The 70,655-nt window shown below is 52.7% G+C and overlaps 1 protein-coding gene across 4 annotated transcripts; it reads right to left on the reverse strand.

The window, feature by feature from the left end:
- Nucleotides 1-3,972: 3,972 nt before the first annotated feature.
- Nucleotides 3,973-42,202, reverse strand: PPP2R2D (protein phosphatase 2 regulatory subunit Bdelta). Of its 4 annotated transcripts, XM_079137749.1 has the most exons (9): nucleotides 41,429-42,202; nucleotides 41,262-41,351; nucleotides 19,078-19,175; nucleotides 15,749-15,914; nucleotides 15,271-15,383; nucleotides 12,388-12,565; nucleotides 10,978-11,142; nucleotides 8,865-9,126; nucleotides 3,973-4,487 (listed from the first exon to the last, which is right to left on the reverse strand). In XM_079137749.1, the coding sequence occupies exons 1-9, from the start codon at nucleotides 42,060-42,062 to the stop codon at nucleotides 4,208-4,210; spliced, it is 1,986 nt and encodes a 661-aa protein (XP_078993875.1). In that variant the 5' UTR covers nucleotides 42,063-42,202; the 3' UTR covers nucleotides 3,973-4,207. The 4 variants fall into 4 exon arrangements, with proteins under 4 accessions (XP_078993875.1, XP_078993876.1, XP_078993877.1 ...); XM_079137750.1 differs by lacking the exon at nucleotides 15,271-15,383 and having other exon boundaries at nucleotides 12,388-12,438; XM_079137751.1 differs by lacking the exons at nucleotides 15,271-15,383; nucleotides 15,749-15,914.
- Between the last annotated feature and the right edge of the window lie 28,453 nt (nucleotides 42,203-70,655).

The raw sequence follows: 70,655 nt of genomic DNA on the forward strand, positions 1-70,655 counted from the left end.
AGCAGCACTTGGATATGAGATCTGATGTCACATAAGGGGCCATTCCAAGTAAATGGCTTCCTACTGAAACCTCTGATCTGCAGAAACACCACCACCTCTGGGTCGTAGCTGTACTCTTGCTGTGGCTGCGGCTGGCTGAGGCTGCTTGGGCAGCCAGCTTGCCGGGGGCCTGTCATCTGCAGGATCCTCCAGGAGGCACACTTTGTGCCATGGCATCAGCTCTGACTGACTGTGCCCCTTGGATGTGCAAGGGCCAGTCTCTTCTAGAGACATCAGTGACACATCTCAAGGATGCTACAAAACCTCAGGCCGTAGCAGCTGCAAAACCAGAACTTGATCACAGGAGTTTTCTAACAGCCAGATGGGAAATGAAAATTCAAGGTGCCCCTCACTCACCTGCTGTAGATTGTCATTAGCAAAGAATTGCAGGTCTCCATGACTCGGTGCTGTGGAACAGTGTGGAGTTGAAAGGGTAGAAGCTTTTCCACAACTGTGCTCTTGTGTCCCAAGACTCCTCTTGAGAGGCTTCATGGAACTCCCATCAGGGGTCCTCGCCTCCTGCTTGCTGTGAACCACTGCATAAGATGCAGGGTGGACCATCTGACAGCCACACTCTTGGTCGTATTTCCAGGGACTGGATTCCATTGTATTTTTTAAAAAACAGCATTAAGATGTTCTAACTGAAGGGAGTTGCACAAAACCACTGTGCAGGACCCCTCCTGGGGCCGTCTCAGACCCTGGGCTCTCCCTGGATTTAGGCGCCAGGCTGCTCTGAGATACTCCTCCTGGTGCTCTGGTGACACGGGCGTTGGCTGAGGAAGTGTGGGGGGGCGTCTGAGGCAGAGCAGCTGGGGCGGGAGTTGTCAGGATGATGACAACTTATGAAGCCCAAGACAACGTCCAAGTGCAGGTGGGACAGATAGGGTCCCAGCGGCCCACTCGGCTCCACACCAAGGCAGGCAGTACTGGGGCCCAGGCCCAGGATGAGACCAACCTCCACCCACCTTCAGCGGGGTTTTCCCTCCCCAATCCTAGGGCTGTCATGGTTCCTAAAAGGTCAAGGTCAAGCTCCATGGCCCAAGAGCCTGCAGCCCTGCACCACCAGCAGCACTCTACAGAGCAGAATGCATGGAGTTGAACCTGACCCTGCACAGCGATACCTGTGCGGGTGTGTCCCTCTAGTCCATGGCCAGAATCAAAGCCCCTGTCCTGCACCTGTGCCCAAGGGGCTGCCGTCCACACCAGGACTGCCCTTCCCCAGGTCTGGTCAACACTGGCCACACCCCTGCACACTGAAGCCACTGGCCTGCTGCTTAGCTCAGCTGCACTGGGCAGCTCCGGGGAGCACACATGTGCCCCAGGGCAGGCCCACCACAAGGACAGGCAGGGGACAAGGCTGGTGCACGTGGGTCCCTGTGCAGCGCTCACCATCATCTGAGATGCCCAGGGACTGGTCAGTTGTATGCCAGCTCACACAAGAACTTTCTGGGCATGGCACCTCTGGGACAGATCACATTGGAAATGTGACCCATTCCTGCTCAACACCCGCAGTCCAGTCCTGGCAAACCCTGTCTTGGACCTGGGCTGAGAACCGAGAATCACCTGCAGACACCAGGCACTTAGTACTCCTCCACCCACAGACACTGCAGGACACCATAACCAGGGTCTTGCAGCGTGGACTCCCACTGGTGGGCATTCTCCATCACTCCTCTGTGATGCCAGGGGCACTGGTGCCAGACAGCTCATGTTTAAAAGGACAGAGTGTAAGGGTCCACCCCGATGCCCATCTCAGCCCCTTTAAGACAGCTGCTCCTGAGAGGAGTGGTGGAGACAGCCCTCTGGGCCTGCAGGCACTGGACCCACAGGCTCTGCTTCTGGTGCTGGCAGGCTGCAATTTAAAGCACTTCACAAGAAGGGCACGAAGTTTCTAAATAGCACCTGCACTACCCTTCAGCTCATGAATGCCAACAATTAGATTTCTAATGGCATTACTGGTTTTCAGAAGCTCAGTCTTTCTCTTTAAAAATGCACATTTAGGCTTGTAGTGTAGCTCCAGGGTAGAACACTTACCGCAGCACGCACAAGGACCTGGGTTCCATCCCGGGCACTGAAGCAAGGGTGGTAAGGGCCCCGGAAAAATGCAATCCCCCTCCTCTTTTGGACACAAAGGTACTTTATCACTAAGCTACATCCCCGGTCCTTTCTAAATTTTAACCTTTTGAGAGAATTTCCCTAAGTTGCTCAGGCTGGCTTCCAACTTGTGATTCTCCTGCCTCAGCCTCCAGAGACCTCAGGATGACAGGTGTGTGCTACAGTGCCTAGCTGAAAAAGGCATGCTTAGATTCACATCAGTAAAGTTCGTTCACCTGTCCAGATCCGAAGGCTAGAGCGCTAAATCTCACGTACAAAAGGTGCACAGAATTCACTTTCAGGGGCTTAGAACAAGAAAAATGACAGACTTTATAAGCCTGAGTATAAAGAAAACACCACTTTAAGCCTTAGGATCCTCATGTGGCTGGACTGGAGAAAAGCTTCAGTGCGATCTGATGTGGCAGAGGGACGAGGCGGCGGCAGTTCTCCACCCCTCTGCAAGGCACTCGCTGGCAGACGTGAACAGGTGCTGCACCTCTGACTGCCGCCGAGAGGACCTGTGAGGCCCACAACACTGAGGGAGCTGGGGAAACGGACAGGGCGCCTGGGCAGGCCCTGGGGAAAACTCCACCGCAGAGGAACCTACAGTGACCTCTGCCTGTCCCCAGGTGTCAGTGGCTGATTTCCTATTTAGTGGGACATACGTCCTAGAGATGAAAAAAGTTGTCCAAATACACAGCACAAATCCAGTTAAATCATTTAAAATTTATTAAACTTTTTGGTCAAAATAGTTGGAACAAATATATACAATCCTGTTTTACGAGAACCGATTTTAAGGACCAGGGCTGACTATGCCGGCCAACTGTTACACACCTCAGACATCCTTGATGGCGTCACGACCAAGACAGAGAGTTACTTTTAAATAAAATAAAGGCATTTATGTTCTCAGTTTCTAACTTAATGTGAACTAATGTGGCATTGTTAACATCAACTCAGGGTGACGACATTTTGTCCTTGCATATCTGAATCATTAGTAATCAAAACACACCTTCATCTTCGGCAGTGGACCGTGAGAGCCGGCCCTCCACCTGGGGCGGGGGCACTGTGACGGGGCCCGCGGGCCTCGTCCCATGGAGGCAGTCCTGGGTCACGTAGTGTTGGTACACCTCTGTACTCTGGATGGGAAACCTCGATTTTTGACATCAAAGACCTTTTGAAATGAACCACCAAGGTACTGGTGGCATCAGGCAGCAGGTAAAACGGTTTGATTCTGCTGGCTTGAAATGCAGTATGAAAGCATGCATGTGACTTCAGCAATGTTTAAAAAGTATGATCCCCCAAAGTACTTTTAAAAAAGGCTTTTAAAAGAAAGCACGTGTTTTCAATTGTAGTGACTCTGAGGCCTACTTGAGGCCAGGTGTTGGTTTTCAGCAGCAGTGAGTTACTCTTCCTTGTGATCTTCCTTCCCAGCCCTGCCTGGTGGGTGGACGGACTATTTCTACAGAAATGGGACAGCCACTGCAGTTTGGGAAAAGTTGTGTTTAGAATCTGAAGAACTTCACACCTTCCACCACTCTGCCAAAGGAGGACCAAAGTTGCTCCCAAGAATAATCCTGCATGATTTCATTACACATAATTGAAGTAAATAAAAAGCCAACAACTTCTGTTTGGATTCAAAAGCACTTTCCACTATGCTGCTTTTCTGAGTGGGCACACCACAAGGTGAGAACACCTGCCTGGGCTCAGGGGCCACCCCACGTCCCGGTGAAGGACCAAGGACAGCAGGGAGAGGAAAGAGCCGGAGGGGTGGGGAGAGGCCTGATGACACCTCTTCCCTTGGATGTTAGTTATTTGGTCTATAAACTGGAAAGGAAGGCTCAGACTTAAATAAATATATTTATTTTGAGTAAGGGCCTTTACTGAGCAATGTCCAGCAATTCTGCTCCCAGTGGGCTTCACTCTGGAGTAGCGGCACCCACCTCTCCCGGGTTGAGGCAGGGCCAGGCCAGGACATGGCGAGGCCAGCTCTTTCCTCTGTGGGAGGGCGTGCAGACTCTGAACGCAGAGGGCAACGACGTCGTCTTGCCTGCACAAGACGTGGCCTCCGCCGGCTCCCTCAGTTGGCTTTGTCCTGGAATATGTACAGGTTGTTGGTGGCAGCCACGGCAATGACGTTGTCCACGGGGTGCCAGGCTGTGTGGAGGATCTTCTTGTTGAAGTCCAGGCTGTCCACACTGATCTCGTCCTTCTTCCTCTTCCCGCCTGCACACACCTTCCGGGGCTTTAAGCTGGCTCGGGGTTTGCTGCTCTCTCTCGAGGCTTCCAGTGTGACGTCCCTCCGAGTGCTTCTATCGAACATCCTGAAGAAGTTGTTGTAGGAGCCCGTCATGACAGCACTGCTCGAGACAAGAGAGGAGCACTGAGCACCCAGCACCACGCCATACCCCACCAGCCCCTCTCTCCACAGCACCTGCGAGTTTTCAGGTACTGGGACTGAAGAACCAGTGGTCAGAGAAGAGACGGAGTGTTTCCTACCAAAGCTCATGTACGATCCTGTAAGAGGCAGACAAACCCCACCTGCCATCCGTCCTGAACAGGGCTCCTGTCCCAGCCCGACTTCTGCACTCCCGTCACGACAGAGCGCCTCTCCAGGCCCGCATGCTCAGCAGGCATCAGCCACCTGTCACTGCGTCTTCACTCACTTTTCATCAAAAAAATTGGGTTGTTTTGGTACTGAGGCCTCAACCCAGGAGTGCTTAACCACTGAGCCACACCCCAAACCTCCTTATTTTGAGACAGGGTCTCACTAAGGTGCTTAGGGTCTTCCGAAGTTGCCTAGGCTGGTCTCAAAACTTGCAATCCTCCTGCCTCGGCCTCCCCAGTCACCTGGATCACAGGTGTGCACAACCGGGTCCAGCCCGATCGAACTGTTTTTTATTAATTTATCATCAAAAAGTTTCTTTCACATGAAGCAATAAATAACACAGTAAAACTCATAAATACAAAGAACAGTATGGCAAAAACTGAGAACCCCATTTTACATAAATCCAGACTTAGCTACACCATCCCTGCTTCAGTTCAGTGTCAGTCCTAACTCTCAAGGTCTCTGCAGACCAGGAGCCACCGCGGCATTTACACAGCCCCGGGCATGGCTCCAGCACAGGGCAAAACTTTTGTCATCTTTTTCTACAAAAATGAGAAAAATGGCTGGCTAACATCAAATGCTGCTGGAGGTGACCCATGGCTCCCACTTGCCTTCCTGGCCAGGCCTGACCAGTCTCTGGTTCTCTCCCTGCTGCCCTCAGGCCCGGCTCTGCTCCCGCTCCCTGCTGCTCAGTGCATGTGCCTCGCCAGGTGCCCACCTTCAGGCTGGTCTCGGCTACCTGCAGATACTTCAGTGTCCCATCAACCTGTCTACAACCGCTCACCAGGAAAAAGGCAAACTCAGAAAAGAACCGCACACAGCTGTCCTTGCTCCTTTGGGACCTGCAGCTTGTCACAGGAGCACTGGTACCAGAGGGCTGGTGTTGCAGCCTGAGTCTTGACATGAACACGCATGACCCAGGACTGCACAGGAGAGCGACTCTGACTGGGAGTTCTTCAAATGACCTTCTGCACAGGACACAGTGCAGGAAAGCACAAGCAGCCCAGCACAAAGCTCTGAGGAGCAGAACACAACAGCAACTGCTTACCTACCAATTCCTGACAGCCGCTGCCCTCAGTGGAGATGGGCACTCCCTAGCCCACCTGGCAACCAACTGCTACAGAACCATCAAGGCCCCCACCCCATCAGCACAGCCCCCAGTCAGGGAATAGAGCCCACGCAGGCCTACATGGACTCACGAGCAAGAGGCCACAACCACGGGCCGGCAGCCTGGTGCACTGGCAGCCGGCAGCCCGCAGCCACAGCCCCTGCCTCACCTCATCCTGTCCCTCAGACACGGCCAGAGGGAACAACGGGGAGGGTCCTCAGCAGCAAAGGTGCATAGAGTCCCTGGGTGCTCGTGGGAGGTCTTAGTGTATTCTGTGATATTTCAGGTAAACTAAAAGGCCTCAGGAACGGCGCAGCACCAACCATGTGTCCGTCACCAAGAAGGCCACATCCCACCGTGCACGCCACCAGCAAGAGTCCTGGCTCTGCTGACACGTGGTCTCTCACTAGAGCAGGTGTGCACCTTCAGTCACAGACTCATTTTTGGGTGCTCGAGTTCAAACCCAGGGTCTCCTATGTGCTAAGTGAGTGTTTTATTAACTTAACTATACCCCTGGCCCTGGCATGGCTGGACAGCATGTCCTCAAGAGGTCCAGTCTCACTGCTGCCCAGGACTACACTGCAGAGTGGATGACTGGTGGGTCCCCCACTCAATACCTGGGTTGGGGGTCCTGGCTCCCAGCCCCACTGGTGGTCACCAGAGTCCCACGCAGGGCAGGGCACCTCCCTCCTGGCACTCCCAACAACCCTGTGTGGCTTCCCCTTTGGCTGTGGATGGGGACGACCTGTGCCTCCTTTGCCCTCTTCCCTCCTGTCGACTCCCACAGCTGTGCTCTGCCCGTCTTGCTGACCTTGTTCTGGATGTTTTCATCTGTGGCTACATTTGCTTCTCTGAGCCCCTAAACTCTCAGAGCTTGCTCACTCCTCACTATGGGGGGCTGGACTCTGTCCCTGGAGCACAGCCAGCCAGCTGGGACAGGTCGACAGCTCATGTGGCCATGGGGCCTTCACTTGGCTTGTGGCTTTGCCACTGCTCTGCTGGCCTGACTGGACCCCAGGCCCTCTCCAGGATCCCTCCTGCTGGGAACACCCTGCAGCAAAACTATGGCGTGTTTCCTCTACGGTCTCCTGTTATTGTTGAATCCACCTCCCACTGGAAATGCCTTTACCCCATATGCTCTCTCAAAGGTCCACTTGTCTCAGCAAGTGACCCTAGGCTGGTGACGGCCCTCTCTGGCACAAGGAAGGCAGCTGGGCGCTTATGACACACCGCTACACCTGATGCCTGGCACGGCTGTCCCAGCCAGACTCGGGCTGAGGCTCAACCCTGTGCACAGGAAATGAGGCAGTGGGGCCTCAAGCAGCCTGCCTCCTTGAAGGGTTGAGGTTTTCTTAAGACACTGGGCTAGTTCCACGAGGAGGCTATTCTGAAGAGAGGCTTGCTTCCGTGGCTGGCTCTCTGGTGTCTCTCCTGCCCTTTGACTCACGTGCACTCACCAGGTGCTGCTGTCTGGTTATCACCAGAGGCTGAACAGATGGAGTCACCTTTTGGCCTCCAACCTGTGAGCTGCACTAGAGAATAAGCAAGCTTCTTCTCTATAAAATGCCCCAGCCTTGGGTATCCTCTGATAGCAACACACACACTGGACCAAGAGATCTCCACGGAGGACGCTGGGGTCTGCTCTCAGCCTCAAGGGCCACTCCATGTGGGACCTGCATCCTTTCTAGGCTCCTCTTGAGATCTGCTCTGCATGGGGTGTCTTGCACCGCCATTGTGACGTGCACAAGGGTGTCTTTATATTGTCTGCTGCAGAATTCTATGCCTCTGAAATCTGTGTGTCCAGTCTTTCCTAAGCTGAACACACTCCTGGCTATGCTACTTTAAATGCTCCTCCGCACACGGACGCAGGCCGCACCCCGACATCTCCTCCACCCTTAACCTTCAGTCTCTCTGCTTCTGTGGCTCACCCTTCTGTCACGGATGCCAACTCTCTCTAGCTGAACTGGATCTGCTGCTAGACCCATAGGTGGACTGTCTCCTGCTGTATCTTGCGTTTTGTGAAGTTCTGTCTGATTTGCTTTCAAATTTCCTAGGTAATTTTTAATAGTGACTCCGTGTTCAGGGTTTGGTTCCTTCCTTTAATGTGCAACTATTTCAAGCATCCTTATTTTACATTCTGTAATAGGCTGTTTCAACCCCTCAATTCTCACAAGTTCTGCTGTTGTCTTGGCTGCTCATAGTGGAGTTTTTCTACAGGTGCTTGGTAATTTTTTCTGAGAGCTGCATAGGTGACTTTAGTCTGGGGAGTCCTAGGGCCCAGCAGAGGCTGAGGGAAGAGGGGAATGACCCGCCAAAGGTGCAAGAGCCCTGCCTGCCCTACCCCGGGAGCCAGGTCCAAGTGCAGGCTTGCCCACTGCTGTCCTCACAGCAGAGGCTCCTCCAAGTTGAGTGTGCCTTGGCTGCCCACAAGCCCATGGCCTGCATGGCCTTGGCCTGCGCCCCATGTCACTCTTGGAACTTATGCCAGCACAAAGGTCATGCTGCTTCCTGTGACCTGAGAAATAAATTCCTTGGCCTCTCCATAAATGCTCTAGGCTAGCATGTTAGTCTGTACACAGACTCAGAAAGGTTTGTCCCCAATGCCCAACAGGCTGACTGCGTGGAGGCACTGAGCTCCTCAGCGTGAGACTGAACAGAAGAAACGAAGAGGGAGCAAAGACCAGAAGGCAAGTGCCCCAAAGCCCTGGGTGACCTAGAGCACCAGCAGACCCCTGCAGACTGAGCAATCCCCATCTCCTTCTGGCTTGCTCAGTGGGCATAACGAGAACAGCAGAACAGACCACCACTGAGCCCTCCAAAAGCACTGGGCACTTTGCTTCTGTCCACGTGTGGATGGACGTGAGCGAGGGGAGAAACTTCTCAGTGTCCTCCACTCAAGACCGCCGTCAGCCAGGGCCTGAGCACACGAGCACCCACGTGCCCCTCTGCAGCTGTCCACGGCAACCCTCCTGAGGGCTCCGTTGAGACCCCAGGGACCGCAGCTCCCACAGCGCGGCTCACCTGTCAGAACCATTCCAGCAGCACTCAAACTTGTCGAAGATGCAGTCGTTTTCATAGAGGGAGCAGAGCTTGCTCCGCAGGTACTCATGCACCTGGTGGGTCTCCACTGGCCTGCTCTCCATGTTGAGGTCCCACACCTTCACTGACAGGTAGTCTCTGGTCATCATGTACCGACCACTATGACTGAATTTGACATCGGATATGGATGAAATTATTTCTGAGAAGAAGGACCTGCTACTGGGATCTTCAGGCTCTTCAAAAACTGAAAAACAAAATAAAATACTTTCAGTTTCTGTTTCAAATCAAAAGACAAATTGTTTTAAAGCTTAGTAGGTCTCAGCCCCTCAGTGAGACTCCACAGTTCAGCCTTGAAACTGCTGCATCTTCTGACTCCACTTGCACAGCTGCAGCGAAGACATTCTGCCAGTATTGCTGAGGAAGACAGATCAGAAGCAGACACCAAATCCCAAGTAGGTGCTGAGTCAGAACCTCAGGGACCTTGCTCCAGCCGAGTCTGGATGCCATACGGAAGCTGGTACCCTCATGGCACCAGCCAGTGCACGCCACGATCTGTCCTGTCCATCACTGGAAGATACGTGCTACCACGGAGTGGTGCTTGGACCTCTCAGGGAGTGGCTGTCTTCTGCAGGTCCACAGGTCCAGCTCTGCTGGACTGACCACCACCTCAACCCTGCAGCACAGTGGTCCAGGTGTGGTGGTGGTTTTGTACCAGGGACTGAATGCAAGGGTGCCCTGTCCTTTTCATTGAGATGGGGTCTTGCTAAGTTGCTGAGGCTGGCCTTGAACTTGCGATCCCTGCCTCGGCCTCCAAATAGTTGGGACTACAGGCGTGCCCTTCCACACCCTTCCCTTCTGGTGGTCCAGATTTTAACCATCATAACGGTCCCCCTGGCCAAAGCCAGTCAGCAAAAGGGGTTTGTCTTCCACGCTGAAGTCACGTTCTAACTGTGAAAGGCTCTTGTGCCGTCTCAAAATCTGCATTCTCTGCAGAAACTTGACAGAGCTCCCTGTACCTGGCCAGCCAGGAGGAGGCACCCCGACCTTCTGGGCCACCAGCCGCCCTAGCGCAACGCCGTGGCTCAGAGCCTCAGGCAGGTGTGTGGCTGTCGGCTGCTTCGGCTCTCCCCTGCCTTTTCCCACTAGCAACCTGTGATGTCTGTGACTCTGCACGAAGTTAACCTGAGGCCAGCTAGTGCCAGCAGGTCACTCTGCTGACCGACGAACCCACTCCGGGACTCTGAAACTGCTCAAGGCGAGGTCCGATGTGAGCGCACGTCTCCCTCCTCACGGGCACTCTAACGGGAGCACAGAGCTCCTAACACTCAGGGCAGGGAAAGAGGCGGACGGCTGCGAGGAGGAGCGGGGCAGCACCCTCCTCCAGGTGCTGCGGGGCTGTGCCAGCAGGGACACCAGCCAGAGGAACCCTGCAGAGCCCTCCTGGGCAGGGCGCCGGACCCGGGAGGAGCAGCAAGGCTTCCACATCCCAGAGTGCCAGCACACAGGCCCTGGCCCTCAGCCTCCTGCCTCACAGGACCCTGGCGCCTCAGCCTCCTGCCTCACAGGACCCTGGCGCCACAGCCTCCTGCCTCACAGAACCCTGGCCCTCAGCCTCCTGCCTCACAGGACTCTGGCCCTCAGCCTCCTGCCTCACAGGACCCTGCTGCCTCAGCCGACTGCCAATGGAAACACTGGGACCTCAGGTATACCCCACTGCGCCCAACAGGCCTGTTCTTTGTGGCTGATGATGGAAACAAACCAAGGCTTGCTCACCTAGAAGGGACTTGGAGGCTCAGTGCTTGAAGACGGGCCCCCTGGGGAGCTGGCTATAGAGGGAGCAGAGCTCAACGAGATCTGGTCAGTGTTTCCTGGCAACCTTAGTCCAGGCTCCACGCGTGAAGGTAAAGGCCACAATGGTGCCCAGAGGACCCCGTTGGGGAAGAGCTCAGATGAGGCACTGAGGCTCAGGGACAGGTAAACTGCTGGCCCTGAAAGCACTGGCTTCGCGAAGCCCGTCCAGGACCAAGCCCCAACTCCAGGAGCACCCGCCATGAAGGAGCCCCACCTGGGAAGAGAACTTAGATGAGGCCCTTACACTTAGAGTGCCGGTCGCACAGGGCGGAGGAGCGCATGTCACATAGCCGGACGGTCCCCTTGCTGCTGCTGTAGACGAGCACGTTGCACTGGTGTGGGTGGAACTCGGCGGCGGTGATGACTTCCGTCAGCTCCTCCATGTTGGCAGGTTTGATGTCCACGATGTCTGGAGAGAGGCGTTAAGGCACATCCTGCAGACGGGTGAGCTACAGCCAGCAAGACAGGCAAGGCAGGAACGGCCATGCAGGGCGGCTGACCACACACGTCACATTCCCCAGGAGCACACCAGGAAGCAGCTTCGCATGGCGTGGCCATCACACCACAGGTGCCTGACTCCGCTTTCACCCTGCTGCTGCACTGCCGTCCTGCAGACCCCACCAGCAAAAGCCTGCGGCTGGCCCGCTCCGCTGCAGAGCCCCACACTCGTCCCATGGGATCACAGAGCAAACACTGCCAGGTCTAAAGACTGCTTGCAGGATCACCTGAAGCCATGTAAGAGCTTACCGCATCATCAGAACAATGCCAACAGAGGCTGTGAAAGGCGGCAATCAGCCCATCAAAAAACAGGGGTGGGCAAAATACCCTGGGCCAGTCTGGAATGGGGAGGACCAGATTCACCTTCCAGCTGAGATAACAAGAACACACACAGACTATGAGTCCACAGCTTGAGTCACTGGATGCCAGAGAGGGAGAGAGTGTCCAGAGAGACTGGAGACACAATCAACCCCACAGCTGCTCAGCCTCAGGCTGGTACATGTGGTGGCAGTGGCAAAGGAGGGGACCAGGCAGAGCCCAATGACCCCTGCATTCATGAGACAGAGCCAGAGTCTGGGAAAGCTGTGGCTGCTATTCCCAGGGCAAACTGGTGAGCAAGGAACCTGGAGACCTCCCAGAGACTCAGATGAGGGTGGAGCAACATTGGGCAGCTCCTGCCACTGGGTCAGACTGCAAACAGTGCCTTGAGCTCCTGCCAGTCACAGGCTCTGGACAGTTCTTTGGAGGGCAGGAGGCAGGAGGTGCACGGCTATCTCAGGAGCAAAGGCAGGATGGTGGCCATGCCACCAAAGGCTCAGAATTCTCACACGGGGCTGAACGTCATTCTAATAAAAATTTTTTCTACTCTATTACCATTTGTAAATTTAGAAGAAAAAAACAAAACCCTGATTTTTCAAATACATCTGAATCAGGGGGGCTGTGGACTTCAGGTCAATCCCCTACAACAAACTTTCCCCAAGATAGAAAGAAGTTTGTACTTCCAGGGATGATAAATCAGAGAACTTACATCACAGGCTACTAGGCAGCAACTGTCTTCAAAAGGTTCGATGTGAGATGTGTGGGCACAGATGTGCATAAGGAACAACTGAACCACCACCCCAGGGAGACACATGGTTGGCTGTTTGGTGAAGGATACTAAAACTTCTATCTGTGATCTCTAAATGCCACAGGTTAATTCTCAGGTCATCTGCAGAAAGATACGTTTCATGATCACTATTTACTGAAATGGAATTTATATGATACGTATGAGCATTTGCAAAAATTCGTCGTGGGCTTGCTTCTACCATGAGGTCCATGGGCTTCAATATTGGAACCTAAAAATGGAAGGAAATAGGAATTCAAAAAAAGGGTCACAGCAGCATAAGATCAAAGCTTGTGGAGCAGGTAACAAAAGGGACAGATCTAAGTTTAGGGTCAGCAACACCCCCAAGTGACCAGCTAGCAGGACTGTTGCCAGAGGAAGCCAAGTCCCTCCTCTGCTCTCACTGCTGAGGCTGACTCCAGCTCACTGCAGAAGAGACCTGTGTCCCTGGCAGCCTCCACCAGGTACGCACAGCACCACCCTGGAAGGCGTGGAGACCCTCCCTGTGCCCACCTTGTGCTAGGAGCACAGCCTCCCTCACTACCGCACTCACTGCCCAGGTGTGGGCCTCAGACAGGTAGGCGTGTGTGTGTGTGTATGTGTGTGTGCGTGCACGTGCAGGGTGCTGGCAGAGCGCCCAGGGCACCCAGGAGCTGAGGACGCTCCGTTTCTTGATCTGGGGCTGGCTACGTGGCACGTTCAGTCTGAGCATCCTGGGCTAGACGCTTCCACAGCAGCTGCATTTCTGGGTACGTATATCACACTTCAGTCAAGTTCACAAAGAAAAGGCGAAGGCACCCTCCCCATACCTGTGCTGAGTGCTGTGATTGGGGGCTCCAGGAAACAGTCTGCTGTGCCGAAGGGACGAGGCGGAGGAGGGTGCCTGGCAGAGCAAGAGTGCAGGCCTGACCCTTGCCACCCAAAACCAGTTCTAGGAGAGTGTTCTCTGTTGTTTTGGTAATCAGACATCTAAAGGGAGCCTTGAAGGCGGGAGGAATCTCTCACCTGCATCTTCTCTGGCCAAATTCTGCAAAAACTGACTTGGGGAGCTGCATGCTGACGCACACTTAAAATTCCAGCTCCTCAGGAGGCTTAGTAGGAGGACCGCGCGTTCAAGGCCAGCCTCAGCAACTTAGGCCCAAAGCGACTTAGTGAGGCCCTGTCTCAAAATGAAAATGAAAAGGTCTGGGCACGCAGCTCAGTGGTAGAGCACCCCTGGGTCCACTTCCCAGGAACAGAAGTGTTGGCTCTACCACGTGCAGGAACAAGGCACGCCCGTCACGGTCCTCTGCCGGGTCTCTCGTCAGAGCAAGAGGAGATGCAAGGCTCAGAACCCTTCTTCAATCAAACCCCTTTCAAACACCAGCAATCGTGGTTCCTGCCCAGGTAGGCCGTCACGGAAACAGCCCTCTGTGACGCAAACACAGACCTCAGCCCACAGACACAGCCCCCGGCCCTGACCCCGCATCCTCACACCAAGGCCAACCGTGCCTGCCAGTTCCCCGTAAGCCGCTGGTACATAGTTCTAGTTAGGCTAATGCTATCAAAGGACTGATAAGACCTGCGGGTTCTTCAAAACAAGCAGATGAGCTTATGGGTCTGGTTGGGAGGAACACGGACCCCTGAGAGTGGGCTGTGCACACACGTGGTGGGAGAGGGACAGACTGCACAGGCTCGGGATGGCCCTCGTCACCGAGGCTCCTGCTTCACGAGACTGACAGCACTGACGATGGATCCACTAGTGAGACCGTCACCACGCGATTTACCCAGACTCATGGATGCACCTGCAGCAGCGTGGTGCATCAGAAACTGCCAGTGTTTCCAAAGAGAACATCTGGGCTCCCACAGGCTGATCTAAGCAAATGACATTGCCTTTCTCAGCTTCAACAAAGTCCCTGGGAAGGTAGTGGTAATATCACAGGTAGGGAGTCTGAGAATTGCTTGGGACGCTCACCCCAGCTGTACCTACTGTCTACTGCAGGTGGCGATGGCTTTGCTGCTCTATCACTGGCCTCCCTGGCCTCCCAATGCAGCTCAAGGAATAGCACCTGAGCAGGCCATGTCCACTCTGGGCTGCAAGCATGCCCAGTGGGGCCTGGGGTGTGTTACAGTGGGGATCAGTGTACAGCACCCTTTCTGGGACCCTTGGCCACTGATTTGAAATGTGCTTGCTAACTAGTCTTCCACTGATGAGCATGCATGTAACTAGGGCTTAAACCTCATCCTGAAATCAGCTGACCAACGATTTCCAAATAGCCATAGCCCCTGGGACCGGGCAGCCTTCTCCAGGACCCTGCTGGCCAGGTGCTGGTAACTGCTGAGCCCTGCCCCTGGAAGCTCTTTCCCTGTCTTGTCTGGGCATTAGTCCAGTTTTCTTAAGCCCTGTAAGTTCATTTAATTAAATTAGTTCATTTAATTTAAGACACCCTCAGACCAGAACAATCATAAAGACACGAAATTTTTAAGTTTACCCAACAACACAGATGTTAAAAAGTGAAAAAAATCTCGTACAGGAACCGATGAATTATGGTCACTTCACACTGCCCAGCGGGTACCAAAAGGTAAGGGAGCATCTGACACTTAGAAGCAAGGGTGCTCATGGACGGATACGCTGAGGCGAAGGTTCAGGAGCAGCAGAGTGTGTCCAGTCCTCAGGCAGCCACTCCATAAGCACCACCACAAAGGCACCCTCTGCCCACAGGCTACCCTCCCATCTCAGCCCAGCCACCACCCAGGGGGCGCTGTTCCCTGGGGCCGGCACCTTGGCTGTGCTTCTGAGCTCTGTGTGCGGCTTCTACAGAGCCCACGAGGGCACCTGCTTAATGAGGAGCACCTCTTGAGCCAAGAAGGCGGCCCAGGAGGCTCCCCGTCCTCCACAGACTGGCTGGCACGGGGCTGAGCAACGAGGCTGAAACTCAAGACGGAGCACACACCTACCCGCAGTGCTGTGATTCTAAATGGGTCTCGAAGTCGTCCGTCTTCATCTTTCAAGTTATAACCTTCTGCTCTTTTATCCCGTTCACTTATTTTCCATAATTTAATAGTTTTATCTGAAAATAAAAACCTTATTCTTCATGTTAAAAGAAAAACCATAACATGCACCACTATTACTTAGGTATCATGCTACAAAACAGTTCTGTTGGTGTCTGGCTGGGGCCTGTGAACATGAACATTTCCAATTTGGACATTTGGCTTTGTAAAATAAAGATGTAGAGTAGTGAATGCAATACTGGTTCTTGGGGGTACATTTTGAATCTTTAACCTATCAATTGCCACTATGGCTGATAACTTATTCTCTCAAAAGTTTAAGCCAGAAACAATTTCTAGAATGTCTTAAAAAAAGAAATCCACACATACAGAAAGTTAAAAACAAAATTTTAACTCACACAGTCACTTAAAGAAAAAAAATTCTTACCATTTGTAGATAGTAGAAAATGAGCAGCATTCTGTTGTGGCAGCCACCTAATTTTATTAATCTTTTCCTCAATTTCTAGACTTTTCAAATAGTCAAACTCTGGTTCATGACTTTGAAAGGTACTGTAAACATTATATTCTCCCCTGGAATGAGGGCGAATTTTATTCTGCAAGAAAACATGACAGCTACTTTACTGAGTAAAGCACAGTCGAAGGAAAACTTGAGTACTACAAATATGAATATCAAGTGACCATACGACATTTTTTTGGTTATTGCATATTAAACCCAAGGGCGCCTGACCACTGAGCCACATCCCCATCCCTTTTTATTCTCTGAGACAGGGTCTTGCTAAGCTGCTGAGGCTGGCTTTGAACCCGTGAGCCTCCTGCCTCAGCGTCCCGAGCTGCCAGAACTGTAAGCCTGGTCACTGTGTCCAGCAGCACTTTATAAAGTCAAAGAAGAAAAATCAAAACAAAACAAAAACCAAACCCTGGGTCACTGGTGCAACGGTGCCTGTCTGTAATCCCAGAAACTCAGGCGCTGCAGCAGGAGGACTACATGTTTGAAGCCAGCCATGGCAACTGTGTAAGACCTTGTCTAAGAATGCTACAAAAAGGCCTGGGGATGTAGCTTAGTGGTAGAGTGCCCTTGGGTTCTATCCTCAGTGTACAGGGGGAGCAGGGTGTGAATCCTGGATCAAAAAAATCTCACATAGTTGAAACTCAGAATTACTGTACTCAGAAAAAAGCAGCAGGTATTTCCCAGTTTGTCTATTCCATGTTCAGGCTGCATACATAGCAGGCTGCGTTTGGCAGACCCCACCTAAATGTGGGCTGGTGCCCACCTGCCTGCCCGCCTGCCCACCCTGCCCAGGTGGAGGTCTAGGCCTGCAGAGCCTGGTGGCCTGAGCGGAGGGAGACGGCCTGACAGAGCCATGGGCTAGGCCAGCTCTGCAGCAGCGACTCAGACGCTGCACACACACCAGTCAGATGGGACACACGGGTAGCGGCAGACCATCCATGCAAACCACACGGCAGGTAAGCACAGGACCACCACAGACAGGTGACGCACAAAGACACCCACGGTGTGGGACTTAAACACAGGACCACCCTCAGGTCACAGGACAGTAGAAAAGCACGCTTGAGAAGACACGCCAGCTTCACTGTCAGGGCAGCTCTGGGAGGGCAGGGGCGCGCAAGGAAGATGGGAGGCGTCGCAGCCAGAGGGTTTCCTTGTGTGTTTTTGTTTTTCCAGTACTGGGGACCCAGGACTTCACATGCCAGGCAAGCCTCAGAGCTACACCCTGTCTTTTGTTTAATTCTTGCTCTATATTCCGTATCTAAACATCGTACATTTTGGGCACTTAGTGTGTATGCCAAGGAAAGTAAAGTCAACAAATCTTTATGTCACGATGGGCACTTCTTTATATTTCTGAATTATGATCAAGTATTATGAGAAGGCACCCCCAAACCACCTGGAGCGCTCCACTGTGCTGACTGCCACGTCCTGTGTGCCCCTGAACCCAGCGTTCACTGGCAGGAGGGCAGCCCCTCACCAGGTAGTCTTCCTCACTGTGCTGTTAGGGCTCCTGCCACCCAACTCTCCTCCTCACCAGGACTTGCTCCCCTAGAAGGAAGCACAGTCCACCACCAGACAGCTCCAACTTACAAAGGAAAAGAGCAAAGCTCTATTACTTCCAAAGAAAGACCTGCACCCTCAGGCCAGTCCCATGCCTAAGGCGTCCCTCCACCAATAAAGACAGCAGAACGACAAATCAGCATTGTCTGCTGCCTAGTCACTCCCACCAGGACTCACAACAGCCCCCACCACAACCACTCTTGCCCCTGCCCCCTCCACCGAACTGCCAAAGCCCCAACTGCCTTCAGCCTTGCCAACAGCCCAGGATGGCCCAGCAGTCCCGAGGCCCTATGGAGAGACCAGGGTGAGGGTTCTGAGGGAAGTCTTTAGGGGGCTGGGGCAGTAGGCAGGGCTGCCAGCCAGAGCTGCTGGGACAGGGCAACATGTCAGGAAGGAGTGCTGGGAGGAAGGCAGTGTCTGTGACTGAGCTGCAGGAGGACTCAGACCTGCTTCTGCAGGGGCGGAGCTGCATGCTGGGTGACTGCAGACACACCCCAAACAGAGCCACCTTCCTCTCCCATGGGGTTCCCCACAAGACAATGTGGAGGGAGGGCTCCCCCACGTCACACTGCCAGCTGTGCTTCCTGGAGGTCAGAGTGTCGCAACAGGTCCCCAGCAGAGCAGCCTGACTTCTGCTCAAAACCAGAGGCACATCTGGATGCCTCTGAGCTGAGGGGGTGGCTTAGCTAGCGGCAGCTCTGCCAGGGACGGGCGTGCAATACACACCCGCCACCCCATAGCCAGGCAGGGAGCACACAGTGGACGGAACAACACAGCCCTTCCTCTGGAAACCACAGCATGAGGACAGGAAAACGAGTTGCCAGGGCTCACGCAGTGGTGCTGGACCAGGCCACCACAGGGCAACACCTGCGGGGATGCTCCTGGGCAACTTGACACACCTCAGCCGAAAGCTTAAAATCAAAAACAGAACAAGACGTCTGACTTTTATTTACAGGTCCTGAAAAAAACTCCCCTCCCTGGCGGCAGGGAGACTAGCATCTGGAAGGCGAGGGATCACCTCATGACCTGCTGGGAGGCACTAGACACGTTCAGAGGCCGAGGTCTGGCACAGCCTGCTGCCTCTTGGTCACAAGAACTCTGCTGAGGTCACAGGAAATGCTGGGGAGGGGCAGGGAGGGCGAGGCAGGGCCTGGTCCTGCTTCCCACGCGCTTGCGTGACGCACCCCTCGCAGAAATGACCCAGAAACCAGCTCTTGGGGGTGGCTTCACCTGCGGCCTCCTCCCCCAAGGCCAGGGAAGCCCCCAGAGGCTCCGAGGAGCGTCCTTCACCTCCATGGAGAGAATCTACGCCCCACCCAGTCCTCTGGGAGCTGGTCAGCGCCCAGAGGACGGCAGGACAGAAGCGGGGCAGCAGAGTGACCTTCACAGGCTACCACTCAGTTGATTTCAGTATGGAAACACCCAAGTTTCAGACACCATGGGCCTCTGCCTCCCTCCGCTGGTCCTTGCTTTGGACTGTCCCTACTCCAGCGGAAGGCTCCAGGGACTTGTGGGCTGGGCGGTGGGAGGCACACCTCCACACTGGTCCCTAAGGCAAGGTTCGCATGAGCCACTGTGAAGGGACTGAGTGTAAAGGATCTGGATTCTGAGAAAACGATTTTGCTTCCTTTCTTATAAGTAATATGAAGGATGAATTATTTCATTTGGTTTGAGGATTGTATATTACTGACCTCTTGTTCCCGCTGAAAAATAACAACTCTGCCGCCCTTGTCTCCTGTTGCAAGAAGATCTCCAGAGTAATTAAATTCAACGGTCGAAATGATGTCGGCTGTCAATAAAATACAGAAAAAAATTACAGATTGTGTTTTTTGGAGGAGTCACAAGGAAATAAAAAGAAAGATAAACACATGTGAAACTTTCTCCCCCATGAAACAAAAACATCATGGCAAATTTTTAATTACCAAGTGGCTGCTCCCTGGCTGTGGGACAGCCACCAACACACTGTGCACACGCACGTATCTGACTCCACTGACCTGATGACGCCTGATTCTTGGGCACACCAGGATTTGTCTAGACTAGGCTTTCTAGATTTAAGAATATAGTTGGAAATTTAGAAAATTAATTTCTAAAAGGAAAACAAAATAAGAGAAAAAATCTGATTGGTCCCAGAAGAATGCTGCCTAATTTTATAATGCATGCCCAATGTTTACTTTTAACCTGAACTGGATTCTCATACGGTAGCAGTAGCAGTGTTTCAACATTCTACATAGTAAATTTTGTTGGCTTCTGCACAAGATAGTATTGCAGACAAACAAGTTTCACTTCGCTAAAGTCTGAGTCTTGTTAATAATGACAACGCCATCACAAAGAGACAGGAAGATATTTGAGTTCCTGACACCACAACACATGATGTTATGGTTTAGATGTGAGGTGTCCCCCAGAAGCTCAGGTGTGAGACAGTGCAAGGAGGTTTGGAGGAGAAATGATCGGTCGACCTTGACCTAATCAGTGAGTTGAGCCCTGATGTGGTTAACTGAGTGTTAACTGGAGGCAGGGAGGGTGTGGCCAGAGAACTGGGTTCACTGGGCTGTGGCTACGGGGTACATATTTTGTGTCTGGAGTGTGGAGTGTCTCTGCTTCCTGATTATGAAGTGAGATGCTTCCCTCCACCACACTCTGCTACTGGGATGTTCAGCCTCGTCTTAAGCCCCAAGGAATGGAGCCAGCCTTCCATGGTCTAAGACCTCTGAAACTGTGAGCCCCAAATGAACCTTTCCTCCTGAAACCTTGTTCTGGTCGGGTCCTTTAGTCACGGCAGCTAAAACGCATGCGCTCCCCAAGGCGAGAGCAGAAGCAAGCCCTGGATGGGCCCTCAGTTTTGAGGGCTTGGATCTGCATCCGTCAGACTCTCAAATCAAGAAAACACCATCGTCCCTGCCGTGGCATGGTGGCCTCTGGGGAATCAGCCTCCCTGTGGCTCGGCTGCCACTGCTGCCTGAATGAGGAGGAGGCTGGGCTGGGCACGTCCTGTGGACACCACCAGACCTACCTCTGACCAAGCAGAGCTGCAGTCTCAGGGACTGCGAGGCACCAGCGCACAGGCGTGCAGAGCGGGTGCTGAGCAGCCGGGGTCACAGCAGTGCCGCAGCTGTACGTTTCTAAAGACAAAGACTTGCACGCGGCTACTGAGACCGTCTGTCTACTAACGACTGACACGGACCCACACGCTGAGGCCAGAGGAGGAGCCCAGCAGATGGCCTTCACAGAACACGATTCCTAAAGGGCCTCATCAGCACCAAAGCCGGTCATTTACAGGGCCTCCTGCCCACACTGCAGAGCTGGCCTGGCGGCTGCGGCACTGCTCCTATTCGAGGGCTAAATCCCGCTGCTGGCACTGCTTTCTTTAAAAGAGAAGCCTTCCGTTAGACTTGAGGATTAGCTACCTTTTTTTTTTTGTGGTCCTGGGGATCGAACCCAGGGCCTTGTGCTTGTGAGGCAAGCACTCTACCAACTGAGCGATCTCCCCAGCCCAAGCTACTTCTTATTAAAGGCATCTACCTCTTTTTGTTTTTTGGTGTCCTAGGAACTGAACCCAGGGCCTCACTCGTGCTAGGCAAGCATTTTACGCATAAGCTACATTCCTAGTCCATCACTCTTAAAATTACTCTAAATAACGTAGTTTGCTTAGATGAAACTAAAATTTTCTGTACTGGATTAAAAGGGACTAAATCTATGTCATTTATACCCAGAAGATACGCAATATTATATAATTAAAGGTGTTCTGTCAGTGATTTTCAAACTTAATTATAAAGGACTGAATCTTTTAAAAAAAAAAAAATCCCAAGACTGCCAATTGCTGAGAAATAATTTTCATTAAACCACGTAAATATGTACAGGTCTAAATTTAGAAATATTCTCTGGAGATAAGGTCTAAAACCAAAATAAAATACAAACCAAATGCCAACAAATCACAAACCAATAAAATATAAATTATCAGTCATTAATTTGATCTGATGGATGCTATTTTACAAAATGCAACAGGTTAAAAGTATAACTATGGTACTGAAAAGGGCACTGAGCTAGTATTCAAAACTCAAAACCACTACGTACTTGAAGGCAAGTCAATTCTGTCTTCTTTATTCTACCGCAGTCCACCCATAATACCACCTGGCTGTCCCATGGAGGCATCAGGTCCACTCAGAGAGCTGCTCCACTGTGCCAGCCCGAAGCACTGGGGCATGGCTGTAAGATGGTGGCCATCTGGCTGATGCCAAGGGTCCTGCTAAATGTTTGGCTCACATCAGAACTGCGGCCATCCCCAGCATCCCGTGAGCCCAGACCACACTTCCAGCAGAACGTGGACTATGCGTGCATTCATGTCCCTTCCCTGCCCCTAACCCAGAGGGCTCAAGAGAAAGCTAAAGGCATCACTGTGAGGCTGCTTCAAGGAAGGCTGCGGAGGACAATGGGGAGACGCGGGTGTGAGCTGCGGGAGGACTGCAGGTACCCTGCCAGTGGAAACAGTGCTGCTGCCACTTCCTGCTGCTCAGATGCTGGCTGCCAGGACTTTAGCCTCCCCACCACCCTGGGACTTCGCTCTGAAATGCAAAGCCCAGGCAACCTGTCTGGGGTCCTGGAAATAGTGGCTCCACTCTCAGACGTGGACCAGCAGCCCGGCGTCACGGACATTCAAGAGATGGAGCGTAACCAAGGATCGCACAGACGTCAACGCCTCGGGAGCTGGGGCACACTGCCCAGAGGAGCCTCCCAGCAGCCTGAGAGGCAGGGCTACCGAACCTCTGTCCAGAAGCGGAGCGGATGCTGCTACTGGGCTCGGCCACAGCCACCCACGGGGTTCCTTGAGACTGAGTGGCCTGCTGCGAGAAAGACATGAAGGAAGCATCATCTGAAACCCAAAAAGGAGCAACAAAATAAAAACCACAGGACTTTTCTCCAGGATGGAGTAAAGAGATGGCCAGCAGGAAGTGAGACAACCAGGATTGGTTTCAGTGGCCCATCGCCCAGGTGACAAGCTCTAGAAGACAAGAGAGAAAAGGAAGGAAAAGTAGGGGTTAAACCAGAGCCGCCTGGGCCAAGCACAGGTCCCCAGCTGACTCAGATGAGCATCAGCTCTGCTATGGAGCAGGCAGGCAGGGCACCTACGTACCAGCCTCAGAGGACACGGTGTCACGGATGAAAGGGACGCACCCCAGTGGCCCCGTGCAGGAGACCAAGCATCACCCTCTCCTAGGACTCCAGGAAAAGCAATTTCAGCTTAGGTTCCACACGAGCCCAATTTCCCATCAAGGTTGAAGGAGGAGTAAAAATATTCTCAAAAAGCAGAATCGAAACAAACAAACCTTTTCCAGGAAACTGCTGGAAGCCAATTTGTCAAAAGAAGAGAAAAACAAGAGAGTTCAGGGAATGGTTTTCCAAAAAAACAGTGAAGTCGTGCCAGGACACAGGCTCTGCGGCCAGCGGATTCTGCCAGGAAGCCGTGGTCAGGCTGCAGGAGACTGGCTGGACAGCCTTTGGGAAGGAAGAGCTGCAAGATCACCTGGCAGACAAGCTGTCCTTTGCAAAAGGCACTACATAGAGAGCTGACCCTGTGAAAACACAGCAATCAGCAGCTCTAGGAAAACAGAAGCTCATATGGAAAAAGAAACAGCAGGTCCGTAGTGGATGGTATTTACACAGCTACACACAGCATCCTTCTGGCTCCTGTTTTGGGGTACATGTGGGTTGAAAGTGATGCTAGTAAGAATCGAGCTCACCAGTCACCCTACAGGAAGCCTTTCCTTACTGACAAGACCAGGAGATGGACGTGGAAGCACATTACTTGAACCTGGAGCTGCTGAGAACACCTCAAGGCCCAGAGCGGGGCAGGCAAGGAGCAGCAGGTGGAAAGGAAAAAGAACAAAGGAATGTGGACAGTGAGCAGCAAGGACTCAGCAGGGACGTAAAATCTGTGGGATTTTTACAAGATGGGAGCCAGGTACAGTGCTGCATACCTATAATCCTCACAGCTCTACTCAGGAGAATCAAGTTCAAGGCCAGCCTGGGCACCTTAGCAGAACTTCATCTACTTAAAAAAAAAATACACACACGCACACATATGCATACATATATACTAAGTCACATCTACGGCAAACAAGGAGAGGGAAGATAGATGGAGATGCAGAGCTGGAGAGCAGGGCAAGGGCAGCAGGCACCTCCTGGGCAGAGGTAGGGTGTGCCACAGAAGCAGCAGGCCATGGACATGACACAACACTCCAGCTCAGACGGCACCTGCTCGAGGCACGGAGAGATGGTGTGCCAGGTGAGAGGCAGAGGCGCCGTGGGGGTGCACACGATGGTCTTGGAGGGAGAAGCGACCACCCAGGGAAAGGCCCACTGCCTCATGTGGCCACGAGCACCTGCCTCAGAGCCAAGGCACTCTGACCTCTTCTTGTGCAACAGACGTTTGAGTCACTCTCTAAGGCGGGCATTGCTCTGAGAACACACGGAACCAGGCAAGCCCCTGCAGGCCTGGGATTTATCCTTGAGACTGGACTAGCAAGTGCAAAACAAGACCACTGGGTGGTGCCAGGCCTGCAGAGGCTGGTGCAGTGAGATCAGACTGGGCATGGCCAGGGGTGCAAGGGCGGAGTCTGAGGAGCAGGGAGGCTGCTGTCCTGTCCCTTTGCAGTGCGACCAAAGAATACCTGACACCACTAAATCTAGGGGGAATGGAAACCTGTTTCTCACACTCTGGGAGGCCAGAAAGTCCAAGATCAAGCAGAAGGCAGAGGCACAAAAAGGAGCAAAGCCCCCCTCGAGCCCCAGGGTCAACAGCCATCAGTCCACTTGCAGGGAGGGCGCCTGTGATGCAGACACCTGCCGACATGGAGCGCTGTCATTCATGTTCCCACAGCTGAGTTTTAGGGGACACTTTAAGAGCACAGTGCTGAGTTAGACCCGGGGTCCAGGTTCTAGTAGAAAAACAGGGAGGCGTGACGGCAGGGAGACAGGGTGGCGGGTACAGCAGAATGCAAGCGAGGAGGTGTCAGTCTCAGGAATCGTGGTGGTTCACCAGACCCTGAGGCCCAGGGGTGAAGAACACAGTGCTCGTGACCAATTCTGGGTAAGCATGCAGGCATTTGGTGTGTTAGCCTATAGTTTTCCAAACCATTAGGTTCTCAAAATGAAATACAAGTGTGGATATTCCTTTTTCTCTACTTGGCTCAGACTTCACTGTCACCCCCCAGTCCGCAGCAGCTTCCCATCTGGCTGCTTCACTCTGGCAGTCTCTGGGTGTCCTTTCACTCTCCAAAGCAGATAGAAGACAGTTTAAAAGGTCAAAGGCAACATCATCCTTCCGCTATCAACACCAATCTATTTTCCAAAACCAGCGAGACAGTATTTAGGACTGATAACCTACGATTACTAAGTCACTGTCAGTACAGATGGACCCGTGACAGATGAGAAGTACCAGTCTCCATCAGTTTCACTTCTCCTTCACCTCTCTAGCTGGCTTGAGTGGTTATGTACACACAGCATGGCAAGTGCCCAAGTAAGTTCCTGACACAGAGGCAACTCTGAGGACCTAGAGAGCCATCGACAGGACTGTGGGGGCCGAGCCCTGCATGTCCCTGCACTGCCCCACTCCTACTGGGCCCCACTCACTTTCCCTCAGCGTATCCTCTGAAGCCATTCTTGGCCAACAAGCACATGAAATCGTGGGCAACCCCTTTAGCCGCTAGGGAAAAGCTCGTAAAAGCCACAGTGAGACACCATCATGCAGCCACCAGGAAGGGTGAAAATCAGACCACCGCCTGTGTCACAGCAGCTCCCCTGACTGCTCCTGGCAGTGGGAATTGGCACGGCCAACTGAAAGCTCTCTGGCAATATCCACGAGAGCCAAACAAGCTTATGCCAGAACCTGGAGATAGCACTCCAGATACACAGCCACCGGGTCAGCAAGATGTTCACAAGGAGCAACTCAGCTGTCCACCAACAGCGAAGAGACACACACGCTGGGTGCACTCTCACAATGGAGCACCACGCAGCTTCTCAGCAATGAGAAGGAACACATGCCAGCTACGTGCCATCAGGAAGTCAGTGCTCCGAGTGCAGGCAGCGAACTCCACTCACAGGGCAGAGCCGGAGAGGGAGGGCCCGAGCCTGGGTGCCTGCTCCTTCCCCCCCAGCAGGGCTACCACACAGCTTTTCCACTGGGTGAAGCTCACTGTTGCATGCTGGGGGCTCCGTGTCTACTTGTACACCATCATATTTCCTAAGCAGCCAGGTCTTCCCTCCGTCCTGGCCTTGTCAGTTACCCATCTCTACTTGGACTCTTGTGCCCACTGGGATCTGCTGTTCCTAATCTGACTCCAGCACCCAGCCTCCCCCTCCTCCAACACTTCATGCATTTTCCTGCTCTGAAACCCGGAGTCCAGGTGGCTCCCCAGAGCACTGTCCAATCCTGCTCAGCCCTGAGATTCCTCCTGGAGCTTTGGGTGCCCCTGAACCATGGCTCCGCCCCCAACTCCCTCTGATCATCTCTACCTTTTCTTCGTCCTCCTCCAACTCCTGCACCCAGTCACTCACTCGCTTCCTGCTCATTTCACTGAAAAATCAAAGTGTGCAGGAAAGAGCGACCATATTCTCCACCATCAGATAAGGTGGTCCCTTCACTTCCCGCCCTTCAAGGACTTGGTCCCATGGCAACGCCCCCCTCCCACGTGCACCTCCTCCCCTTACTCTTGTGGCTCACTCCCATTTCCAAAAGAAAACGCCACACTCCCCCAGCTTGAGTAATCAGAAAAGCCTGAGCCCCCACCCCTGCAGACCCTCCCTGACTCCCTGGGTGTCCTCTCCACCCGGTACACTGGCAGCTCCCTCCGCAGGCTCAGCCACTTCAGCCCACTCACTCTGGCAACTTTCTCTCCTCCCTGTGACCTGTAAGAGGTGGACAAAGGGTGAGGCCATCAACCTGTGCTCTGCAGCATGTATCAAAGGCATGTGCACACTGAAGGGCGTCAAATGGCGACTCACAGAATTCCAAGAAATTCACTGAAAGCTCCTTCGCACACGCGTTCTGTAAGAGGAACTCACTACACATCCAGAACAAGGAGTTGCTGCTTGTAGACATGGAACTTGCTGAGCTTCCATGTGTCCAACGGGTGCCCCCATAGAGTGCTCCGGATGCTAGACACTGACATGAAGAGAAAGTGGAGATGTCTACCTGCAGAGAGACCTACAGTTTCTAAGTATGTTTTATCCTCTAAATACTAGGGAATTGAATTTAGGGGTGCTCTATCACTGAGTTGCATTCCCAGCCTTTTTTATTTTTTAATTTTGAGACAGGGTCTTGCTAAGTTGCTGAGGCTGGCCTCAAACTTGGGATCCGCTTGTCTCAGCCTCCTGAGTTGCTGGGTTAGCTGGCACACAACTCTACATCCTAAGTATGTTCTAAAGCAGATCACCCTAAGATGAGCACTACCTTTGTTCAGAAACCATACACACTGACGTACCTGCTCTACAGCCTGCACCAAACACACACAGCAACCACCTGGGTAAGAGGAACTGCACAGCTTTACACAGCATCGCTGGAATCTCAAGGCACCCAAACTGAGACTGTTTTCGCCAGTTTTTTTGCTGCCGTGACCAAAGGACCTGACTAGAACAACTGTGGAGGAGGAAAGGTTTGTTTGAGGGCTCAGGGTTTTAGAGTCTTGGTCCATAGAAGGCTGGCTAAATCCTTGGGGGGTGGAGGTGAGGATGGACATCATGGCAGGAGAGTGTGGCAGAGGGAAGCGGCTCACATGGTGATCAGGAAGCAGAGAGACACCACTTGCCAGACACAAATATATACCCCTAGCCACAACCCACAATGTCCACCTCCTCCAGTCACACCCACCTGCCGCCAGTTGACACTCAGTTAATCCCATCAGGGATTAATTCACTGATTATCTTAAGGGTACAACCCAATCATTTCTCCTCTAAACCTCTGTGCATCATCTTACATGTGAGCTTTTGGGGGACACCTCACATCCAACTCATAACATCCTGTTGTGGTGTCAGAAACTCAAGGATCTCAAATCAAACTTTTTGATTTTAAAACCCACTATAAAGCTACAAGAATTAAGACAGTGTGGGACTGGTGTAAGGACAGACATATCTGATTTTCAACAAAACTGCCAAGACTATTCAATGGGAAAATGGTATTTTAATGAATGGGGAACCAAGACAGCCAAATACCCACATTGAAAGAAAGAAGCTCCATGCTTACTTACAGCACATAAAGTTATGTGTTATTTATTATATACAAATTACACATATAACTACACATAAAACTATCAAAGATGGATTTTAAAAGTGTATCAAAGTCTAAACATAAGCACCGAAGCTATAAAACTCTTAGATAAAAAACAGAAGAAAGGGGAGATCTTAAATTAGGCAATCATTTCTTAAATATGACACTAACAGCACAAGAAAGAAAAAATAGATAACATTATCAAAATTAAAACTCTTGTGCATCTAAGGACACCATTAAGAGAGTGGAAAGACAATCTGCAGAATGAAGAAATAGTGCAAACCATGTACACAACAAGGTACTTACACCCCAAATGCATGAAGAACACTTACCAACTCAACAACATAAAGTCAAAAGAAAAATGGGTAAAGGATTTGGATTTCTTTTTTTTTCAAAGAAGTTATACAAAAGTCCAATAAGTACAGGGAATATTGCTTGACGACATTAACTACTAGGGAAAAGCAAATTAAAACCACAAGATACCGCTTCACAACTGTTAGAATGGCTAAAACTAAAACACAGTAACGAGGGCCAGGCAGGATGTGGAGAAGTTGGAACCCTGTACACTGATGGTGGAAAGTGAAGCAACGTGGCCAACTGGGAAACAGCTGGTAGGTTCTCAAAAATGCTCCAAAGAGTCACCACATGACCTAGCACGTCGACGCCTGGGTCATAACAAAAGAACTGAAAACACGTGTCCACACAGAAGCCTGCAGAAAGTTCCCAGCAGCAGCAAACTGAATAAACAAAATGTGCACACATCTACATGATCTGTAACTACTGCTACACGCTACGACACGGGTGAACCTTGAAAATATCATGCTAACTGGAGCAGCCAAACATAAAAGGCCACATCTTACACAACTCCATTCATGCAGTGTCCAGAATAGGCAAAGCCACAGAAACAGGAGATAGGTGGTTGTGGGTGGGTGGGGAGTGACTACAGTGCTTTCTTCTGGGGGAGGATGAAATGTTCTAGAATTCGACATTAAAGCCCTCTAAAATTGAGGGTTGTGAACACACTAAGAGAACCACCCAGGATACACTTTAGGAGGAAGAACCCATGCTGTGTGAGAAATGGAAAGTCTGGTGGTTGATTTTCAAATCCAGTATTCAGCCGTCCTGGGACTCAGTCGGGGCCCCCTTCCCTTTTGCCCACTCTAGTCCTAACATGAGCCGAGTGTGTAGACTACACCCACTACCAGGAGCTCTTCCTCTCAGGAGTGAGGGGCAGCACCCTGTTAGGGGCAGACGTTGGCAGACTGCCCGCCCAGGCTGCTTGCCCATGGACTCCCTCTGGGAGAAGTAAAGTTTGCCTGGCCCACCACTGTGGAGCTCGTGTCTGCTTTCTTGGGCACCCTGTTATTTCTAGCAGCTGTGGAACTGGATCTCAATAAAGCTGTTATGAACAAAGTGTACCTTAAAATGAGTCAGATCAAGCAAAGGATGGCACAACTTGTGACCTGGCTCAATGTATATTCTAAAAGGTGACCAAACTGTTTTGTTTCTCCTTGACAAAACCCCCTGCTATAAATTTGTTTTCAACAAAACACTATTTCAAATATATTTTTCTCTTGAAACCTAAAGAGGTTTTGTCCTCTGACCATTCTGTGCAAGTGTGTTTGTAAGATGATGAAGGCAGCAGGGGAAGATGGCGCGTCTTTTATCACTGTTTTATCATGGAGATCGGTGTCCGCGTCATTCCCGTAACTGTGAGTCCTGTCTGATCCACGCAGCAGACTTCAAAATTTAGGAAACCACATTTGTACTTTGCCATTAAAGCCCACTGCAGATTTAACCACCATTTTCCAGGAAAATCTGATTTATACAAAATGCTTGACACTATTTCTCCCCATCCCATGCTGAAAAGCGAGAAAATCTATCCGAAAGGTTTTCCGGTCGCGTATTAACCTCTCTCGTAAACATTAACGATCTGACTTACAGCAGGATATTCTATGCTTGGGAATTCTACCAGTAAACAAGAACCACGAGGGCAATGGCAAATCAGCAAGAGGTCGGTGTCTCTGCAGCACAATCACTGTGCTCCCTGGGCTCTTCGGAAAATCAAAAGCACAACTTTCCAACTGAAGCACATCTTGCCTGCGCTGATTCCAGCCCCACAGGCACACGCAGGCAGAGTGACGTTCACTCTTCAGGCAGGTCTGGTCCGGGGCCTGTGCATGCTCAGGGTCCTCATCAAGACCGAGCCCTCGGCTCTCCGTGCAGCCGTGGTTTTCTCTGGCCCAGCGCCCAGGCCTCATTTGTTTCATCCTGTTCCATCCCCTCCCATATTCTCCGCCTCGCCTGCTCCTCGCGCCCTCCACTCTGCCAGGCCCCGCATGCCCACGTCTGAGCACAGGTTCCGCGCCGCCTGGACCCCTTCGAGCCCCCTGCCAGGACTGCTGAAACCCTGCAGCACACCTCCGTCTTGGCACCTCGCTGGAGGGCACCTCATCTGGGCACAGCTGGTTGCTTCCAGACAGCAGAGCCTTCTCCCTGTGGACACTGACCATTCCCCAGGCACGGCAGACTTGTCAGCACAAAGGCTGTGACCAGTGGTTCTCCAGTGCCGGGAAGGATCACCACTTTAAGAACTGGTACCAAAGGGGAAGAATGAATCTCACAATCTGGGAAATGACCTTTAAACCCAGCTACCAAATCAGCAAGTCAAAGCTGCTAATAACTAACTCTTTCCTTCCATTCCATCTTTGCTTAGTTCATCAGGAGCACACACAACCCTGAATCCTTCCTTACACTATCTAAACACTTAAGTATACGTACATACACATTTAGGCTCTCAACCACAGAAACTCGAAAACAGGCAGGTTGATCATGCGAGTGACAAAGTTATCAGGCAAAAAGTAAAACAAGTAGGTTTTATCAAACTTTAAGCAACAATTACCAATTCACAGTCTATTATTACTTAGTTTAGGAAAAAAAACTGTAACAAGCTAGGTACCTCAATGTATAAATACAATTTCCAAATAGCTTTTCAGTAATACATTTACTGCTTGAGAATATAGATTTAACAAGTATAAAAGAGTAAAAGCGACATAAACAACAAAAGTAGGCTGAAAACATTATCTCCTACTTTAAAAAACCCTCATCTGATTATGCCGTGAAACAGTGAAACTGGAATGAAACCGTGACCCCACACGGACAGGCCTGGAAAACACTGCAGCGAGGTCAGGAGACACGCACGCACAACCACTGCAGAATTCCACTTATGTAGGAGACACGGACACACAACCACTGCAGAATTCCACTTATGTAGGAGACACGCACGCACAACCACTGCAGAATTCCACTTATGTGAGTCCTTAAAAAGCAAATTCACCCAGACAGAAAGTAGACTGGGGCCAGGGATGAAGGGGAGACGAGAAAGGCTTATTACTCCCTGGGTGCAGGCTTTCTGGAGGGATGGAAAGCTCTGGATACTGGCAGTGGTGATGGTCACGCAACACTGGATGCACCACCGCTGGAACACACATTTAAGAACACCTAACTCAGTAAATCTGCTATGCATGTTTTGCCACGACCTAAAAAAATTCCTAGACCTAAAACACACACACACACACACACACACACACACACACACACACACACACACACACACGGCAATCGAGACTGCTCTCTGCAGGTCAGGGAAGAAGGCAGGCCAGGCAATCACAAGTTGGGGGACAGAGATGCAGACATGGGATCCCAGCGGCCAACTCTCCTGCAGGGGTGGGGCCTGTGCTTTCCCTCCCACTCCCCGCTTGACCTGCCCCCAGGGTCAGTGGTCAGGGCGAATGGCTGGAGGCATAGGCCCCATCTACTATATATATATAGATATATACTTTTTGTACCTTCAACAGTGATTTCAATGGCCTTCTAAAGTGACAGTTGATAACCTCAACGTGCCTGGAGACATGTTTCACCAGGAACAGTCCCTTACGGAGAACACGGAGAGGCCCTAGACAGAGAGCCAAGATGATGACGCACTGCTGCTCTCGCTGCTTAAGTCCACGTTCTTCCACGCACAGGACTCAATCAAGGACAGGCAGACCTTTTCTTGTTCTGTTTCAAATGAAGACACCATTTCACAGCTGAACTTAACCAGGGTTCCAGAGCAGAAGAAACCAATGACTTTGGCTGGTACTACTTCAAGGATTACCTCTGAAAACTGACTTGTACATTCCTTTGGGTGCCACACACACAGGCACAATCCGCGCACTGTGTCCTCTGAATAGACCCCCACGGTCTATCCGAAGGGAGGAGAGAGGAGGAAACACCAGTAGGCTCAGCAAAGGGATCCCATGCCACTTCTGATGGATGAGAGGTAATCTGTGCACCAATTCTGATCAAAGTTCAAAAGTGGGGATAGCTGTGAATGAACATCCCAGCGCAGAGTGCTGCCAGGGGAGAAGAAGTGCAGGCAGGGGTCCTGGGGAGCTGCAAAGGAGGACTTCCGCTGTACCTGTACCTTTGACTTCTTACAAGAACCCAGACCGTGTCAACAGTCACCAGATGTTGAGAACAGGGTGTCCATTTTTATTTATGTTATACTACAGCTACTACTGTGTGTGTGTGTGCACGCACACTTGTGTACAGTCTTACTTATTTTAAGGCATTCTATAGATCTATGAGGACATGAGGTGGGGAATGAACAAGACTTTAGCACACACTACGAACTGCAGAAGCAAAACCAAGTAGTGCCACCAGTGCTTGACGCAGCCAGGACATCCACAACTGCACTTACACCCGCGAGGCACCCGCCTCCCCATTCCAGTGATTCGGCCGGGGTTTTATTTTAAATCTAGGTGTGGCACAAGAGCACCTGTAATGAATACACTTATGGATATCTGTTTTGTCATTCTAGATACCTGGAGCAGAACAAGTAAAACTGAGAAAAATGTGCAGGGCATGTTTGAACACAAAGACTGGCAGCCTAAAGCAGTTTGAGGGAGCCACACAGAAGGTGGAATGATCAACGGAATGCACCACACCTGCAGTCACAGCAAGGCAAGCAGACCTTCCTCCTCTAGCCGAGGTCAAGCCAGGCACCTCCTCTTCACTGACCTCCTCATTACTACAAAAATGCTGCACCCTTGGTATGAAACAGAGGGCACAGAGGTGAAGGTGTGCAGGTAAAAGCAAAAGGCCCTCTTCACTGCAGACCTGGCTCCTCACACCCACAGGCACCCAGCTGCTGACCTCTGGCCACTGCCCTGGCCAGGGCATTCCCAGCCACTTGAGCTCTACAGGGATCCCTGTTATGCAAACACTGTCACCCAAGTGCCCAGCCTGCTTCCTAACAGGCCAGAACCTTCAGCCCACACATGTTCACGGTAACACACTCCACCGCTTCACTGCTTTTAGGCATTTAGGTTTTCCCTCATTTTATGCTGCAATGCCAATACCCTAAGCACTTCTTTGTGAAAGGCTGGCACATTCCTGTGGGACTCCTGTAGAATCCTGTAGGATTGATTCCTAGAAGTGGACTCTTACCCAAAATTTGACAGAGAAATACCAAATTGCCCTCCAAAACATAAAACACTGTTTTGAGAAATGTCAAGCAAAAGTCGAATCTTTAAAATTGCTTTAATCAGGCTTGCTTTGCTTATTGATGCCATCTCTGAGATTTATATGGACTCTCTTACTTGCCCCTCCCCCTTTCGCAGTGCTAAAGACTAAACCCAAGCCCTGAGCAGGTTAGACAAGCACTCTGTCATTCAGCTATATGCCTGACCCCTTTAAAAGTTTTTGTTTTGAGATGGGGTCTTGCTGAGGAGTTGCCCAGGATGGCCCTGAACTTGTGATCCTCCTCCTCAGCCGCTAAGTTGTAGGATCACAGGTGTGCGCCACCACACCTGGTCCTCACCTCCCTTTTTAAATGAATAAATGTGGTTAGAATGCATCTGGTTTTTGTCACCCAAATGCTCCTAGTTACTAGGGAACTTGCTACATTTGGGGGAGGTATGCTGACTCAGTGAGATTCCTAAGTTATTAAGACACTTCCTTTGTGCCAGCACTGGGCTCGGTATGGCATGACATGGCAAAAGATAGCCATGGTCCATGCCTTCACACAACTGCATTTCTGTATTCGCCACAGTTTATCACGTCTGCAGATTTAGATAAAATCTGTCCAAGTAAAAGGGCCAAGGTTCTCAGCTAGAGTCAAAGCTGTAAGTTGGTGCTATCTTCTATGGCTGTTGGGAGCAACCAAATATCCACACATACGACCTCTCGTCAGATTCTGCATGTCCACTCCTGGCTGGACGCTGGCCTGCAGGCAGACGGACTACGAGACTGCTGTACTGCCAGTAGTAGTGAGACCACCTGCACTGAAGCACGAGAGTCACCAGCAGGAGGAACAGGACTACCCAGAGGGCAGCCTAGCTGGAGCCGGGGTGCAGAGCACCTGGAATGAAGCCCTGAAACTGTCGGTGAAAACAGCAGGTCAGAGTGACGTCCAGAGAGGATTCCACGAGTGTGACCCAGACCTGAAACCCCGGAACTGTCGGTGAGAACAGCAGGTCACAGAGTGACGTCCAGAGAGGATTCCACGAGTGTGACCGAGACCTGTTGTCTCATAGTCAAACCAAGTCATGAAGCAGGAACCGATGGACGGTCTGAACGTCTGCTGCCTAGAGGAGGCGCCTTTAGGAAGGTCCCAGACAGCAGAGACAGGAACGAGCAGCGAGTTTCCATCCTCATGCATCCACAGCATCTGACTGTATTTAACACTCTATTTTTGTACTTCGAGACAAAAGCAGTAAGATCTAGTAAAGACAAGAGGGGGCAGTTAATCTTGAAATCTGCCCCGTCCTGTCATCCCACTGCCAACAGCTTGCTTTAGAGTAGCGCCCGGGATGGTCTGTGGGACCCTGCGGTCCCCAGGAACCTCTCAGAGCGCCTGAGGCCAAGGACCCTCCTAACAACATCACCCTGCAATCTGCTGTTCAGCGCTATCCCGGGCAAGCACGAACTCTCCACTTTCCTTTTCCTCACAGAATAACTTTGGAATTAGGAATAAATTTCCTTGAAAATTAGAAGTGAGTCTCTCACTTCACAGAACTTGCTGCCAATGATAAAAATCCAGGTTTTCAGGAGCAAATCAGAATGTGGGGAAATCTGTATCTACTGCTAACATGACAGCTTCCTCTGAAGAGGGTGTTGGAGACAGTAATGAGCGTGATTTTCTTTGGTCTGATATAATGAACATGCAGCACTCAGCACAGAGTAGTTCAGTGCCAACACTTCCAAACAACCAGGGCCCTGCTGCCAAATCACGCACAGGAGCAAGAGCACTCCAGGTGCAGTACACCACCACGTGCTATTTTTTTTTTTTTTTTTTTTTTTGTGGTGGTACTGGGGATTGAACCCAGTGCTCTGCAGAGGCAAAGCGAGCACTCTGCCACTGGGCTACAACCCCAGTCCTCAGAACTAGGGATTCTAATACAATGGTAAAAAGTTCACTCCCAAGTTTCAGATCCCAAACTGTAACTACTTAAATCACCACCTACTGAGCTGTGCTGGGTGCTGGAGACGACCAGCCACCTGCCCCTGCTCTGACTGCAGTACACATGAGCGTGGCACCAAACTTTTCTTTACATAGTTCAATGAAGCAACTGCAAGAGGCTGAACGTGCAAGCAAACCTGAGAACCCAGCGGTCTTCTGTTCACCTATTAATTAATTAAAAAAACTTTCCAGATGTGGTCTGGTTATGTTGCCCAAGCTGGCACCAAACTTGCCACTCTCCTGATTCAGCCCCCTAAGTTGCTGGGATTATAGGTGCACACTGCTAAGTTTTTAAAAGTTATCAAAATCATAAAACAATGGCATCCTTCTCAATAAATCTGTTTTAGGAAAGTTGTTCATCATTAAAAATGTTAACATGCAGATTTATTATTATTTTAAAGAGAAACAATAAATATTTTAAGCTACTTTAATTTCAAATGTGGTACAATCAATAGATATAGCGCACACAAACAAAAGAAAAGCTCTCTGGGTACTCAATAATGAGCGTATGAAAGTATCCCGGATCAAGAGGCTCTGAGAACCAGAGCACATAGCACAGAACACAGCTCAGTAGGTGGTGATTTAAGTTTAGTTGTAGTTTGGGATCTGAATTCATAGCACAGAGGTCAGCAAGCACAACCTGAGTGCAACACCTGGTGGCTGCCTGCTTTCACAGTCTCCTGCCACTCATTTCTTCTTGGTCTGCAGCTGTCCTCCTGCCACAAAGGCAGAGTTCAGCAGTTGCTGCAGGGACAGCCTGGCCTTCAAAGTTTGAACTACATAATACTTGGCCCTTTTAAAAAAGTCTGCTGACCCTTTATTTAGATGAAGCCCCATTTCCAGCCTCTGTGATCACAGTGATTTCCTAAGAGGAACCTCTGTCTCCATTCTCCAAAGGCCAGAGTGGCCTTCCTAAAATCATCATGTTTACATCACTCCCCGCCAGGACCTTCTAGGTTCACTGTCACTCAAACTACAACGCAAAAGCCTAGCATGGTACTCAAGGCCTTTATGTGTCACCAACTGGTTGGGCCAGCCTCCTGCCTTGTGAGGAACTCCCTTGTCACCATGCCAGGCAAACACTCTCATTTCCCAGAATGCACCACACATCTCCAGTCTGCACTCGAAGACTCTACGCCTGGATTCTTCTCCCCTTCCCTCTTCTTATTTTGTGTCTTCCTGTCCTCTGTCCCTACCCAAGTTACGTTCCCTCAATATGCTCTGGTCCCAGCCGTGGTGGGACCACAGCTTGACCCACAGCTTGGTCTCTGTCTAACATGGGTTTCTCCACTTCTGCACCCAACACTGGCCATTTTTACTGCACCACTGTGTGGTCTTCAGCCCTACATCACCCTTCCTTTTTGTTGGCCTGGCTCCCTGGAGCAGTACAGCATCAGTTCTTCTACGCGAGAGGGTCTCCTTGCATAGCACCCAGGCAGTTACCAGATCCTGTATTCCTGTTTGCCAGAGCTTTCTAAAACTTCTGTGGAATCTCCTCCATAACTCCATAATGGTCACAGGATAATAGTACCCATCTTCCAGATGGAGAAACAGAAGGTAAGAACCTAGCCACACTAACACAAAGCTGCAGGAGGGTAGAAATGGAGTCTCTACTCAAATCCTTTTGCACTGAGCCTTTCCACCTGCATGACTTTCCACACTGACTGACATCAAGCTGAAGAGACATGCCTGATCCATGAAGCAGAATATAACCAACTGCCAAGCAACGCTGTGTTAAGTGAAGGAAGTCCAGAGTTCAAGACAGAATACCTAATGTGAAGAAAGGCTGCAGCAGAGAGCCACACACAAGGTGGACTCCGAAGGACCTGTGGGGTGTGGAAAACAGAGGCATACAAAGAACTTTAGGTCAGCAAGAAACAGGAGCAAAAGTGAAGGGATGGGCACTGTCATAATATAACAACTGAAAATCCAAGAGGCAAGGCTCAAGAAAGGGTGTGGGGTGGGTGGAGATGGGAAGGACCAGAAGAAACCTAGAAACTGCTGTTTTTGTGTTTAAATACAGCTAAACCCAAATCTAAATACTTGAAATGAGTCAACACTTGTAACAACACTTCACAGATTACAAAGGCACTACACACTGACCTCAAAGTTCTTTTGGTGGCTGGCTCAGTGGTGCACACTTGTAAGGATATGGTTAACATTAGTGTCAATCTTGCAAACTTACATCTGATTGTAGTCATGACCAGGCCAGCTTCCTGATCAACCTGACTTCAAAATGTGGCTGGGCTCAGTAAGTCTGTGAGATGCACTGATCTTACAAAAGGCCCACGTTTCATTTCCTTTTATGATGCTCTTAAGAGTAAAGTGCAAACACACTATAAGATTGCCTGCCTGCTTGCAGTCAATCCTGAGATACTGTCCTGAAGGCCCTTTTCAATGGCAGATACAGATAAAAAGTAAATGGAAATTCTCTAATGAAGCAAAGGAATCAGAGGGGGAGTAATTCAAATAACCAAATACCTTGTCCCACTGAGTCTTAAATTAAAAAAGAATACCTTTGATAAATAAATACTGAATGTCCATTTCCTATATGCAGAATAGATCCCAAACTCTTAAATAAGAACTGTGACCCCAAAGTATTGCATTCTTTCACATTACATTTCACTGACTCTGAAACACCCTTTAGTACATTTAATCCTTTGAAATTTTATGCATCTTATAGTCAATGAAACAATGTACCTTCCTGTCTGATGTTCAAGTCTCCTTAATTTTTGTTACCTTCCTCAATTTAAAATGTTTCTTTTTTTGAAACACCATGTACTCCGCCCCACCCCTTAGGAAGTTTTTCCTACCCAGTTACCCAGATGCCAGGTTATTTCAACTCAAGGAAACCTTGAGTTGAACCTTGAGTTTTCATATTTCTTTAGAAAAAGGTTATTGCCTAAATCAAACCAACCGATTAACTCATGGGTTAAGAAAATGATTAAAATGAAATCATCAAATTAAGAAGACACTTACAACCACAATTCTGAGATAAAAAGACCTACCTCTTGCCCAACTATGCCAAGCTCTAGAAAATCAGGTTCTAACAAGACCTGTGACAGCCCCTCCCTAGTTTCTTGGGAACAGCAAAGGGAACATAAAAGGATTAAGACCCACATCTTTCCCACAACTAAGCAGACTGCAGGACATCCAAAAGCAGCCTGTTTGACACACAGGGTGTTCTAGTTACTCCAGTCCTGAGACGCCTCCTCCTCAAGCAGCTTGAAAAGTCTCAGAAAATGACCCCACCCTGAAATCCTTATAAATCTCGTATTACTTTAACATATCCTTCAAAGGCATTTTAGTACAATTCCTGGAGGTGTGATCTCTACTGGGCTTCAGGACAGCTAGAACCCCCAATAGTCAATGGAGCAGTGCAGCCCATGCAGACTCTGGAGCCAGTCAGCGAGGCTTAACTCTTCCGCTGCCACACAACACCTGTGAGACCAAGTTAGCTGCTGTGCCTTGACTTCTGCATGTGAAACTAAAAACAATAATTCCCGCCTCTCGAGTTGCGTGAAGATCAGATGAACTGACACTGGCAAGGACCTTGGAGCAGTATTCAGCACACAATAAGCATTCGATATATATTAACTACCCCACCACCTGGCTAGGTCTTCTACCCGCACTGAGGTGGGAGCTCTTAACTGAAGGATCTCCAGGCTACATGATGTTCATGTGCAGGAAGCACGCTCGGGCTGGGTGAGGGCGACCAGACAGCACAGCAAAAACCTGCAGACACTCACGTCTCCCAGAGCTGCCACCATTCAGACGCAAGTTAGCAGTCTCTTTTTCCTTTTCCCTAGAAGTCGCCCTGCTTCACTATTTTGATCCTTGGTCACCTCACCCACTTTTCTGCACAGGCAGGAGAGGCCAGTCACCATGGTGGGAAGCCTGCTAATCTCCCCACTTGCAGGGGGATGAGAATCACTGATGGCACAGTGGAACTATGGCTCTTAACAGGACAGCTGTTAAGAGCTCATCCACAACAAAGTCCAATTCTATAAATAAATAAATAAGTGGCATCAAACTGTTCACAGTCCAATATTGGCATAGAGGTTATACTGAGGACCCCAGAATTACTCGTTTAAAAAAAGAAATCAACAAAAACCAAAGCCCTTCCCATGCTACTCATTCCATGGCCTCCCAAGTCAGGCCTGCCTACTCCTACCTGTGTACCGCCCAGGCTCAGTGGGCACCTTCCCTAATGAAGTCAGGGGAGGACCCAGCTTTAATCACTCTGGATACTTCTGACAACCCATCACAGTGATGGCAGAAAGTCAGGCCAAAGAGCAGGGTTCAAGAACAAAGGCCCACAAGTCACAGACTTACAAATATATTTTGCCACATGCCTTCAGTTCTGCAGTTCAAGCCCAGAGCACAAAAACATCTCCTTGAAGTCCCTGTCTCACCAACGTTTCTCCTTCAAAGTTGAGCTTGGGCAGAATGGGCTTCTTGATTCTCGTTCCTTTAATAATCCCCAGTTGCTAACGATTACATGCTCCTTCTTTACTCTAGTAATAACACAATTCAACATCACAGCTATTTGACAAACGAAACCGATATAAATGTGTTAATCCTGATGGATTAACTACGTTTAAAGCATATGTGGACTAAAATAGAAAGCTTTGAATACATACAATAAAAAGAAAAATGTGGGTGGTATCATAGAAAAAAAGATGATACCCAAAAAATGACAACCTGAACACCAGCTTTTCCAAGGACTAGGGATGTGTCTCAGCGGTGTACGCACTTGTCCAGTGTCAGGGCTCTGGGTTTGATCCCCAGCATGACTGGGGTGGGGAAAGCACTCACACTGCAAAGTTCTAATCAGTTTACTTCAGACAATGAGTATTTCTGCCAAGACTTTTAAGGGAAAGAATGCTATTTTCGTAAGTGTAAAGTTACACTTTAAATACATCAGTTTAGATGTATTTAGACTGGCTTATCAATAAAAACTACTTAAATTGGCTTATCAATAAAAACTACAAAACGGGTAAACCAGAAATCAAGACTAGCTCTTAGTGTCCCACTACACAAACAAGCTTTGCCTTCTTCCAAGAGAACTCACGTGGGAGGCTGAACTGTGTCCCACTTGGCACGTGAAACAAAAAAACTAGAGTTAACATGTTTCAAAGCCATACAGAAGAAACAAAATCAATAGGGTATTAAGTTACATAAAAAGTCACCTAGTTCTCATCTCAAACCATATACCTCTTTGCAAGTGTCTGAGGGCAGTTTCCCTTGCTTCCTGACCTGGCACAGTGTGCCCAAGGGGCCACGGTCTCCAGATGTCCTCAAGGGTCACGCGTCCTTCCAGACACTGCCAGGGAGGGGAACAAGGTGGAGGAGGAGGAAGCAAAAAGTCATGAGGTGCCGAGGTGGAGGCACTCGGACCAGACGTCTGACCAAAGGCTTAGTAACCTGGGACAGGGAAGGGTACTTGGTGCAAAGACACATATTTTTTCAGTGAAAGTGAAAGATCCACAGCTTAAGGTGAGTGAGCAAGAACAACAAAAAGTCACCACGATTCTAAACGGGAAAGACTAAACCCCGAGCCTCCGAATCACCAGTACCCCCCTTCAGCGCGCTGCAGGCTACCAGTCCACAACCGCAAACTTCGGGCCCGGCCGGTTGGAACCGAGATAGGGGAAGACAGCAGGCAGGAGGGCGACGCTCGAGCAGAGGGGCCGCAGGCGTCCGCGGAGAAATGCCCCGCACAGACCAGGAGAGCCCGCAGTCCCACTCGGGCTGCAGACCACCGGGGGCGCGGAGGGGCCTCGCCGGTGACCCGCAGAGGTCGGTGCGCGCGCCCCAGCCCGCCCGGCACGGCCCCACACGAACTGCCACCAACACCCGGACCGTCCGCGGGCACCCGAGGGCCGGCGTCCACCGCGCCCCGACTCCCCTTCCTCGGACACCCCGAGTCCAGCCCACCGGCCCACGAGCCCACCGTCCACGCACACCAGGAGGCCGGCGTCCGGCGCTGCCCGCGTCCGGCCCCCGCCCCTCGCCGGGGTCCCGCAGGCCGGCGCGGGGCCGCGCGGGCGGAGGTGGCCGCGGCCCGGCGCCAGCCCCCGCGCGACCTTGCGCCGCTCCGGCGGCCTCACCTTCCGCCACGTCCTCGTCGACGGCGCCCTTCACCTGCGAGAAGCACCACTGGAAGTCGTTGCCCGCGGGGCAGCCGCCGCCTCCGGCTCCTGCAACACAACGGGCGGTCAGCCGGCCCCGCCCGCCCGCGCGCCCCGCCGCCCGCCCGCGCGCCCGCGGACCTCACCCGCCATGGCCGCGGCGCGGGACGGCGCCCGCCCAGCCCTGTGCGGCCGACCGCAGGCGCCGCCGCGGAGCCTCAGCCCCGGCCGCCGCCGCCGCCGCCGCCGGGGAGGGATTTTTTTTCCCTTTTCAAAATGGCGCCCAATGCCCGTCGCCCTGCCGGCTGACGTCATCCCCCTCCGCCTCTTCGACAGGCCCGGGCGGGGCGCGCCGCTGGGGCTGCCGGGGGCACGCCGCCCGCCGACTGCGTCTGCGCGAACCGCCTTGCCCCGGACCACACGCCACGGCCGAGCTGGGTCCGCCCGAAGTGCGACCAGGTCCAACGGGTGCCGGCGAGCTGTGAGCCCTTGACCTGTCCGGCAGGCGACGTACGCCGGCGGCTCCCCAGAGGGCCGGTCGCCCCTGCGTCGGCTGGCTCCAGTGGCCGGACTTTTGCCTGCGGAAAGGCCCCGCCCTTTCCCACGCCTCGGCCAATGGGAGCGCGGGCCCTCCGCGGAGCAGCCAATGGAGGGCGCTTGGCGGCAGTGGGCGGGGCGTCCGGGCGGGGGCTCTCCTGAACGCGAAGTGCGGCACCCGCCCTTGCCCGCCTGACGGAGCCGGCCCTTGGTGGGACACCCGGTCCAAGAGCGAGGTTCCATACCGAATTGTTACTTCAGGGGTCCTGAGGTCTCCAGGTGGCCGAGGGAAGCGGGACTGACCGTCTCTGCATTTGTGGCTGAGCTTCTCTGGCGTACGGAGGGATCGTTCACTGTGGGTTTGATGTATCAGAGATCAGTTTCTTTCAAGGATGCTGTGAGGTTGGTTATATCGCTGGAGGACAGTTGCTCCCATTCGGGTCCGTTTTGCACGCCTCGGATATTTATTAATTAGCTCCTGCCACGTGCCACACGCTGTTCACAGTCCTGGGGGTGCAGCTTGAATAGTCAACAAACCCCTGCCCTGGGAGTTACCGTTCAGTGGGAAAAATAAGGAAAAAATACGTAGTAAGTCAGATGGAGCTGAGAAATATAAAGCGCAGGAGGAGAAAGGTATGCGCGACCGGAGAGCTGGAGTTGTAAAGGGCGTGACTGGAGAAGACCCCAGGGAGATGAGTGAGCAAGCCTGCAGACCCCCCGGAAAGGCTGTGCCGGGAAGTGGGGGCTGCCAGTACCGAGGCAGCAGTGAGGACCACTCCTGAGGGGTGTAAGTGGCCCAGGAAGCTGCCGAAGCACAATGAATGAAGAGGAGACTACAAGTAGTAGTGGAGGCAGGGAGGCTCATTCCAGAACTAAGACTACAGGGGAGACAGCAGAGGACGCTCACCAAGGACTCCAGCTTTAACAGGGCCACAGGGCTGCTTTGCTGAAAACAGCCAGTGGGGTTCCAAGGGAGGAAGCAAGGACACCAATGAAGAGGCCAGCAGGTGGTCCAGGTGAAGGGTTGAGGTTGGAATCCCACAGGGTGTGGTGGAGGGTAGTGAGAACCAGTGCATTTCAGAGATGAGTACTTGGAAGGCATGACCTCCAGGGTTTGCAGAGAAGATAGATGGAAAGAGAGCGAGAGCGAGAGAGAACTCAGTAACTGCACTCGCATGATCAGAGCACCTGGAAAGAGAGTTTTCTAGGCCCCAGGACAGAGGAACTGTTCAGTAACTGACCATCAGAGCCAGTTGCTCTGTGATGCTGCTGAGTCCAGCTGAGCCCTTAGTAATTTCCTGCCTGTGGATCTGTGTGTTTCTGATGGGGTGCCAAGGTCCTCATCTGTAACAGTGAGTTCTTCTGCTTCTTGCAGGTCTGTCAGCTCTTGGCTTGTGTGATTTCATGCTCTAGGTAAGTATGTGCTCTAGGTGGTATGTCTTCCTGCAGAAGTGGCTCTGTTGTCATTATGTAATGCCCTGTTTGTTTCTCATTCTTTTCCTTCACTTGAAGTCTGCTCAGTGTAAAGTTAATATAGCTCTTCCCACATTCTTCCTTTTTCTTTTCTGTTTCTGGGGCCTTGTGCATGTTAGGGAAGTTACTTGTGCATGTTACTGAGCCACACCTGCATCCCAAGAAGCCTACTGTACATATAAGGATACAGATTACCAGTAAAGGGATGGAGAAAGGTACACCAGGTAACACCGACCCAAGGAAACTGGGAGGGCTGGGGTGCTGCTCAGTGCTAGCTCAGTGCTAGCTCAGTGCTAGCTCCACCCTCAGTACCCCACACACAGACAACTTGGACATACAGTTTTCTGTGTTAACACATAGGTCTTATTATTTTTTTAAATACCAAATCAGTCTCTGCCTTGTAATTGAGGTGAACCATTGATGTTCAAAATGGTTGTTGAGACAGATTAATATTTACCACGTTTATTACTGTTTTCTATTTGTTGCCCTATTCATTGTTTCTTCTACAGCTCTCATTTGTTCTGCTTTCTCTGGTTTTAATTGGGCAGTTTACGTGATTCCTTTTTTTCTCCCTTCTAATCTGTCTTCTTTTTTACTTTTTGGTGGTTTCCCTTGAGTTTGCAATGTGCACTTGGAATCTCCTCACTCTTGGCCCAGTGTTTCCAGTCCTTGTCTCCTGTCCCCAAGGACCTTCCTGCCCTTCATCTCACTTACCCATGAATTATAACTTCCCACTGTATTGTTGGTGTTAGTGCCTTGAACAAGTAGTTCTACTAGATCGTTTAGAAAAAAGAAATAAAACTTTTTACTTTACCTTTTTTGGTCCATCTCTAATACTATTCCTTTCTTTATGTAGGTCTGATTTTTCTGGTCTCTATCATTTTCTTTTTCTCTGAAGGATTCTTTTTATCATTTCTTGCAAATCAGGTCTGCTGTAACAAATTCTCTCAGTTTTTGTGTAACTGGAAAAGTCTGTATTTCTCCTTCTTAGGAGCATAATGTTGGTGGATATAGAATTCTCGGTTGATGGGTGGTTTTCTTTCTCTTGAGTGTGTGTGTGTGTGTGTGTGTGTGTGTGTGTGTGTTTGTGTGTGTTACTGGGGGTTGAGTCCAGGAGTGCTTAACCACTGAACTGCATCCCCAGCCTTTAAAAATATATATATTTTTAATTTTGAGACAGGGTCTCCCTAAGTTGTTAAAGTTGACCTTGAACTTGTGATCCTCCTACCTCAGCCTCCCGACTCCCTGGAATTGCAGGTGTGTGTTGCTGTGCCCAGCTTTGGTGAATGGCTTTGTTCTTTCAGTGCCGTGAATGTCTCACTGGGTTCTCAGCTTGCTCGTGTGGCTCACGAAGCAAAGTCGGAAGCGACCACTATCCTTGTCTGTCTGAGCTGCTTTTTCACCTGTCAAGATCTGGCTGAGTAGATAACTAGGCAGATGTCTGGGCTCAGCCCAGGTAGGGCCCCCACATAATTCTGTGGCTATTGGGAGCCAGACTGGGTTTAAGTTGACTGCCTTGTCCTTGTTTTCCAGGTGGAGAATGAAATCAAGTATCACCTGGGTCCCCGAGGTAGAGGGAGGACTTCAAACCCACACACCACTGGAGGCTGTCGCCTCACTTGCACACACAGCTCCCTCTGCCCCCCTGTGTTCCCGCTCTCTCTCACTCTTCTCACTCCAGGGTCATACCAGCTGTTTCTACCAGTGGTGAGTTGGGGGCAGGCTGGGGCCCTGTCCATCTTGATCAGGGCGTGTCAGTGCGGATCTCACTAGGAGTCGTGGTCTTCCTGGCTCTGCGTAGCCATGCTTGGCCCACCTGCACAGCCGAGCTGCACTGCCCACACAGGTCTTCCTTCTTTCCAGGGGCATCAGCTTCTGTGCCTACAGCCATCTTTCCTGAGGACCTCTGCCAGTCCTGGGGGGTGGTGGTCTGACCATTAGACCTACTTCTCGTGTTTAATCAATGAATGTCAAGAACAGAAGTCGAGGGCTGTGGTGGTGGCTCAGTGGTAGAGTGCTTGCCTAGCCTGTGTGAACCACTGGGTTCAATCTTCAGCATCACATCAACTAAGTAAGTAAGATAAAGGTATTGTGTCCATCTACAACTAAAATTTTTTTTTTTTAAAAGAACAGAAATTGAGGACCCAAATAGGAGAAAAACAGGAACTTCAAGTTTGTTATATTCACCCTGTGCTCTGATAATGTTCTCCAGCATTCTGTGCTCAGTAAACCATGTGCTGCTCCTCTAGGCTTAAAGCATATGAAGCATATGTGCCCCTCAGGCCCAGGCAGGGCACAGTGCTGGGCACAGGGCTTCTGGGTGAGCGCCTGGCCTTGGGGGCCAGCCCCGTTCCCAGAGCCTTGGCCAGTGTGTGTGGTAGTCTTCTTGGGGTGACCATGGAAAACAGCTCTAAGTTTTAGTCCTTCTAGGAATGTGGGCTATTTTGTAACTCATTACGCGGCCTCGGAAATTCCCACAGATTTAAAGTTATAATGTCATTTATAATGTCATTTATAATGTCATAATGTCATCTTAGAAGAAAAATGAGTACGCTTCAATATTAGAGACTAGGCTGCGACGAGAACACTGTGAGATGAGTGCTTCCCTTTCATCAGCTTTCCGGCATCAGCAGCAGCGGGAAGCGCGCTCTCTTCTCCCCTCTCGTGCTTGCAGTGTCTGCTGCGTGAGTTTCGGCGGTGACTTTGCGGTTTTCTTCTCTCTCCTCTGCCCCCCTGGAGTCCTGAGCCTCCCTCCTCCAGGGAGCCATGGCGTCAGCGCTTTCCTGCAACTAGTTCTCCTGCTTGTGCGTCAGGAGTCAGAGCATTTAATTTTAGCTCTTGGCTCAGCTTGGTGCAGGCAGCTGGGCATCTCCTATGTTAGGGCTGAGGCCGTGAGGCACCTCTGCTGAGGGTCCTGCAGGGCATCGTAGTCCTCAGGCCTTGGCTGAGATTGTTCTAGAACTGTCTATGGGTAGCTGTCCAATCTCCCAAACGTGACTTGGAAAATTCCAGAGCCTATTAGATTTTACGCATGCATCAGCTTTAGTTGCATCCATCCAGAAGGTCACGCGCCTTGTGAGCTGCTGCTTCGTGGACGTAAGTTGAGAAGGGCAGGGAGCACCGTGCTGTGCTCGGAGGCGAGGGCTGGCTCCAGGTGCCTCCAGGGGAGGAAACCCTGCTTCTGGGGGGATGACGAGCTTCGGGGTCCGTGAGTGTTGAGGCTCGTGACAAGGAGGTGATGGAGGCGTCAGTGATGGAGAATGTGCTGCTGACTCCTCAAAGCTCCAGGAGAGCTCATGAGCCCCATGGGACCCTGAGAGGAGCAGGAGGGCGCAGGGCTCAGAAGCCGTGAGGAGGGGGCTCCAAGACTGGTTGGCGAACTGGTCTAGGCCAAGGTCCGCAGACCTCTGTGGGGTGGGGGCCTACCTGACGTCAGGGCTGCTCAGCATTCCTTTCTGCCAAAGGGCGGCCGCGTATTTTTGGTATCTAGGTGTTGACCTGTGAGTGACACTTCCCACTGCCGTGGTGTGTGTGGTTTTCTTTAATGGTGGTGCTGGGTTTGAACCCAAGGGTGTTCTACCACTGAACTACATCCCCAGCCCTGTTCGCTTTATATTGAGACGTAGTCTCACTAAGTTACTGAGTTTGGCCTCAGCCTTCTGTCAGAGCCTCCTTCATCGCTGAGATGACAGGTGAGCACCCTTGTGTCCAGTGCACGTGGACGTGTTTTTGTATGAAGACAACAATGGATATGATTTTGTAAATAACTTCCCTACTAATTATAAGAAGTGTGTATGGAACTCCAATTAAAAAAAAAAAAAAAGCCCTGGTTTTAGTGTTCACCAAGCCCCCATTCGAATCTCCCCACCCCCACCAAGCCTAAGCAGATGGGAGAGCTGGGCTCCTTCCACCTCGGCCCTCGCAAGCTGGTGCTGGTGGCTGTGGCACAGCCTGCCCCTAGGTGCCTGGGAGGCAGGAACTGTTGACCTGAACATGCCCCCCAGCCGAGCCCCGTGCTGGATCTGCTCACGGGCTTAGGACGAGGTGCCTATAGATCCCTTCTCAGCACTTTATGGTTTTCCTCCTGGACCTCAATGTCTTCATCGTTACCATGGGCCGTCCTGCTGCAGCTCACCTCACGGCCGCAAGCCCCACAGCCTATCTGTGTGGGCGTTGGTGCTGTTGGGCATCACTGCAGCCCCTGTTGGTGTCCACAAAGAGGGGCTTCGAAGCCAAGATTCAAAACAGTTGGGAACTGGGCAAGGAAAGAAGCTCCTTCTGGTCTCAGGTGACCTCCTATCATGTGACAGTGTGACATTAGCAGGTGGCTGTGCCAAGCTGAGCAGCCCTGCCTCCAGGGAGGGGAGCTGTCCGACGCTGTCCCTTTGAGCACACAGTGTGGCCAGTGCTGTCTGCTCACTGTTCTCCCCCAACAGTTCCCCACTCACCTTGGAAAACCATGACAGAAGGCCTGTCCGTGGGAAGCAGGGCCCTTGTCCCAGAGGTGCTGAGGTGCAGCAGGTGGGTGGGGAGTGGTCTGAGGCCCGCAGACAGAATGCTGAGGCCCGGGAAGGTCTCACAGGGAGGAAGATCAGGCTTCACCGCCCACGCAGTGGCTGCGAGGAGCCTCTTGATTTGGAGCCTGGAACTGGTTCCCTGCTGAGCGGCTGGCCCCAGGCAGCCTCAGGGGCAGAGCCCGCTGTGAGCCCACAGGGCCCTGGCTCCAGAGTCTTCCTCAGGCCACACTGTCCTCGCCCTCCCTGGTGGAAGGCATCCTGTGTTTTCAGGAGCTCCAGGTAAGCGTGAGCCATGGGGGTGACGGCAGCCAGAGGAGCTGTGGCTGAGCCCTGGCGGCGTTTCCTGGGCCCAGTGGCACCAGGGCCAGCGTTCCCCTGGGAGCCTGAATTTAATTTTTGATTTTTCTCTTTTCAATGAGAATTTCTTTTCCTCATTCACATGGGGAGGCCTTGCTGAGATCCCGGGAGGCAGAGGTTCCAAGCTGGGGGCCTGTGTAGAGCTGTGGGCCTCCGTCCTTAGCCTGCTTTGCTTCCTTCAGGATGACACTGCAGCCAGGGGCCAGGGGGCCATTCCACCCACGGGAGGTGAAGGTGGAGGCAGGTCCTGGGAGGAGGCAGTGCAGCCTGTGGGGAGCTGACCTGGGATTTTGTGGTGCTGCATAGCTTCTCTGACCCTAGAGCAGAGCAGAGCAGAGTGGGAACCCAGTGTGCTGGGACCGTGGCTCACCTGTCCGTGCAGCAGGCCGTGCCTGGTCTCCAGACCCAGGAGCTCAGATGGGTTTGGCAGGGTTATGGGGAGTGGCCAGGCAGCTGGGGTCACCCCTTCCCATCAGACATGGGTCACTGCCTCCACACACTTGCGGGAGCCTTCCCAAGTCAGTAGGCCGGACGCCAGCTGCTGCCCTTGGCCCCAGGTGCCCTCCCTTCAGTGCAGCCATGGTGAGGGGTCTGTGCCCTGCCCCTTGTGCCCTGCAGGGTGCTGGGTGCCCCATGAACTGCGCTGGCCTTCACAGCCTCATGGCAGGTGCTGGCCCACATGGTGAGGACAACTCCTCTGAATTCCCCTCTTAGCTCAGAGGAGCACAGTGGTCCCGGACTCCAGCACAGTGTTCTGGGTCTGTGGTCTCTGCCCCGGACCACAGGTCTCTTGCGCGGCATGTCATCCTGGGCTAGAGCAAAAGCCTTCACTAGGTGCTGGGGTCTTGGTGCCTGTGAGAGACTGAGATCAAGGGGCAAGTAACTGAGGGAAGTGGTGGTGCACGGTTCCCAGTTACCTGGTATTCATCTGCCTTGTGGCACACGAGCAGGTGTGCATGGGGCCTGGCTGCAGCAGTCTGCCCTCCACACAGCACATCAGGAGCAGGTACACAGTCCTTCCCACCTAACCTGCCCTGGTCCCACTCTCGGCGTGTGTGTGTGTGTGTGTGTGTACGCACAACATGGTGAAATCTGTTGTATCAGCACCCCACGGATTTCAGGCTCAGGCAGGACCCTGAGTGCACGGGTCCCCCACTGAGCAGGACCATTGACTGTGCACGTGAACTGCTTCCTCCCAGTGCGAGGCACCGTGGTCCCCTCCTGGACTAGGGCAGGGGCTCCTGTGCTTCCCTGCTCCGTCTGAAGTCTCAGTGGGCGCCTGCTTGGGAACCCTGCGCGTCCTCGAGGGTGCTTCTTCTGGTCACACACGTAGGTTCACATGCACCGTGCTCGGCCTTCTGCTGGAGAAAACAACACCCCAGGTTCCTTTCCCGAGGCAGGACCTGGAAGGTCTTTAGAGTGTTTGTTTATTTGTTTATTAATTGGTGGTGCTGGGGATTGAACCCAGGGGCTTTCTTCCTCTGAGTTGCATCTCCAGCCCTTTTTATTTTATTTTGAGGCAAGGCCTGTGAAGTTGCCCAAGCTGGCCGTGGACTTGTGATCCTCCTGCACCAGCCTCTGAAGTGACTTGGACAGGTGTGGCCACTGTGCCCTGCTTTTAAGGGAGGAAGAGGCTGGTCTGTCGGGAGGATCCTCTCCCTTCTTCCCACTCTTGCCTGGAATATCCTCACCCAAATGAGTACCTGGGGACAAAGGTACCAGGCCAAATACACCTAGCCCTCTGCATCCAGGTGAGTGCTGAAGTGACTTTTGACAATGCAGCAGCTTGAATCAGCACAGGTTCATTAAGGAGGTCAGAGGTCCCGAGTCACCGTGCAGGCAGGACTGGCTCCTGACAGAGGTTCTGGGGAGGCTCTTCCCTCGCCCTCCCAGCCTCAGGGCTGCAGTGTCCCTGGATCGTGGCCCTACATCACTGACTTCTGCCTCGTTTCCTAACCTCCTGGGGCTCTGACCCTTCCTCCCCGTTTTAACAGCATCTGGACATTCCAGGACAGTCTCCTGTCTCAAAACCTTAATCTCACCTGCAAAGTCCCCTCTGCCCTCAGCACAGGTCACATATCCACTGGCATTAGGATGGTACCCTTGGACCATACTCCTTTCCCCACCCCCAGTCAGATCCAAGGCACCTCCACCAGGGAGGGCGAGGACAGTGTGGCCTGAGGGAGGCTCTGGAGCCAGGGCCCTGTGGGCTCACAGCGGGCTCTGCCCCTGAGGCTGCCTGGGGCCAGCCGCTCAGCAGGGAACCAGTTCCAGGCTCCAAATCAAGAGGCTCCTCGCAGTCACTGCGTGGGCGGTGAAGCCTGATCTTCCTCCCTGTGAGACCTTCTCTGACCTCAGCATTCTGCCTGCGGGCCTCAGACCACTCCCCACCCACCTGCTGCACCTCAGCACCTGCTTCTCACGGATCCTCTGCCTCTTCTTGGCCTCCCATGTTTTTCATCTGCTAGATTAGTAACTTGGATAACTTGGGATGGCAAGGATAACTTGGGATAGTTTAGGATGTCTTGGATAGTTAGGGACAGCTTGGGATGCTCTGGGATATCTGTGAATAACTTGGAATTATGGGATGGCATGAGATAATGCATGATAATTTAGGATGGATTGGGGACATCCTGGGATTCATTGAGGTAACACAGAGTAGAGTATATTGAGATAACCGTATTGGTTTGGCGTAGCTTGGGGTAGCGGGGTACCTGGGTGACTGGATAATTTGGGATAGCTTGAGACAGAGAAGCTGGATGGCTTGGGGCGGTATGAGGACTTGGGGTGTGTGTGGAACATCTGAGGAGAAGCTGGGCAACGTGGGATATCTTAGGGTGATGTGGGGCATTTGGGGTAGCTCGGGTAACTTGGGTAGCTTGGGTTGACTTGGGATGGCTTATCCAGTGCAGGAATGAGGCTTGGTAGGTTTGAGTTCAAGTCCAAGATCAGAGGCAGAAAGCTCAGCTGGGGTACACCTTCTGTGTAGAACTTGAAGACCCTTCTCTGTGGGTGGAGGCAGTCTTCTGAGCTTAGGGACTGTGGAGGTTCTGGTCTCCATTACCAGGAGCTGGCAGTAGAACTGTCCTGCCCACCAGAAGTAGACACCTGGCAAGGGATCTGGAGCTTGGCTGAGAGATGCAGGCGGGCAGGGCCTGCTGACCAGCCTGGGCAGTAGGTCAAGGTGGGGGCATCTTGGCTTTTGAGACCTTGTGTTCTTGGGAGAGAGCTTAGGCCAGGGGTGGGCTGGCAGGCAGGCTCCTGACAGCCTGGTGAATTGGGCAGAGTAAGGATGACTCTGCTCTCTTTTCGAGGTCCAGAGAGGTCAGGTAACTTGCTTTAGGCCACACAGCTCATGAATGACAGAAGGGGCTTAGATAGGGCTGCTATCTCTGGGGATGCCCTCTCCTAGTCTCCTTGTCCAGACCCAACCTGGCCACCTCCCAGACTCCCTTGAGCTTAAAAACAGATTCTGGGGTCCCTTCTACATATTCTGATCAGAAGGTGGGGTGGGATTGGGTCTTTGTTTTGAGAAAGGCTTCCAGGTGGTCTTGGTGCAGGGCAGAGGCCAGTGTCTTGGACTTAGAGGTGAATGCTTGCCGTGGGGACAGGAAGGTGGACGCCACGGCACTGCCAGCTGTGTGTCTCTTCTCCCGATTTTACTCCAGTGTCCTGGGAGGACTCCTGTGAGTTCTGCTCAGCCAAGCTCTTGGGAAAGCATTTCTGTCACCTGTCAGGAGCCAGCCAGCAGGGCCCAGGGTGCTGGGTGTGGGGCTGCTGCTGAGAGTTTGACCTGCTTCCATCAGCTTTGTCTTTAAGACAGGCTGTCACAAAGGAAGACAGGTCCTCAGAGACAGGAGGCAGAGCCCGAGAGGGCCCACGGGAAGCACCAGGGTGGGCGAGGGGCAGAGGGGAGCAGGGCCAGTGCCTTTCTTGTGGCTTCCGTGGGAAGGGACAGGGTGTGGGTAGGAAGGCTTGAGACTGGCTGGTGGAATTGACTCTTGAGACCTAGGGACTGTCCTAGTCATCTGGCACTGGCCCTGGGGTGACTGGGGCCAGTGAGTCCCTGGTTCTGGGCTGGTCAAGAGGCCCTGGATTGGTTGGTTTGCATAGGGAAGTCTCTCGGCATCTCTCGGAGGTGGCCAGCTCTGAAGGAACTGTCCCGTCCCTCCAGGTCAGTAAGGCCCCAGTGTCAGAGCACCACGTGCAGAGACTAGAAACGTGCTCATCACACTGGAAACTTCGGAAGAAGGCTGGACCTGGGTGGAGACGGTGGCCTGGCGCATGCTGCTGGGACGCTGGCACAGGACTGGTCCCTGGGGCTGCCCTTTGTCCTCCTGGGGCACAACCCTTACCCAGCCAGAAGGAAGAGCCCTCGTGAGACCCCCGGGAGTCTGGGGTGGGGCTGTGGAGGCTGTGGAGGCCGGGCCTTGAAGGCTTCAGGGTTCCCACACACCAGAAATGCTTTGTGTGTATCTTTTTTCTGTTTTGGAAATTAACCTGTTACTAATAAAACAGTTATAGACAACCACATACAAGGCAAATGTGTAGCTTTCTTGATTATTTGGGCAGAAACTTGTTGCATCACCCGTGGTCAAGAGACAGTGGGTGGGCTCCCGAGAGGCTGACTCCTGGTGGGGACATGCTCCTCTGCACCCCTCAACCAGAGACAGAAGTCCACAGGCTCTATCAGAGGCGGCCAGTGCCTTTGGCAGGACTCCGGATTGTGGTGACAGGGCCTCAAGAGACCCTTGGATCTGATGTGAGCAGCTGGAGCCCAGGTCCACTCACCCCCGGGGGTGCAGAGCTGGGTCCTGCCATTCATTTTTATGTGTTAGCCGAGAAAGTTTTTATTACTGTTACTTGTGGCTCTGGGGATGGAACCCAGGGTCTGCACCTGATAGGGAAGTGCTCCACCCCTGAGCTGCACCTCCAGCCCGCTTTTTTTTTTTTTTTTTTTCCAATTTTATTTTAACTTTCTGCAGCACTGGGGATGGAACTCAGCCTTGTGTGAGCTGGGCAAGCCAACATGGCTGAGCCGCACGCCTAGTCCAGGTGAGACGGCCTTATGGGAATCGGCCTCCTCATCTGCTCTCTGGTTGCCTGGCACTCTAGTTCATGGAGAGAGGGCAGTGTCCATCTCTCCTTTGTCCACACCCACATCCTGGTTCCCTGGGACCCTGGGCACAGCCCAGCCAGACTACGTCCTCTTCACTGGTTTACTTTACCCCCACCCCCCGTCTCCACCCTGGCACCTGCACGCCTGGGACTCTGCAGCACCAACACGGCCACCTCCCTGCACTGAGGGACATTCGCCTCTGCTCTGCCTGCTCGGCCTGGTTCAGAGGTGGCCTGAGGCTGTACTGCCTGTCCGTGAGGCCACCCTCCGTCCTCTTTTCTGTCCCCCTGCGTCCTCCTGCGGCACAGCATCAGCTCCAGGTTCCCCTCAGTGTTCACATCCGCAGCCTTCCAAGGCTCGGCTCGGAGGCTGGTCCTCCGTGGTCCCCCAGGCAGGCTCTGGGGGAAGGCTTCTCCAGCCCTGCGGGCGACAGGTGCGGCGTCTCAGGGTCACGTCCTGCAGGGGTTGCCTTCTTACGGAGGTTGGAGAGCTCCGCAGACTGTGCCTGCCTCGTGTCACGACCAGCTCCCCACTGTGGCTGCTGGGCTCTGGTCACCTCCTGTGCACTGCGTGCCTCGCAAGGCAGGACACACCGCCTGTGGGCTGGCTCTTCCTCTCCATCGCCTCCGACTCTGGACCTGCTTCGGACCCCAGCGCTCTGGACCCCTGTCGCTCATGCCACCTCCTGCTGCTTTCCTGTGTTCGGCCCTGGGCCCCTCTGCCCGGGCCCTGATCACTGCCTCCCTCTGGTGGCTGGAGACTGTCCTGGCCGGCTTGTTTGTACCAGGCCTGTGAGAGGTCAGGCAGGCCCTGGATCTGCTGCATCTGGACAGCACACCTGCTTGACAGGCAGCAAGAGCTTGCATGTGTGCAGGTGTGAGCACGTGTGGGGTCCTGGTGAGGAGACCCTGCCCAATGCGAGAGGGGGCCCGTGGGAAGGATGCAGAAAGCGGGTGTGAGCTGCTGGGGAGAGCAGCTACTGGATGACTTGGTGGATGTGGGGGTCGGGAAGGTGTGGGAGTAGGGGATGAGGAGCAAGGTGGCTTTGAAGGGGAGGGGGTCTGGTGGGGGCAGCCTGACCAGACAGGTGTAGGCAGGCCCTTTGCCAGCCAGCGCTGAGTGCGTGGGGAGTGCAGGGAGGAGGGCCACTGCGGGGACACCTTAAAGCCTCCATTTGGACCCAGGGTTGAGCCCAAGCTAGGGCAGACCCTGCTGTCCTGCTGTTCCTGCAGGACTTTGGTGGGGGTGGGACTCACAATCAGCCCAAGTCATCTTGTACATCCTGCTGCCACACAGAGCACTTTTCTGCTGAGGCCTGGTGACTGTCCCTACCATCCTGTGCTGCAGCCAACACTGGAGAAATAACCCACCCGGGGTGCTTCTCCACAGGGGGAAGCCCTGTGTGTCCAGGCCTGACCGGGCCCTCCCCAGGCCACCCATAGGATCAGCACCCCCTGAGCCGGTAGACAAACCTTGTCCTTTGTGCCACATGCTCTAGGGCTGTGATGTGGCCAAGGCGGTGGCCCAGACTTGCTAGGTGGGTGGGGGCAGGTCTGAGTGGGCCTGGAGCCAGCAGCAGCAGGCTCTGGTGGAGAAGCGGTCTTGTCCACATACACAGACACTGAGTCCCTGCTGCGTCTGCAGTCTGTGGCCCACACAGGGAGGTGGGAGGGTGGCGGGTACGAGGAGTCCCTGTCTCCCAGGGGCTCTGATCCCAGACGTCTTGATGGGTCAGCTGATGGGAACCAGAGGGCTTCTTTCTGGGAGATGCGGCGCAGCAAGCCGTAGTGCTCTGGGTCAGACCTCTGCGCTGCTCGTGCCCACACCAGTCCTACACCCCAGGCTCTAGTCCACCTGGGCTGCTGAGCCTCTGGGACCAGCAGGGAGCCAGGCCTGGGGGCAGGGAGTGCAGGCGGAGCCCTGGGACCGCCGCAGCTGCAGGCAGGGCTGCAGTGGTACTGGTGGAGTTTCTGGGGTTCAGGACGAAGCGCAGGTGTTCAATGGTACGCACCACGTGGCCCTGATGGCTGCTCCTCGTAGGTACTCCTGTCATTGGCAGGCCGAGGTCATCAGAGTGACAGGAGTTTTGTGACCCTCTGCTCGGAGCCCAGGTTGCCGCCCACCCTGGACCTTGTGGTGCCGCATGGCACCCTGCCCCGGGTTAACGTGAGCTTCAGCTGGTTCTCAACTCTCCGAGGACATGACTTGTGGGTTCAGGAGAGGCCTGGGCGCCCTCAGTCCACCTCTTCCCCTGGAGGACTGTGCTGACCCTTTCCTTCCCTCTGACTCTGGTGCCCTTCCCCATTTCTGACTTGAAGGCAGAAGGAAGGAGCAGAGGGCTGCAGCCCCCGTCCCATTGGACAGTGCCAGGGCACGCGTGGCCCCTCCATACCCCTGGGCTGAGCACAGAGGGACGCCTCAGCTCACAGGCAGCAGAAGGTATTTCTGCACAATTGTGCACAGGACTTCTCTGTAGGGGCTTCTCCGTTCTGCATTGTGGAGAGCTAAGTGAGGGTGCTGGTCCCCGAGGAGCAGAGTCCGCATCTCTGCCACCGGCAGTGTCCGGCTGGACCAGCCTGGAGCGCGGACCTTGGGGAGATCTTTCCTCCCTTGGCCTGACACACCTGCACCTGTGCCTTCCTCTGCAGTTTTGGAATACTGTCAGTTATTTGATGTTTCTTGTTTTTAAGTTAGGTAATTTAAAGTGAGGAAAACACTTGTTCATTTTAAGTACTTTTTTAAAAAGGAAATGCACAAATGGAGATAACTTCATTTCAAAAATAAGAATAGAGCTTTGCAACATTCCACAGTACCATTTTAGTCTATGAATCATAAAAAGTAAGGCAGCTCCAGAGCAGTGCAGAGCAGCAGGCACAGCTCCGAGGACTCGGGCCCAGGGCGGCACCCGGGATCCTCCTCCCCCGGAGCCCCTTCGAACTTAAATTACGCACAATAAATGTCACATCTTCCCCCATTTATCTTAGTAACCCAGGAATTCCGTGTATCAAAAGAGCTCTTCGTACCTCAAAGTGCCTTAAAAATGCCAGTCGCCTTATCTTCTCGTGGGAGGGTGTCAGTGTGGTTGACGAGCTGACTTGAGTGCTGGGCTTGTTCTAGGGAAGGGTGGCTCTGAGCAGGGAGCTCTTGTGCCCTCTGCCTCTCCGCTGCCAGGGGATCTGCCTGCTCCGGGAGGCCGCAGGGCCCGCCATGGCGAAGCCTTGCTCTCTGCCCTCGAGCCTCCTTGGGAGGCGTGCCACCAGCAGGAGCAGGACCCACACCAGGCCGAGTGGCTCCTGTTCTGAGTCTCATGTCGACAGGCTCACAGGAAGGGGCGGATAAAATCAGCAGCAGCAAGAAATGCCAGGAGGTGCTCCCCAGCTCTGCCCCAGCACCATCTGGGGGTCCTTGCTCCAGGGAGGGGTCACGTCCTCCGAGCCCCATGAACAAGTCAAGCTTGTGGCAGAGAGCAGGGGGGCACAGGCTGGCACTGGCTTCTGGACCTTCTCTGAGGAGGCAACTCTGCCTGGTGCCCCAGGCGGGAGCCTGGGAACACCGCTGGCAGCGCTCTCCTGGGCCTCTCCCTCTGCCTGGGACTCTGAGGTGCAAGGTCCCCAAGTGCCACCTCTGCTTCTCTGAATCAGAGGACCTGAAGTGCATTTCCAGTCTTGCTGAGTTTGCTTCTTTATCCTTGATAAGCAGGAGCGATCGTTCTCACTCGGTCTGCCGAATGGAGTTACGCGGTCAAAAGAAAATAAATGCCAGCTCTTGAAAATGGTTACAGTGCCCCAAACCTGAACTATTTTTCCTACCAAGTTTAAGAGAGGTGGGGAATCATTTTCTGGACCCGTTCTCATGCTGAACTAAAGATCACCACAGGGAACACCCAGCAGAGCCTGATCCAGTGCTGCCCCTGCCCGGGGGTCTGCCAAGAGGCTTCTGTGCGCTCCTATCAGTGGGCCACTGCCCTCTGCTGGCCAAGCAGGGAGACTGTCAGTGCCTGACTGCAGACATCCAGGGAGCAGGCCAAGTGGTGGACACTCCTTGCTGCTGTGCCTACAAAAACATCCAGGAAACAGAAAGCCCAGCAGGCCAAGGCAGGAACTCCCAACACATGCTGGCCACATCTCCACACCCCAAAAAACTGTGCAGAAACCTCCTCCAGGCCTCTGAGGTGGGAGAGGCTGGTCAGGGAACGCCTGAACCACCAATGTGCCCTGGCACTGACCCTGGTCCTCCCCTGCTGGTGGAGGAGGCAGAGGGGTGATGGGCAGGGCCTGGGGGGACAGATAGTCTGTATGGTTCTGACAGCTGACCAGCACACCAGTCATCCTCAAAAATCAGAGCAGGCCTCGTGCCTGGAGACGGGTGCTGCTGCCGTCTCTGGGCCTGCTGCTGTGGGGTCACCACGTGCTGACTCGGGGCAAGGCTCTTGGACCTCAGTCCCTGCAGGGAGCCCCAACAAGTTTCCATGAACCTGATCCACATCCTGGAGGAAGCACATCCTGCAGGCTCCTGTGGTTTATTTTTGTTTTAATTTTCAAAATCGAGTCTACACTCAGGAGAAGGCAGGAGCTTCCCCACCCCGTGAGGACCTGGAACACAGGCTGAGCAAGGCCTGTGTCAGGCAGGCAGCAGTGCCTCCCTGGGCATGCTGTCCTGGCACCAGCAGCAAAGCCCAGGTGGGCAGCATCTTCCCCCAGGCAGGACCCACGGGAAGCCTCCACCCCAGGGCCTCCCTCCAGGAAGCCAGAGGCACGGGCTGACCCCCCCTGCAGCCCTGGGATGTTTCTAAGAACCACCGAGGACCTGGCGCTCCCCACAGCTCACCTGCCAGAGATAGTGGAAACGTCGCTTGATACCGATGGCATTAGAGAGAAGCAGGAGTGGGTTGGGAGAGCCACAGGGCCTGCACCCCAAATCCAGCAGTGCAAGTGTGGTCACGCACCATGCCACACACCCACACCCACACCCACGTGTGCGTGCACGCGCAGGGACAGGTGGGACGCATGTGTGCATGGTGTGCAGCATTTGTGGTGTGCAGTGTGTGGAGTGCATGTGGTGTGTGTTGTACACACTGTGTAGTGCGCATGCGGCATGTGTGTGTGTAATGTGTGTGTGGACACATGACGCGTGTGCCCTGTGTGTCTCTGTGTGGCGTGTGTGGCACATGTGGTGTGTGGGTGTGTGTGTGTGGTACTGCGTAGCTTGAGGCACGTATGTGGGTGTGAGGCCTGGGGCGCGTCTGTACTGGCACGGTGCTGCTTGCAGCGACTCAGGCCACCTGCGCTTGCTTACTGCGACCCCTCAGATGAGAGTTTTCCGGGTGCTTCCGCGGCCTTGGAAGATGTCTGAGCCCCATCCTGCACTTGACAGGATGCAGGGAAGGAGCAAGGCAGCACCTCGGGACGTTCAGGCAACTGGAGGTCCTCCCTGCAGCCTCTCAAGCGCCACCCCGGGGCGGGGCAGGCAGCTGGCTCTGCTGCAGTCCTGCTGCCAGTCTCCATTCAGCTTCCTCCAGGCAGGAGCTTGGCCAGGTGGCCGCAGGCCCCTGGCCCTCCTGTGTCAGGGCATGGCCTGTCCACAGGCCATGGCCGGTCCAGCTTCTGCATCCTGAGCACATTCCTGCCCCAGTCCCAGGACCCGTGGGGGCCTCCCAGGAGGTTGCTGACCGTGCCGCAGTCGGGGCTCTCCTGAGGACGAGGCCCCCCGGGCAATGCTGGCAGCCCGATGTCCTCCCAAGTGTCCTCACCAAGGGGGGCAGAGAGAGTGACTGGGGGGCCTCTGGGGTGACGTGGCACAGCTGCCAAGGCCCTGCAGTCGGAAGCGAAGGAAGGAGCCCCACCCCGAGCCTCGTGAGGTCTGCCCGCGGCCAGAGGCTGCCCAGAGAGGCTGGCTCAGGACTCTGGACCCTGGACCGACAGGGGGCCAACTGCTGCTGTTCCAGGCCTCCAGTCCTCGCTGATCTGTCACTGCCGCCGGAGCCGTACCACCCGGCCGCTTCCCTGGCTTCTGTGCGTGTCTTATCCCACATACTGTTTGAGACCCTTCCTCCTGGCCGGTGGCTTGAGGGGTCTTCTGTGGAGCAGAGGTTCTGCAGTTAGTGAAATGTGGCCTGATTTTTCTTCCACGGATCACACTTTGGTGTTGTGTCTGGAAACTCATCTCCAAACCTAAGGTCACTTACGTCTCTCCCGAGTGTCCTGGAAACCCTGCAGTTTGGGCCTAGAGTTCCTCTCCAGTTAGTCCTGTGAAGATACATTTGTGTCTAAACCGAAGTGTCCAATTGCTGCTGGCTGTTTGCTGAAGGCTCTGTTCCAAATCTATTTGTTTGCATATTTATTTTTGCCAAAGCAACACCGTCTCAATTACCGTCTGCCACTTTCTAGTGAGACTCGAACTTGGGAAGTCAGTTCTCCAACTTTGTTCCCCTCTGTTGGCAGTTCTGGGAATTTCAACTTCCTGCATTGAGTTCAGAATCAGTTTGTCGGTATCCCCCAAATAAGCTGGTGGGATTTTAACTGGGATCGAGTCGAATCCACAGACCAGTTGGGAAGAGCCTCAAGACTGTCAAGCTTCCTGTGCACAGATGTGGAGTCTGTTTCCTCAGATCCTTCCCTTCTCTGGAGTTCTGTGGCTCTCCTGACGTAGCTCCTGTCTGCTCCGTTGGGTGTGCACCTGTGTGCTGCTGCGTTTTACCCTCGAGTCCCAGCTGTCCGTCGCTGGTGTCCCCAACAGACTGGCCTTGTGTCTCATCTTGCGACCTTACCATAATCACTTCCGGGAGATTCTGCGGCTGCCGATTGTGTGTGATTTTATGCATTCTCGATCGTGTCACCCGTGGGAGAGGATGGTTTTGTTTCCTCGTCTCCAATCGGTGTGCTTGTATTTCCTTTCCTAGTTTTTCCAGCTGGGCTGCGGGTGTGCTGTGGAGCAGAGGTGCAGACAAGGCTGTCCTTGCTTGCTCTTCCTGTCCTAAGTGGAAAGCCTCAAGTTCCCACTGTGAAGTAGGAGCAGACCAGGGTTTTGTGGCTGCCTCTCCGTCGGGGAGTCCTGTGCTCTTGCAGGAAGAGCCCGGCGAGGTCCACTGAAATCATCTGAGGTGTGTCCAGAAGCACCTTCCGGCTCTGCGGCTCCCCTTCCCGCGCTCCAGGTCCTTCTGCACTGCACTCTGACCCTGGCTTCTGCCCGTTGAGCCTCCACCCCCCTTGTGCACCGGCCCCTTTCTTCTCTGAGCCCTGCTTTCCAGGCCCTCTGCCACTTGAGTCTTTCCCTCATTCTGGAAAAGTCGCCTGACCATCCTAGTGGCATCTGGGCTTACCCTTCCTTAAAGAAGACCCACCCTTCTGAAGCAGATTTAAAACATTAAATTCTATACACGGGGCAGTATGGCACCTCACTAGGCTGGCTTTCTGTGGGCATCTTCAAGGGACACCCTGGGTCACCTGCCCAGGGCACCCTGCAGCCTCCTCTCTGTCTTAGGAGGAAGGTGGTCCTGGGAAGAGATTGATTCAGAGACACTTGTGGCAGGGGTATTGCTGGCCTAGTGGGATTCAGACTCCTACTATCCCCTCTTACAGATGAGAAAACTGGCACAGAAGAAGAAGCAATTATCCAAGAACACACAGCCATTGTGTGGCCAACCAGGCCTTGGGCCTGAAGCCTCAGGTTCTGGGGAGGGAAGGTGGGTCAGCAAGTCCAGGGAGCCCTGCAGGGGTAGCCAGCAGCACCCCCACGCCCTCTGGCCTCATGGAGTGGCAGGGAGCTCTAGTGGCCTGACTGCAAGGGATAAGGGCCCACTTTGCCCCTTCAGCTCTGCCCGCAGCCTGGCCAGGACCCTGACCCAGCATCAACCGCCCGGGAACTCTGTTGCTCAGGGAGGACAGGGAAGCCCCTCCCAGCCAGCCCCTCCTGCAGGCTTCACCACCTCACTTCCTGGTTGTCATAGATGCTGGGATTCGGTATCTGTGTCCCAGGCGAGCCAGCCACTGGGCCTCTCTAGGGCCCTTGCTGAAAGTGTCCTGCTGAGGGCCCAGGAGGACAGGCGTTGGAGGTGACCGTGGGGCCTGAGCAGGGGTCTTTGTGCTCACCACTATTTCCTGGCCACGTTGGTTGGTTTCCCAAACACCAGACGGTGGGTGTGCACAGCCTTAGCCCCACCCAGGGGCCAGGTAGAAGCCCCTCCAGTTCCTGTGTGGCTCCCAGGACAGTGTTAACAGGGAGTGTTCATCCCTTCCCACCCTGAGGATTGGGGCGGGACTCCAAGGGTTGAGGGTGGGTCACCTGCAGCCATCCGGTGGAAACAAAGTCCACATGGGGCACTGGGCTTGGTCCTGCCCCCAGACACACAAAACATGCAGAAGAGGTGACCGCACCCAGAGGGCAGCAGCAACTGAAGGCCTTGGGGGGCAGTGGCCTGCAGCTCAAGTTTTCCAAGATGCCCTGGGGCAGGGTGAGGACCCCACCTCCTGGCTCCTCTGCGTCTTCTCCGGTCGGGGGGCAGGTGGTGGAGACCAGCCTACACCACTGAGGTTCACCTGGTGTGTGGAGGCAAACTCCCTTCTTACGGAGAGTTCTTGGCACCTGCCTCTGCTGGCCGCAGAGAGACCCTGCACCCTGGATACCCCACTCAGGGCTGCAGTAGCCCCAGCTATGAACCACCCTGTTCTCACTGGGATGGCAGGGGTTCAGGATTTCCAGACTGAGGGAGGTTCCCCGGGAGCAGAGAGGCCAGGGGCGTGGCAGGGAGGGGTCTGTGTCCAGCCTGCTCCCTCCCTGTTGGGAAGAAGCATCACACAGGGAGGAAGCAGGCAGAGCAGCAGCCAGCACCGAGGGAAGAGACAGGCCACAAGGTGGCGCTCTTGCATCTCATGTCACGGGTGGGCACGCGTTGGCGCCGTTCAAGGTGTTCAAGGTAGCTTAGTTTTCCTTGAACTTTTGCTAATTTACCAGCAAGATAAACCAGAGGACATCTAAAGTGAGATACAGCCTTGTTGACATCATCCGGACCTTTCTCCTGTGTTCCAAGTTTGCCCTCCCCTTCTGCCTCCATCTCCTCCTCCAGCTCCTCCCTTCCATCTTCCTTGTCTTTTAACTTTCACGTTTTAGGAGGAGATTGAGGCACTTGTCCATCCACCCTCCTCTGAAAGAGAGAAGAAAACCAAGAAAGTGTCCCTTTCTCATGAGCTGGACACCAAGTCCTTCTGCCAGGTTGGCTGAAGGGGAACGAGAGCTGATCTCTGAGGAAGTGCTGTTGCAATATTCCAGTCACCGTTTCATTTCAACATGGGTCGGTTTCTTCGGGAGCTCCAAGGAGGAGAAAATCCTGACAACAGTGAGACTTGAGAAGGGTCTTGTGGGGACAGGTTTGGACCGTCTTTCCTGCTGGTGTCCCAGAATCAGGCCAGGTAACCTAGGAGACGGGAGCCTGGTGAACTGGCCATGTGGTGGCAGGAGTCCAGCTGGACCTGGGGCTCCGACGCTCTCTCCACGGGCCCCTCAACTTTGCAGGGCTGCTGGTGCAGGTCTGTGCCCATTTGCAGATTTGCAGTGAACAGGATGCAGATGTGACAGGTCCTGAAGGCCGGGACGCCTGAAGCCCCGCCAGGCGGCCGTTTCCTGGGAGAATCTGCCGTGGGAATTGATGGAATCACGCTGAAGGGATGGCCAGCAGTGGCCAGGGAGGGCCATTTTCCTTTGGCTCCTCTGCTTTCACCTGCTGGACTTGGCTGGAGCTGCCAGGTCCCCTTGCCCAGGGCAGCCGACCTGGGCAGCGAGTCCTCCTCTGGGCCTCCTGGAGTTTCCTGGGCCTCCTGGGATCTGGGAGCTCTGCTCATCATGGAGGCCTTAGCTTGTGCGGTGCCTGCTGGGTAGATCTGAGCCTGGAGCGACCTTTGACTTCAAAAGGAGTCTGTGGGAAGAGCCCGCAGGGTGCTGGCCAGGAGGTGGTCAGGCCACAGCAGGAACCCCAGAACCCTGGCTCAGAATACGCCCCAGCAATCGGGGGCCCTGCTCAGAGCTGCCAGGGCCCTGGGCACTGGTCGTCCTGGATCTCGCAGAGCAGAGCCATTCCTTCAACGCCCATGTGCAGGGCTGCCACCTGCCTGCCCCCAGATTCTCAGAGGAAGGCTCCCTGAAGGAATGGCACCCAAATCCAGGTGCCTACATGCAGCCTTTGGCGCTGTGTCTGTGTGCATTGGCAAGCTCTGGCACCATGGCCTCTGACCCTGCCTGCTCTGCATGTGACGTGGGCCAAGCCATGCTTATTCCCCTCTGGCTAGAAGGAGTGGACACCACAGTGCTGGAAGGTGCACCAGCCCCTCCCAGCTTCCTGTGAGCCCAGTAACTGGAATGTGGAGGTGCACAACTCTGTCTCCCTGGCTCCTGTGCAGCAGCCGGACCTCGGCAGGGGCTCCGGGAGCTTCTGGGAGGACAGGCGTCGGGTGGCTCCTCTGATGATAAGGGGGTCCCAGTTTAGATCCCCAGGCAGGGAAGACCCCAGGGTGGCAAAGGTGTTGGAGGAAGGGAGGCCTGGGCTGTCTGACTGGGAGCGAGAGGCTGGTGCTGGTGACAGCTGGGGCCACAGAGAGCCTGGGCTCCCAGGAGCTGTGGAGGGGGAAGCCCTGCAGAGACACACGGCCACATCCGACAGTGCCAGCAGCAGCGGCTGGACGGGGTTCGACTCAGGCTCCTGGACATTCCGAGGGCAGGGGCAGGTGGCTCCCGAGCAGCCTGAGGAAGTTAGTGTCAGGGAGACAATGGAGGAACCATGACAGAGAGCTCACAGCAGACTTGTTTCCTCCCTTCCACGGTGAGCTCTCCAGGGCCAGCTGGATCTCGACTCCTCGAAGGTGCATGGCCCCTGGCCCTGGGAGTGTGCAGGGACCCTCAGTGTGGCCTGGGCGAGCGGAGAGGGGCTCAGGCCAGGGCTCCTGCAGCTGCCTCAGGACCGGAGAGCCCGACCGCTCGGCAATGGTGCCTGGTGCTGTGTCCCTGTGCACTGTGCGGTTAGGCTCAGCGTCACATCTGTTGGGTTAAAGGATGAATTCCTAGCTGGATGTGCTGGTGCACCTGTAATCCCAGGGGCTCGGGCGGCTGAGGCAGGAGGATTCTGAGTTCACTGCCAGCCTCAGCAACTTAGCAAGTCACTTAGCCTAAGCAACTCAGCGAGACCCTGTCCCTAAATAAAAAATAAAAAAGGTCTGGGGATGTGGCTCAATGGTTAAGTGTCCCTGGGTTCAATCTCAGGCACACCCCTCCTCCAAAAACAAAACAAAACAAAATAGTCCTGCTCTTAGTTCCAGAGTTGGAGTTGGGAGCCTTCGCACCCACCCGGGTGCCCTCTGCCGGGTTGTGATGAGGCCCGGGCAGGAGGGAGTCCTGATTCCTCGGTCATGGGTCGATTCAACTCAGACCTCTGGTCCTCAGAAAGGCTTTCCAGAGCCCTCTGCACCCACGCCAGTCAGGTGTCCTCAGCTGTGAGCCCTGAGCCCCTGCGTCTCTCCAGGGCTTGGGACCTGGCAGCTGATCAGACATCTGCAGGACACAAGAGCAGACCCTGTGTGAACCCTGGGCCAGGGACTGCACTGTGGCAGGGGGCAGCCACACGGTTAGGCAGATTACACGGTTAGGCTTGGCCTGGGAGGCCCAAAACAATGAGCCGCGGACACAGGAGGCCAGGTCTTTGCGCCTGGAGCAGAGCTCCTGCGAGCCCGTGAGGGCCCGAGGCCACACTTCAGGACACTTCACTCTGCTTTTGTCTGATCTTCCACGTACACAGGTTTCTCACGGGTTTCAGGAAGTTTCTATCACCACACCTGAAGATTCATTTCTCTTTAATTTGGAGCTCATTTTCTGTTCAATATTTCAACGTTCGTCATTTCAAACCAATATATCAGAGTCATGGGGAGAATAATTTACCTGGAAAAATGAGACTCCATAAATGATATAAATAACAATAGATGAGTAATTTGGGTGCATTTAGAGAATATCGAGGCTGGATGCTGGGCACGCCACCTTCACCGGTGTCACTGAAGAACTGGTGGTGCCCAGGGTGGAGGCTGTGGAGGCCACGAGGCCTGGGTCCAGCTGTGGCTTGTGGGCAGTGCATTGGTGGCTGTGGTGTGTGGGCATGCAGGAGGGGGAGGGCAGGGAGGGGTCACTGGTTGTGAAGCCGTCTCTGCCTCCTCTCGGTGAGATCTGGGCTGGTAAGCATGCACAGAAGAAATTTTTGTCTTTTTAAAAATTTTTTTGGCATTGGGGATTAAACCTAGGAGAGCCTTATTACTGAGCCACATCCCCAACCCTTTTTATTTTTAATTTTGAGACAGAGTCTTACTAAGTTGTTTAGGGCCTTGCTAAGTTGCTCAGGCTGGCTTTGAACTTGTGATCCTCCTGCTTCAGTCTCCTGAGCCACTGGGATCATAGGCGTGTGCCACCGTCCTGGCTGGATCTTTGTCTCTTTTTAAGTCTCCACCTGCTTGGCAGAGCTCAGCTCGACCCTCAGACTGGACAGCGCTCTCCTCGGGCGCCCAGAAGCACGCACTGTATCAGAGCAGTGACGCCTCTCTGGAATCCCTGGCCCCTCTGCCTGGTGACCCTGCAAGCACTATTTCCCATATTATGTGAAAGAGTATGTTACAGAAAGCAAAATGTTGGCGTGTTAAAGCAAAGGAATAAAACTTGTAGCATGTTTTCTTTGTATGGCCGCAGCTTCAGGTTGCTTCCCAGATCCTTGGTGTAGTGACCGCAAGGAGCCCCGGCAGCCCTGGGCTGGGAAATCTCCCGGGGCTTGGAGTCAGGCCCTGTGTGGACTTCCTGGAGATCTCGGGCATGCTGCTTGGTGTCCCTCACTGTTTGAGAGCCTCAGTTTTGGGGTTGCCTCCAACAGGTGAGAACCCGATAGGTAAGAGGCCTGGGACCTGGTCCAGGGCGGGCCTGTCCCTGCTGTCCCTCACCACTGGGCTAGAGGGGCCTTGCTCTCGCCACTCTGGTCTTTGCGATCTCAACCAGCTTCTGCTTTGCATTCAAGATGATGCGAGTCTCTTGCGGCTGGTTTAAGTCTTAGGTGTACTTTTGCCGCGTCGGGGGGAAAGAAGGGCAGCATCGCTGAGAACAAGGTGAGCTTTGCAAAGCCCAGCAAGCTGTGTCCTGGAGACCCGAGGCTCCGCAAAGCTCACCTCCAGGGCTCTTCACATTCTGCTTCTCACACAAGTTCACGTCGTAGATAAGGAAGAGATGCAATGGGCGAGGGAGATCGCAGCCCAGAGCCTGGCCCTCTCCAGGTGGGCTTACTGCTCTGCCCACCTCCTGTGCCCCCTTCCACCGCTGGCGTAGAAGGCAAGGCTGCCGGTGCTCAGCACCACAACTTAAATATGCTTACTGTGGACATGATAGAAATCAGAGCTGACTTTTAAAAGATTCAAGTTTGTCGCAGTTCTATCTTTTCCCATAAATGCACAGAGAAGCAGTGTTGATTTATTTAGTCTGCTCAACATAATTTCAAGGTAAGGTCTTAAATACAGCTTAACACTTTTAATAGGCTGCAAGACGCTTTCAACTGAGATAAAATTCTGGCATAAGAACAAAAGCAGTCATGAAAGCTCGGGGGGCTAGAAGCCCACTCCAGGCCTTGAATGGAGGTGCTGGAGGTTTCGTGACTGGCGCGGTTTGTCGTCGGGTGTTGTTCGCCAGCAGGGGGCAGCCATGCCTTTCTCTCAAGCCAGACTTTTGAAGCCACCGTTTCTTGTGGAGACCAGCAAGGCTGTGGCTTAGTTTGTTGCTTATACACGGGGAACTTCCCAGGAGCTCCCACTGAGCTGGTCAGGAAGGGTGAGGCCCAAGCTTCTCCCCTGCTGCAGGGCTGTTCAGTGTCTTCAGGCTGCGGGAGGCTCGGCTCACGCGACCCGTCAGGGTCAGCTCTCGCCCCGGGAGAGCTCTGTGAAGAGACTTCTTGTTGAGGGGTGACCTTCCAGTCTTTGATGCCCTGTGCAGTGGCTGCTAGTCCTTGAAACGGCAGACCTGTGACTATGAACTGACCATTAAATGTATATAATTGTCATTTGTTTGAATGAAATGCAAGTGCCACGTGACTAGCCACTTGACTGGTGGCTACTGTTGGAAAAGTGCAGTTCTAGCAGGAGGCTTACCACTCCAGCCTCTCTTTACAGAAGAGCAAGGGGCTGTGCAAGCTGGGAGGCTCCTGGGGTCAAGGGAGGGGGTCGTTCAGGTCACTGCTGTGCATGCTGGGAGATTCCCAGGATCAAGGGAGGGGGTCGTTCAGGTCACTGCTGTGCATGCTGGGAGATTCCTGGGGTCAAGGGAGGGGTTTCCTTGACTGGGAGAATCGGGCTGCCTTGAGGGGTCAGTGGAGGCTGTGGCTGTGGATGACACCACTTCTATGGTGACAAATCCATCCGTCCATCCTTTAACCCTCCCTGTCTTACATTTTTCTTTGAACGACCAAGCTCCCCCTTATCTCCATTCATGTACATTTAGGATAACATTTGTTTCAATTATCATCAAAAACCATTGGTGACTTAGCACGTTTGCACCAGCCTTTCAAGAGACCCTGACCATCTCTTCTCTTACAGCAGTGGCCATGACATCCATCAGCAAAGACAGGACTTAAACTCCTTTGTGTGAAGACCTGCTGCAGAATTCTCAGTGGTCACCAACCTGTTTTCCGCATTTTTAATCGGTGCCTCAGCTGCGCGTACGGATGGGATTTGCTGTTCAGATTCACAAATGCACACAGCATAGCAATGTGATCTGGTCACTGCCCCACCTCAGGACTTCCCCTTCCCCTCTCCTCCCTGCCTGGGTCCCTTTTACTGACCTCTCTTTAATTCTCATGAGGTCCTGTCCCCCACTGTTCCTTTCTTTTTCTTTTCCAGCTTCCACACATGAGAGAGAACATAACAACCCTTCTGAGCGTGGCTTGTTTCGCTTAACATAATGTCCTCGAGTTCCATCCATTTTCCTGCAAATGACATGATTTCATTTTCCTTTATGGCTGAATAAAGCTCTACTGTGTATACATTCATCATATTTTAATATGTGTATTTTTATTTGTTCTACTTAGTTGTGCATGACAGTAAAATGCACTTGGCACATCAGACATAAATGGAGTGTAACTTCTTGTTCGTCTGGTTGTGCACAGTGTAGAGTACACAGGTCGTGTAATCATGTGTGCACATAGGGTCATAATGTCTGATTCAACCTACTGTACCTCCTGCCCTTAGGCCTCCTCCCCTCCCTTTGCTCCCCTCTGTCTAGTCCAAATTATCTCTATTCTCCCCTGCTCCTTATTGTGAATTAGCATCCATGTATCAGAAAAAACATTTGGTCTTTGGTTCTTTGGGATTGGCTTATTTTGCTTACATAATATTCTCCAGTTCCATCCCTTTATCAGAAATGCCATAATTTCATTTTTCTTTAAGACTCAGTAATATTCCATCATGTATATGTGCCATAGTTTCTTATCCATTCATCTGTTGAAGGGCACCTAGGTTGGTTCCACAGCTTAGTTATTGTGAATTGAGCTGCTATAAACACTGTTGTGGCCTCCTCACTGTAGTGCTGATTTTAAGTCCTTTGGGTATAAACCTAGGAGTGGGCTGGGTCAAATGGTGGTTCCATTCCAAGTTTTTTGAGGAATCTTCATACTGCTTTCCACGGTGGTTGCACCAATCTGCAGTCCCACCAGCAATGTATGAGTGTGCCTTTCCCCCACGTCCTTGCCATATTTATTGTTGCTTGTTTTCTTGATGATTGCCATTCTGACTGGAGTGAGATGAAATCTCAGTGTAATCTCGATTTGCATTTCTCTAATTGCTAGAGTACATCATATTTTCTTTATCCATTCATCTGTTGATGAGCACCTAGGCTGGTTCCATAGTTTGACCATTGTGAATTGTGCTGCTATAAACATAAGTATGCATATACCCCTGTAGTAAGATGACTTTAATTCTTAAATACCAAAGAGTGTTATAGCTGAGTCATATGGTTGTTCCATGCCTAGTGTTTTAAGGATTCCCCATACTGATTTCCATAGCAGTTGTACTAATTTATAGTCCCATCAACAGTGTTAATGTGCTCCTTTTTCTCCACATCCTCTCCAGTATTTATTATTGTTTGTATTATTGATGACTGCCATTCTAACTGGAGTGAGATGAAATCTCAGTGTAGCTTTGATTTGCATTTCCCTAATTGTGAAAGATGTTGAATGTTTTTCACGTATTTGTTGACCATTAGTGTTTTTTTTCTTTTGAGAAATGTCTGTTTAGTTTATTTGCTCATTTATTAAGTGGGTTATTTGTTGTTTTGGTGGTGTTTTTTTGAGTTCTTTATATATTCTGGGTATTAGTCCCCTGTCAGAAGAGCAGCTAGCAAAGATTTCCCCCCATTATTTCTTTAGGTTCTCTCTTCACATTCCTAATTATTTCCTTTGTTGTGCAGAGCCTTTTAATTTGATGTCATCCCATTGATTAACTTTTGGCATTATTTCCTGAGCTTTAGGTGTCCTATTGAGAAAGTTATTGCTTGTGCCTATATGTTGGAGGGTCAACCCTATATTTTCTTTTAGGAATTGCATAGTCTCTGATCTAATTCTGAGGTCTTTGATCCATTTATTTTTTGCAGGGGAGGTACTGGGGATTGAACTCAGGGGCACATCCCCAGCCCTATTTTGTGTTTCGTTTAGAGACAGGGTCTCACTGAGTTACTTAGTGCCTCACTTTTGCTGAGTCTGGCTTTGAACTCACGATCCTCTGCCTCAACTTCCAGAGCTGCTGGGATTACAGTTGTGTGCCGCTGTGCCTGGCTCTTTGATCCATTTTGAGATGATTTTTGTGCAGAGTGAGAGATGAGGGTCTCTTTTTATTCTACTACATGTGAATAACCAGTTGTTCTAGCACCATTTGTTAAAAAGGCTGTTTTTACTCCAATGTGTGTTTTTGGCACCTTTGTGAAGGATCAGATGATTGCATCTGTGTGGGTTTATCCTTTACCACTGGTCTACGTGTCTGTTTTTATATCAGTGCCACGCAGGTTTTGTGACTGTACCTCTGTAGTCTAATTTGAAGTCAGGTATTGCTTTTTTGGCTTAGAATTGCTTTGGCCATTCTGGGTCTCTTATTCTTCCAAATGAATTTAAGGACTTTTTTTTTTCTACTTCTTTGAAGAATATCATTGGTATTTTGATGAGAATTGCATTGAATCTGTACATTGCTTTTGGTTTTGTCCATTTTAACAATATTATTTCTGCCTATCCATGAACATGGGAGATCTTTCCATCTTCTAAGGTCTTCCTAAATTTCTTTCTTTAATGTTCTATAGTTTCCATCATAGAAGTCTTTAATCTCCTTGGATAGA

This window comes from Sciurus vulgaris, assembly GCF_902686455.1.
Source record: "Sciurus vulgaris genome assembly, chromosome: 4".
NCBI classification, from domain to species: domain Eukaryota; kingdom Metazoa; phylum Chordata; class Mammalia; order Rodentia; family Sciuridae; genus Sciurus; species Sciurus vulgaris.

Coding starts and splice junctions, on each gene's coding strand:
- PPP2R2D (XM_079137749.1), bottom strand. CDS start 42,062: ATGGAACCTCGCTCTTGGACCGGGTGTCCCACCAAGGGCCGGCTCCGT. Junction 11,143..12,387: donor GATCACAGATAGAAGTTTTA/GTATCCTTCACC, acceptor GCCTCTCTCCAG/ACATCGTGGACATCAAACCT. Junction 4,488..8,864: donor TGCTGGAATGGTTCTGACAG/GTGAGCCGCGCT, acceptor TGTCTCGAGCAG/TGCTGTCATGACGGGCTCCT.